We start from the raw sequence: 72,089 nt of genomic DNA, 5'->3' as shown, positions 1-72,089 counted from the left end.
TATACATAATGTGGAAATCTGAGGCAATTATGCAGGTAATTTATGCAAAACTATGCTTCTCCTCAAGTGCTTTCATCTTTCTGATTAATTGTACAGAGTACAGATGGTTGTCTCAGTTCACCACTGTCCAAAAAAAGATTCTAAAGTGGGTTCTGAACACTACTCTGTAGATAAATAAAAACTTAGGAGGAGGAAGATCTATAACTGAGATTAAAAATTCATCCCAGATATAAATTAAATATATAAATCTTTTCCCAATAAATTCTTTAATACTGATCCCACAGTATTTAAGAATATTTAAGTATTGTTTCTAGTATTATGGTTTCGATCCGAACGAGGCTTTCTAGTTCAGCAATGCAACACATTTGTACATAGTGATTAGAAAGGAAAATGCTATAAATTCCAATGGCCAAACACCTTACTGAGCCAAAGGTTACCTCAAGTAATTTGTCAGGCAATTTTAACAAGGTGCCTGTTTTCTGGGAAATGGAGAGTGGGTAGCAAGGCAACTGAATGGTCCCTGAATTTAAAATAGGTAGGAGTCCTATAACTAAGAAAAGATTTAGCATAGATAAATAAAAGTCAGCAGAATTAGTTTAACTCCTCCTCAGCTCCTCTTGGTGAATGAGATAACAGTGTAAAGAGTCCAAAATGAAGGAAAAGGGGTTAGAGTGTCTGCATACCCAAGCCCCAGATAATATGTATCAAATGTCAAGTAAAAGTCATCAAGTATTTGTTCTCATAGTTCAAGGTATTCTTTTTTTATGTTCCAATAAAACTTTATTTACAAAAGCAGGTATGTGATTCACCAGCTATAGGTTGCTGACTTATGCTATGTAACAACAGTATTATCACAAATAAAGTTAACAAAAATTCCCCAATATTATCTAACAACCAGTCTATATTCAATTTTTGCAGTAGCCCCCAAATGTCTGTTGTAGTTGTTGGATTTGTTCCCACTTATATTGAGAAATAATTAAAATACTTCACTGTATAAGTTTAGGGCGTACAGCATGATTATGTGATTTACGTCTATTATGAAATGATTACCAGAACAGGTAGAGCTAACATATAGATACAATAAAAAGAAAAGAAAGGGAAAAAATGTTTTCCTTGTGATGAGAACACAGGATTTACTCTCTCAATAACTCTCCTGCTTATTTTATAGCCAGTTAGCCTTCGTCACCATGTTGTACAGTACATCTCCAGTACTTATTTATCTTGTAACTGGAAATTTTTACCTTTTGACCACCTTCCTCCAATTTCCCCTTCCCCCCACTCTCAATGTATTCCTGAAAGAAGCACTTTACATCAAAAGAGGTATAAAGATTTATAAAGAAATTCCAGAAGCTTTACTCCCTACACAAATTGTCTGATGAGAAATATGGCCTCCCTTTTTGGAAAGATCTAGAACCAATAGACATTGTACATATAAATGTTAAGCTGTCTCATTCCCTTGAGTGTTGGGCTCTGCTTGGCTATAGCTGCTCTTCTCAATGTACAGTGGTCTCAAATTTTCCTCACAAGATTGTGTCTTTGCATCTTACAGCACGTAATTCTTGATGGTAATAGGAACCTCTTGATGTCTAGTCATGTCACATGAAAAAAATTGCATTTAAATGTGCTTGCAATTTAATCTCAATTATTGCATATAATAAATTAGTATATGTTGTATAAAAGAATTCAACATTATTTATGTAAATATTGCTTCAGAGAAAAATGGCTTAAGAATTGTAAAATCAAATGTATTATTCTTTATATAGTCTTTTGTGGTGCTCACTGTTTTGTCATCAAGTTAGTTATTCACTTGTGACTGAAGGGATATTACATACTAAATGGTCTCAAAATTGTTGTAACAGAACATATTGTTAATCATTGAAAGTGATATTAATTTTAATTTTGAGAACTCAGCATGCTATTACCCCAAGCAGTTACTAGTCAGATTTTTATATATTTACTTCGTCGTTTTTTGAGAAGTATTTACCTGAGCATACTTTGCAATCCGATGAAAAACCCCCAGCGAGCTAAACTTGTATCTATGAAAAAAAAAAAAAAAGAATCCAGTTAACACTTTAAAAAATATAGGGCATATATGAAAGTGTTAAATGAAAATAGAAGCATTAGCAATTGCAGGAGATCCATCTCACCACAAAAGTTCCCAGATTGAGAATTGAAATGCTCACTGTAACAGTTACTAATAAGAAATATATTGGACCAAATAAATAACCAAATCAAAACCAACATAGGAGCCAAATCTAATTTGCACCAAAGATAGATTTGTAAAGCCCGTGTGTCTAAGGATAATTACTCCACAAAATCAGACCATAACCAAACTCTCAATATTGACTCATCAGAGTTTAAAATTCAATCCATTTAGCAAAAATACCATGTGAAATCGAGGCAGTGCAATAATCTCAGGCTCTTCTCAAAAATAGTAATCTTGCTGAAAGATTTCTGGGTGCAAAATTACATGGTCCAGTAAAGCTCACTTCAGAATGTAAAGCATGCGAAGCCCAAATCTCTATAGAGCTTGTATGCCATGAGTATCTCTAAAATGAGCATCTTAAATCATCTCAGAGGGGAAATGGTCCAGGGTGAACAGAGGTCTGGCAAGCTGTCTCTGATTACCGCACTTCCCAGATGATTTAAAACCTTGTTGTTTGGAAAGGTATTTGCTACCATATTTTCAAATGCTGGAAAGATTTGCGTAATGTTTCTGTGTAAAAGAGAGTTACTGAACTGTGTATTTGCAAAAATGAATAACTAATAGCAACAGTTTCTCCTTCAAGTAACCAGAAATATTGTGTTGTTTTGCTCTGGCAGTAGGCACTTCAGCAAACATGAAATACAGATTGGAAAAGTTTATGTTCCAGAAAACATAGATGTTCATTTGAAATCTGTTTAAAATAAAATATCTTTCTGGTTTACTTGGCAGTACTGCTTCTCATCAAGTTTATACTGGGCCTCAAAAAGGAGGTTCTGTTCATCCCACTTGTGCATTAAAGTGGCACTGGAGATGTATGAGTTTATCCAGTTGAAGAGGAGTTTTGGAGCAGATAAATGATTAAGCCAGATATCTTCTTCGTGGCCGTTGCACAAATAGATGTTCTTACGCCTGTGAAAAGTAATGAAAGGAAGGGGAAGTGGGGACGCCAACAGGGGGCGCTCTCATGTTCTACTGCTAATTGTCAATTGGAGAGCCTCCACCGGAAGAGAGGATACCTTGCGTTCCCGACAGGAAGAAGTCTACACTTGACCACCTCAGCAGAAGGAAGAACGGTTTCCTTCCTGCCCGGCAACAGCCTAGCCAATAAAAGACTGTCAGAACACAACCGATGAAAAGCCACTAGTCACTTCAGTTTACTCCAACGGATTTTTTGTTTTTAATGGCCCCTCCCAAGTACCCACTTTCCTCTAAAGAAGAGTGTTCTCCTCTGTTCTCAGTTCTTGCCTATGGTTTTAACTCGGCTTGCACGTCCTGAACTGCAATGCTCTGCTATTCCCAAATAAACCCATTTTTACTGGTAAAATAACTAATAGCTTTATTTTTATGGGTAACACTCCTAATGAGTAGAAAATTGGCATTTACCAACGTGAGTAATTAATCATAACCCGCTACGTAAACTTCAGAAGTTAAAGGCATACAGTGAATTCCTAACCTATTGTGCAGATTCCTTCCGGCTGTAGATGAAACTGTGTACTATAGGCTTTATATTAGAGAGCCCTTTGTGGTGATCTTGATTCCACTTGCCAAAAATAAGCTACATTATTCCAACTGGTTTTAGGTACAAATGCCGATAATTAAGATACTTCATATCTATTTCTGGCATAAAAACCTGTACACAAAAGATACATAGAATTCAGAAACTAAGGACTTCACCAAAAGTGATTTTAAAAATATCTGAGTCATTTTGGCTTTGGAGAGAGAGAGTATCTATGTGCAGCGATTTATTAACATATTTCAGCTTTCAAACTCTTTAGAGTAAATGCTTCTTTACTTCATAAGTTGAATTTATATTTTCCCATTTGTTTAAAAGGTGAAAATGAACTTAAATATTCAAAATGTGCTTAGAGTTCAAGACATTCCTTACATAACTACTTGGCCACTAATTTTTATTTTCAGTGATTACATTAAAAGAGTACATAGAAAAAAATTTCAGACTCAAATACAAGGCAGATCTGAGATGTAAAAGAACTGGTTTCTGAGGATGTTTGTATGTAGAACTGTTTGAAGTGGAAAGTGTAGCCTGCACAATTCTGGAATGCAAACAAAGAATTATAAGATTAGTTTCCCATTAGGAATTCTTTATTCTCCTAAGATACTTAGCCAGTGCACTGAGACGTGAAGGTGGCTGTGTGCAGTTTCCTTTGACCTTTACATTCCAGAAGAGATGAGGCCAGAGGAGGAGTCTTACTGCAAAGGACCAAGACATTCATTTGCAGGATTGGCTCCCCCATCTTCCTTTGAAAGAATTCCGTTTGCTTACTGGGCCTAAGAGCAACACTCTCCCTTTCCTTCAGCTGCAAGTTTGACAGCCTCTGCCTACCTCCTAAGGATCATTTCTCAAGCCAAGTTTAAGGCAAGGGGTGTGAATTAAGATGGGGGTGGGGGTGGAACCTTCAAAAAAAGGACTAAAAAAGAATGGGATAGGCTGGTGATGGGTAGTAAGGAGGGCATGTATTGCATGGTGCACTGGGTGTTATACGCAACTAATGAAGCATCAAACTTTACATCAAAAACCAGGGATGTACTGTATGGTGACTAACATAATATAATAAAAAAACATTTAAAAAAAAAGACTAAAAAAGACACCTATTTTCCTTTCACAGTAGAAGAGTGCATAGAGAATACTCTTGCAGGTCAATGAAGAAATTAATTAGTTATCCAATCATGCATTATCTTGATCAACTGAAATCTAACTTGCTCAGCAAGTAATTCACATAAGTTTTGTGAGTACAATTGCATTAAATCCTCTCTATGTATCTACCTCTCTCTCTCTCTCTCATCTCATTTGGGAATTCTATTATCTCTCGTACCTACAGTTAGTCCTTGTAGTTAAGGTACTATTTAGAATTATTGAAGAGTTAATGTGCCTTCATGAGTAGCTATTAGTTGAAAAGGATTAATGTGGCTCTTGAAACACCTACTTTATTCCTCAAGGAGTAACTTAGGCACTGGGGAAAAAAAGAAGTCCAATCTTTTTGGAATATTATTAAGACAAAAAGACTCCAGGAAAATACAGTTAACTAAAAGCCAAGTCAATACAGATCTAAACTACTACGGCACATGGTAATGGCATCTCAAAATTGCTGTCATTTTTTCTCTGATGAATGAGTACATTTTGATAAAAGAACTCATTTCACCATTAAGCAATTTTTCAAGATGTTTTGTTTTGGGACTAACCATACTCCTCACCTCTACCACCAGACCCACTGTGTACATGCAAGCCAGTTGTCAGTAATCTTTCTCAATCTGTTCCTACTTGTATCTCTCCCCATTGGTCCCTGGGGTCCTATTATAGAAACAATCTTAGTAAACTGATCAGGTTTGAGTCAATAAGGCACAAGTTAGCAGCTACTTAGAACGAACCACAACTGCCTCCCTGGCACCAACCCCCTCTGTTACTTCCCACAGAAACCTACAAAACCTATTGCAGATCTTACTTTTAACTTCTAATTCCTTAATGACATTTTTAGGAATTTATGGTTTCTAGTGCATAAACTTGGTTTTGTTTGGGGGGGGTTGTTTTGTTTTTACTCTTTCTTGTCTGTCTGGGTTTTAGGCAGCTTTTAAGGAAAGGAACAAGGAACGTGTCCTGTGGTTGGTAGAAAATGAGAGCGCAACAACGAGCTGATTACATTTTGTTTTTTTTAAACGCGATCCTAGTTTCTACTGATAAATGTTAGGTATGCAATATTAGGTAGGCTTATGATCCTTGAAGTTCACTCTGCTTTTTAATAGCATATTACAACACTGAAACAAATGTCTATTAATATTTTATATTTTAGCTCTAATGGAATATTCTGAAAGTATATTAATGCTTTTAGTCAAACACCTCTCAAAGTTTTGAAACAATAGGAGAGATCAGAGGAGGGAAAGAGCATACCCACCCATCTTTAATTATTGGTCCTTTACATGAATGAAATATGACCTGTTTGCCTTATAACAAGCCACATTCACTTCTTCAATCAACAGTTCCTAAATAGGATTTACAGTAAATGTATCGAGGCTTCTAAGACTCACAAAAATCTGTAAATATAATTTAAATCTACAAATAATTTAAATTTTAGATGCATGCTTATTTCATCTATAAACTTTTTTTTCTGTAAATCTAATTCATCAAAACATGCCAGTACAGTATTTTTCATCCAAACACATTCATTCAGTTACTTCAACCCCTGATATGGGGGGAAGGGGCACTGTTGGTGGTGAGGCAGTTATACCTGTTACAGCTGATTAGTTGTATGGCTTTCAAAAATTAAAATAGTAAGTATGTTCTTAAGGAAAATAATTAAATCACAGTCCTAATTCTGAAACTTGAGTATTTAATGATTGTTTATAATAATTAACTGCTTATGTCCATGAGATAAGACTTCCTCCTTCACAGGTCAGCAAGTAAAATTAACTAGAGAGTATGCTGATTAAAATGGGGTGATCTTACTGTGTCCCAAACAACTCACATGTACACTTAAAGGCTAAAATTAAAGAGTGAGGGTAGGAAGGTAGAGAGTGCATGCAGAGAGCACCTGTCATGTCTGCAGGGCAACAGAATGAGTATCACACGCTCTTTGCCAAAGGAGCTTTCCTCTCCCTGAACAGAAAAGATGTGTGAGAGCATACAGGTCTCCAGAAATATCAGCATTAGTATATCCCCAGTGGATGATTGGATGACTGACATCAAAGAGCAGTAAAGTTCTTAAAATTTTTAAAGCTTTTATGTTTTGCTTGCTTGTTTTCAACCATTTTATTGAGCTATGCTTGACAGGTAAAAAGCTGTATATTTAATATATACAACTCAATGATATATACATATATACAACCAAATATATACAACACCCTTCCTGACCCTTTATTATTATTATTTGTGTGTATGTATGTGATAAAAACACTTAACAGAAGATACACCCTTTTAGAAAATGTTCAATCTCTTATACAGTGTTGTTAGCTATAAGCACTATAATATGTATCAGATCTCCAGAACGTATCCTGCGTAACCAAAACTTCCTACCCCTTGTACATCACCTCCCCATTTCCCCCTCACCCCAAGCCCTGATAATCACCATTCTACCCTCTGTTTCTCTCAGTTTCACTATTTTAGATTCCACATATGAATATAATCATGCAGTATTTGTTTTCCTGTGTCTGGTTTATTTAACTTAACATAATATCCTCCAGATCCATCCATGTTGTTGTAAATACCAATATTTCCTTCTTTTTTTTAAGATTGAATAATTTCCCATTGTAATATAAATAACATTTTTAAGCCTACTCATCAATGGATGGACACTGAGGTTGTTTCCATATCTTGGCTATTGGGAATAATGCTGCAATGAACAGAGGAATGCAGGTATCTCTCTGGGATCCTGATGTCGATTCCTTGGGATAAATACCCAGAACTGGGATAAATGGACCATATGGTAGTTTTATTTTTAATTCTGAGAAAGCTATTGTTTTCCATAATGGCTGTACCAATTTATATTCCTACCAGTAGTATAGAAAGTTTCCCTTTTCTCCACATCTTTGTCAACGCTTTTTATCTTATCTTGTTGCTGTTTTAACAAGCGACATCCTAAATAGGTATGAGGTGATAGCTTATTGTAGTTTTGGTTCGCATTTCCCTGATAATGAGTGATGCTGGGCACCTGTTGGCCATGTGTATGTCTTCTTTGGGTCCTTTGCCCATATTTTAATCAGGTTATCAGGATTTTTTTTGCTCTTAAATTGTAGGAATTCCTTTTATGTTTTGGATACTAACCCCTTATCAGATATATGGTTTGAAAATATTTTCTCCCATTCTGTAGGTTACTTTTTCATGTTGTTGACTGTTTCCTTTGCTGTGCAGAAGCTTTTTAGTTTGATGTAATCCCACTTAATTATTTTGCTTTTGTTGCCTGTGCTTTTGGTGTCATAACCAAAAAAATCATTGCCAAGACCACAGTCAAGGAGCTTTTACTCTATGTTTTCTTCTAAGAGTGTTATGGTTTCAGATTTTATGTTTAAGTGAAACAAAAGAATTTGACTCCCCCCCAAACAGGAAGTTGGAGATATGTTCCTAATAAGGAATATGTGTAACCTGTAGGAAACAAAAACAAAAACAAAAAAAAACTTCAGATGAAGCACCTAAGAGCTAATGAGAACCAGAAGTGACGAGATTAAATATGTTCCCGAATTGATATGTTAAGCCTATTCATGTATTTAACAAGAATTTTTAAAATGCCTATATCTGTACAAGACTTTTATCCCCTTGACTGTATTCTGAACTTTTATTGTGTCTAAACTATAAAACTCTGACCTGGTGAAGTTGCTAATAATATTTCAAGAACTGCGGTATTAAAGCATAAAAATATATTTTTATGACATCATCATGTTCTTGTGGAGAATGTCTGTTCTTTTTCATTCATTTGGAGAGAACTTTAAATGTCCATTTCAGGGAAGAAAGCTACCTTAAGAATACACTGATGTAGTAATGAGATTTTTATACCTGAAATGTTTAGAAAATGAAGAAGATATATTGATGAGAAAAAGATGTCACAGGAAAGTAATTTTAATAAAAAGGTCTTAAAATACCCATTGTCTAATAATCCATGCAGTGGTAAACATCAGACTTGACAGAATCTGATTTTTTTTTTTAAGATCTTATTTATTTATTTGAGAGAGTGAGAGAGAGCACGAGCAGGGGGAGGAGCAGAGGGAGACGCAGACTCCCCGCTGAGCAGGCAGCCTGATGTGGGGCTTGATCCCAGGACCCCATGACCTGAGCTGAAGGCAGATGCTTAAGCGACTGAGCCATGCGGGCGCCCCCAGAATCGGTTTTTGTTTTTGTTTGGGTTTTTTTTTTTTTGAGATAGGGAAAGACGCAGAGGAAGCAGTTGCCAGATCATATAGGAGATTTTAGAAATAAATCCTTTGACAGATATTTTTAAAAATCTTCATTCGTCTGCGATTTATTATGGACATTTTTCTTTACTTGGTCGTGCAATTTGTTCTGAATTAGACTACAGTTAATTTGAATGTACTCTATATCTGCACAGAATCATCAAATGTAGATATACATGATGCTTTTGAACTTGAATTTTTTGATATAGTTTTGTATTTTACTTTGACTATGTTATTGGAATTACACCAGAGTTAATATACATAATTTAAACTGTTTTAAAAAAAAATTAAGTTGGGCTTTATTGATGAAGACTTCTTTAAAAGTCTAAAATTACATTTTTTTATGTTTAACCATTCTCATCTACATCTACCTGTTTCAGTGATACTTTTGTCTTCCAATTTTAGATATGTTTTAAAATAGTTTCACTTTACAAAAAAATTTTTGATAAAATATGCTGAATTTATGAAGTTATAATTATTTAAAAAAACTCAAGGATAAAGTGAGTTTGAAATTAATTATGAAAGTTAGAATATAATCATGGCAGTTTTATAAAGAATAACAAAATAACCCAAAATATCTGGAAAATTATTGTCATAATCTCAAGCATTAAGTTGACTCTGAAGTCAGGTTCAGTTCCTGGCTTCACCATCTCCCATCATATAACTTGTGTTTATTTTCTCAAATATAAAATAGGAATTATTAATAGTACCTACAACAATCCATGCAGGGTCTCACGACAATTATATGAAATCATGCATATAAATGACCTTGTATACTGTCTGGCATGCACAACTATAAATATTGCTAGGATTACGAATAATAAAGTGTGATGATTTTTTATAATTGGAAAATACCGAAAAAAAATTCTTAGGTTGATTCAATTATATGAATGAATATTTACTGCATACCAAAAAAAAAAAAAATCCCAAATTATACATGCATATTTCTCTTAAAACCAACTGGTAAATTTCCTTTTTTTAATTTAAAAAAAATTAAGTTTTGCTCCATTTCAGCTGTGAGATACACTGGCTGACTAATAATTTACAACTTCAAGTATCTTTAATTAAAAATTTCATAATGTGTATAGGCCTAAAGAATCACATTCTAAGTAGATTTAGCTCTTTAAAAACTTACCTAGCCAAATTTTCTTTCATATTAAAATCAGTTATAGACAATAAATGAGAGGTCTCCAAGACCTAATTTGCTACTACTTTGCTATTTGAGAAAGAGAAGCAGAAAAGTAAGCTAATATAAAAAAAATCTAGTAGAGCTATGTATTTTGTAGGCTATGTTCTGGATGCCGGGTTAGATTTGATCTAATCATAACATATTCCACATCTGTATTCTGTGCATTAGTCAGCAAGGTGGCAAAAGTTCCATAAGTATGAAAGGTTTTATATTTGTTTTTTTTTTTCAAAGATTTTTATTTATTTATTCGACAGAGACAGAGAGACAGCCAGCGAGAGAGGGAACACAAGCAAGGGGAGTGGGAGAGGAAGAAGCAGGCTCATAGCGGAGGAGCCTGATGTGGGGCTCAATCCCATAACACCAGGATCACGCCCTGAGCCGAAGGCAGACGCTTAACCGCTGTGCCACCCAGGCACCCCTATATTTGTTATTCTATAGCCTATACCAAAAAAGTGGGCCAAAGTACTTAAGTTCAGCAGGTACTGAGGTTTAAAAAGGGGTTTTTCTTAACCCTCTAATATCAAGAAGTCCAGTTAGCTGATCTGCCCCATGTTTGCATTCCTGCCTCCCACTCTTATTCTGGGTCTCAGCCCAACGGTGACCCGCCCCAGAGCGCTCCTTCCTGACCCCACCCCATTCTGTGCTTTATTTTCTTCATAACATTTATTTTGATGTCAAATTATCTTACTTTTTAGTTTATCTGTGTGCTTATCCTTGGTCTTTGCTCACTAGAATGTGAGCTCTCAGAGAGCAGAAACTCTGACTGCCTTGCTCGTTACTGTGCCTGGAAGAGTATCTGGTGCACAGTAAGGGCTGAATGAATGAAAACAGTGGCTGAATATGAATCACTAAACAGTAGGTTTGCAGTCTCGTCATTGTTCTCTATTGCTGGAGTTTGGGAGCTGGTGGTGGATAAAATCCCACATAATTAGATTTTACCGTTGTTTCCCAGACACCTGGCCTTATGTCATGGAACAATGAAGAGGCAATGCCCTTACAGAAAAAGGGGCCTCTGCCCTGATCCCACACGTTCAAGGGCTCCATGGATCACAAGCGCAGTCACCCAAATGTCTATCAAAGCATGTAAGAGATTCTCTGCCTCTTGGGATCAGGCCCACAGCCCTGACCTGGCATTATCCTTAAGCCTAAGTATCTATCTGATAGGTAATGCTGTTGAGGCCCTAGGAAAATGCCTCTCCCCCTTGCTTGCCTTATGCTCTCAATCAAAAGGGGGCTGCATTTGAATTTTTTTTTTAAGATTTTATTTATTTATTCGACAGAGATAGAGACAGCCAGCGAGAGAGGGAACACAAGCAGGGGGAGTGGGAGAGGAAGAAGCAGGCTCATAGCGGAAGAGCCTGATGTGGGGCTCGATCCCATAACGCCGGGATCACGCCCTGAGCTGAAGGCAGACTCTCAACCGCTGTGCCACCCAGGTGCCCCTGCATTTGAATTTAATAAAGGTTTTTTTTTTTTTTTTTTTTTTTTTTTTTTTTTCCGTATCAGCGATAAACACTGCTTTAGAGAGTATGAGAATCTGAGTGGGGAAATTTCTCAGGTAAGTGAAATGAGAAATTAGCTCACTTGACAAAAATTTTACTGTGGTACGGTTAGGTATACAATAGATTCTATGGCATGCCAAGATATTTCCCAGGAATGCTATCTCTTTTTTTCCCCTCTTGTTCTAATTCCTGACTCAGGAGATCCTTGGGAATTGAGGCAGGACTTATAACAGTGGCACATAGCGGCCATGTAACTTTTTACAATGTGGAACAGTTACTCATGCAAATGTCACCAGCCCATCCGCAGAACAGACATGTCTAACAATAATTAAATTCTGTTATATTTTACATTTTGCCAACTTTCTACTTTGTCATCATGAATGTATATTTTAAGATGAGATGATAGCACATATTTTACTTAACAATTTGCTCACTTGATTTATAGCCTTAAATATTTAGACACATGGTGTCTGGGCCTTGGTTTGGACTCTTGCTCTAAGACCCACAACTTTTAGAGACAGGACTACAAATGAAGAGAATGTGCCCACTCTAGATCCCTGTTATGGTTACTATTACTGCATACAGGTCAGGTTACTCCCAAACTCAGCAACTTACACAACCATTTTTTTATGAAAATAACTGTGTATCAGGAATATAGAAACTCTTTGGCTGGCCATTTCTTGCTTGGGGTCTCTCATGCACTTGCAAGATGTCAACTGAGCACTGTCTTTCTCAAGGCTTGACCGGACTGGTTTTCCAAGAGGGCTCACTCAGATGACTGACAGTTAAAGCCATCAGCTGGGAGCTAAGCCTGGACTGTTGACCAGAGACCTACCACATACCTTTCAGCATGGTAGTCTCAAGGCACTTGGATTTTACAGGGAAGCTGGCTGCCTCCAGAAAGAGTGCCAAGAGAACCAGGCAGAAACTCATGGCATTTTATGACCAAGCCTTGGAAGTCACATAATATCACATAGTCACAAAGCGTATGCCTTATTGTAGGAAGCTGTCACAAGCCTGCCCAGATTTTAGGGGAATGGACACAGACCCCATTGTTCAATGTGAGTCCCCATTCTTCTTAGGTTATTTTCTTAGTCTACTATAGGGACAGAAACTGACCGTGATCTGTTTGACACTGCTTTGTGTACCCTACAGCACCTATATAGGGCATGTGAGGTGAGGCGCAGTGATGACTGACCAGTTGCCTGATTTGAGGACACACTGATGACTGTGCAGGTTTCTGTATCTCTAGCACAGTCAGCTGCATGGCTGACAAATTGATTTCAAAACTGACGTAAGAAAACACTATTTCCAACATAATGTTTCCTTTGTTTTATTGGGATGATACAAAGAGTACAATCCAATGTCTTTATATAAGTATATTACCTATCTGAGAAAAGTGACTTAAAATAAAAGTATGATACTATGAGCTGGATCACTTACCTGATATGAGCTAAAAATGAGCCGCTCTTATGTCACCCAGAGATTGAAAAAATAAATAGAAATGAATATTTTCATAGGAAATAAAAAGAACTGCCAGGAATTGTATAAGAGCATTGTGTAGTGTATCAGAAATCTTTTGGTTACACATGACAGATAACCAAACTCAGATGGTCTCAAAGCAAAAAGAGGGGAAGGGAGAGTAGGAAGGGACATAGGAAAGACTTATTTGTTAATGTAACTGGAAAGCTCCAAAGGGTTGATTCAGGTGAAGCTTGATCCAGCAGTTCAACAACATTACCAAGAGCTTGCCTTTCCCCATAGTCTTCCACATGCCTGAATGCCCTTGTATGGCCCATTGGTAATTTTTAAAATTTGTCTAGCTCCCACTATCCATTCCTAATCAGAGCTTAATTTCCTTTTGGAGAATAACTGTTGTTGTTGGGTTTTTTAGATTTATTTATTTACTTATGAGAGAGGGAGAAAGAGAGTACACACGTGCACACGTAAGTGAGGGGAAGGGGCAGAGAGAGAGAATCTCAAGGAGACTCCACACTGAGCATGGAGTCCAACATAGGACTCGATCTCACAGCCCTGAGATCATGACCGGAGCTGAAATCAAGAGCCAGACACTTAACTGAGCCACCCAGGTGCCCCTGGAGAATAACTGTTTAATCTTAGTGAGAAGGTAATTCCAGGACACCTGGGTGGCTCAGTCAGTTAAGCATCTGCCTTTGCCTCAGGTCATGATCCCAGCGTCCTGGGATCCAGCCCTGCATCAGGCTCCTTGCTCAGCAGGGATCCTGCTTCTCCCTCTGCCTGCTGCTCCTTCTGCTTGTGCTTTCGCTCTCTGACAGAGAAATGGGTGGAATCTTTAAAAGAAAAAAAAAAAGGTAATTCCAGGCATCTGTCTCACCTCTACTGAAACTGAGAGAAACAGACTTCACCCCTCCCTGTATTCTTCTTGAGCCGTAGGGTCATGAACAGACATATGACTTAAGCTTAATCAGGTAATGTTCTCTCCTGAGACTTTAGATCTTGACCATGCTCCGCAAGGAAGGAGCAGAGGCAAGCCATACCAGAATCTTCTTAATGAGCAACTTTGCTGTGCTTCCCAGCTCTGAAGCATTGCCTTTGCTCCTGCCCGCTGTCAAGCCTGGTTCTCCATATCTAGTCAACTCCGAGAGCCCCAAAATCATTCTTCCTTGCTTAGGATGCTTAGGTCCTGCTGCTTGGTTGCCAAAGTGATGAAGACTTTCTGGGCACGGCCATGCAGAGGAGAGTTTCCCTTTTCTGTGTCCCCTTGGCACTGTGTATTGCATCTTTTGATATGCGCTTATCACGTTACCCTACGAGACTGAGCGCTCCCTAAGGACAGGGGCCCTAGCTTATGCTTAGCCCAGTGTCTGGTCAATATTAGGCATATCAAAGAATGTACTAAATTAACTAATCTATTTAGAGAGAAAAGACATGCTTGTATTAAATGATTCTAAAATTTAAGGCAGTATATTATTAAACAAAAGGCATAAGGGCTCTTTACAAAGTGTGGAACTGCCAGAAAGAACATTTGTAGGCTGTTTTATGAGAAGTTATTGCACGCTCTTTGTTTCCCACTAGAAGGAACAAGGCTTCCTTCAAGAAGTGCCTAGTTCTGGGGCTGAGGAAGGGAAAAAATGCAAGACGAGCTCGGAACACCTGTTTGTACTGGAAAATGAAGAATTACAAAAGAAGAGAACGGATATTTCAACACAACAACAACAACCCAGAAGCCAGCTTGAGGGGGTTTCCTCTGGCCCAACTGAAGACAATTTGAGCATCAAAATAAATAAGGATGATAAGAGAGTATGGCCCATCGAATAAAATAGGAAACCATAAGTCACGGAGATATAAATAAGTTAATGTATAAATCAAAAACTTAATGAAGAATGATATTTGTATAGTTTCAAAGTACCTCCACACAAAATGCTTATAAATTACAAAGGGGAAACTTTCTGGAGAAAAGGCTGTAGGCAGCACTTTAATCAAATGACCAAAATGAGCGTCATCAAAAATGGGACAGATTGAAACTGGGTGTTCCCTGATAATGCACAAGAATGCAGCATCGGGACGTCTGGTGGCTCAGCCATTAGGCATCTGCCTTCGGCTCAGGTCAGGATGCTGAGGTCCTGGGATGGAGCCCCATGTTGGGCTCCCTGCTCAGCGGGAAGCCTGCTTCTCCCTCTTCATCTGCCCCTGCTTATGTTCCCTCTCTCGCTGTGTCTCTCTCTCTCTGTCAAATAAATAAGTAAAATCTTAAAAAAAAATGCAGCATGGTTTTGTGACATTGCTGCTGAAGACACAGAAACTACCTCGTTATGAGGAGACGTCAGACGACACCCAAACTGAGGGTCATGTTACAAAATAACTGGCCTGTAGCCTTCAAAAGTGGTAAGATTATGGGCCTCAAAAAAAAGACCGAAGACTCCTTTCAGACAGCAGGAGCCGAAAGAGAGATAATCACTGAATGTAACACAAAGCATCATTGGGACAATTGGGGAAACGTGAATGAGTCCGAGGATTAGCGGTGATAGAGTGTTTAGGTTAGCGTCCTTTCCTTGACCGTGTATTCTGGTTCAACAGGAGGATGTCCTGTTTATAGGCAATTCACACTAAAGTATTTGGGAGTCATAGATCATCAGGTTGACATACTTACTCTCAAATGTTTCAGGGAAAAATAAGTTCTTTGTATGGGGACTTCTAACTTTTCTGTAAGCTTGTTGTTGTTTACAAAACACATACACAAATCAAGAATGACCTTCAGTCTAGTAGATGGTCAACGGTGGGATATAATCTGAGGAGCTGTCCACAGCCATCAGCCAGTTTCCAACTGTATTTATCATTTTGTTTCATCCTTATTAGAATGATGTGTGTTTCTGTCACATTTTCCTATGCTATCTATTAAACCACGAATTCTGTATAGTCAGGGACTTCTATTTCACTCACCATTTCATGTATCCAAAGCCTAGAACAGTCCCTGGGACACAGTAGGCACTCATGAATAAGCACTGAATGAGTGAGTGAATGAATGAATGAATGAATGAAGTGACTTAGACTAGAAAAGTATGGCCTTTGGAGTTAGAAAGGTCTGGGTAAACTCCCATCTCTCCCATTTCCGAATTGTACAAATGTGACCCCATTGGTCAACTTCTCAGCCTAGCTGAGACAAAAAGCCAAACTACTTGAATCCTGGCTCTACGACTTCCTTGCATGGTCTTGGGTAAGTTGCTTCAGTTTCCTCATCTATGAAATAGCCATTTTGATCGTTCCCCCGCTTCACAGGGCTGTGCAGCATGTTATGAGTATTGATTACATTATCTGTGCTTGAGTTCTCAACTCTAAAAAGGGATTATTACGTTCCGGGTTGTTGTGAGGATTAAAGGACCCTCAGTAAAGAGTGTTTATCACGATTACATTTGTTATCAAATTACAATCTTATGAAGTAGGGAGGACATCCCCCTTTTATAAGAAGAAGAAAACCTAATGACACAAATCAGCTGAGTGACATGTTCACAATCAACACCAGCAAGAGGAGGGTCCAACTCAGACACAAACCCATCTCTCTGGACCTGAGACTGGGGCTCTTTCTCCTGCACCTGTCAAACTGCAGACATGCTTGGGAAAGACTGCGATGACAGCTCCACCCCAGTGATTCTTAAACATTAGTGTGCAACAGAATCACGTGCAATTTTTGTTCCAACACAGATTATTGCCTCACCCCCACAGTTTCTGATTTAGCACATCTGGGTGGGGCCAGAGAATTTTGAGAACCACTCTTAGAGAGGGAATTGCTTGAGAGCCAGCTTAGAAAGCAAGGGAATGCTGAGGGTGGGAGACTGAAGAGTTCTGAGGGGAAACTAGAGGCAAAGGAAGGTCAACGTCAGGGGCTAAGAAGAGATGGGAGGGCTCTGCCACATGGCATCAAAGCACCTGATCAGACATTAGTGCAATCTCTACCTTTGGTAAATCACCTTCTCTGAGACAAACATAACCAATTCCTTGAACCCCAGAACCTACCACAACTCATCCCATACGAAATACCTAAGTTGAGTAGCTCTAGAACTATTTTTATAATTGAATATATAATTTAGAAACCTATCAAAAACGTCTCCAGCCCTCAGATGGTTTCACTGGAGAATTCTAGAAAAACATTTAAATCTATGCAACCTCTTCTAGAATGTAAAGGGAATACTTCCTGATTCACTTTATGAACCTGACATCAAAACCAGACAAAGAAAGAAAGTAATAAGAAAAAAGAGAACTACAGACCAATATCTCTCAAAAATATAGAAGTTAAAAATCCTTAACAAAATATTAGCAAATAGAATTCAGCAATATATAAAAAGAATTGTATACCATGACCAAGTGGGATTTATTCTAGGATGCAAGCCTGGTTCAGTATTTGAAAACAATCACTCTAGTCCAGCATATTAACAAGTAGTGGTGTTGGCGTCCAGGGGTCTCCATTGGGCAGTGCCTGGGATGAAGGTGGGGCCCAGCAAATCTGGGGAAGTGGAAAACTTGGACTCTATATACACAGCTTTTGTTCAAACAAATAAAGTGCTTCACTCCATGTGCATTAGGTGACTCCTAAGTTGTTCACCTAATGCTTGTCCGTCTGCGAGCGGGGGCCACTGGAAGCACAGAGACAAACGGGGGAAAGGTTGGCTTGAGGCTCCAGATGCTAAATGGGACAGTCCAACTCCCCAGGGTGAGACGGATCCCAAGAGTAGGGGCCAGGAGCAAAGAAGAGGAAGAGACCCTGGAGAAAGTTGGCAATTCCTAAAATGAGAAGACTCCCAGCGGCCTCCGATACTCAGCGCAGTGTAAGTACCATGGCTTTCTGTGCCTTGCCTGAATAGCCTCAGCACCCACCATTCCAGAACCCAGCACGAGCTGACAGGGTCTCGCTATTTCCCGAGGGAGAGCTCTGCCTGAGAGCCCTTGCCCTGTAGTCAGCATCGGTGCTAGGGAGTCAGTGCTCCCCAGAGCAGCCTTAGCCAATGAGGGATGGGGGCGGAGGTGGGAGTGGGGGCGAAGCTGGAAGATGAAGACGCCAGCTCCCGTGTCTCTAAGAGGGGTAACTTGGGCAGGCTGTTCTTCATGAACTTTCATGTGCTTATGACTCACCTGGGAGGCTTAATAAATACAGATTCTGATTCAGCAGGTCTGGGGTGAGGCCTGAGATGCTGCCTTTCTGACAAGCTCCCAGTCAATGCCCCTGCTGCTGGTCTGGGGACCACGCTTGGATTCCCCTACCAGTGCTCTCTGCACTTTCCTCCCAAATAAACTGTTTGCTTTCAAATTCTTGTGGGAGGGTGTGCTTTGGGGAAAATACTTTTTTCCATCTCTCTTCTTGCGTTTTGTGCTCCTTGTTCTCAGGTTTCTATAAGCCTGACCGCTACCTTGCAATGTGACCCAGGGCAAACATTTCATTTTCTCATCTCCAGAATGAGGGGGTTAGACTGTCTAGTTTCCTTCCCACTACAACATCCTAAAGAAGTTCTCATTATTCTAGTGATTATCATACTTCCCATACTCCTCCCGATCTGCTTTCCTGCTCTTGTGCATGACCTTTAAAAAATCAAGCTGGCTTCACATTCTGCTCATCTTCAAAAGATGACTTTAAACAGAAATGGAAAATGGAAGCCTTTTCTTTAAACATAATAGCAAAAATCCTTGACAGATAAAGGATACAGCAAATGTTCACACATGCAGATGACATTTTCATTGTGTGGGCGAAAAAGAGACCATTCACAAAAACATAAGAACAGTAGTTTCAGGCAGAGGCTGAAAATGAAAATCAGTGAGAAACCAACAAAAGATATGAAACTATAACCAAAGGACATCTAAATAGGAGATAATACACATAAGAAAACACAATAGTGAGTTTGTGAACTTGTCTGCTTTTGGATCAAACATCCCCACACACACCTATGCAAACACAAGCTGTCCCCTTCTGGATAGTCACTCTGAAAAGCTACCTTCTCACACCTATGCTTAAAATATTTACAAATTCCTCTAGTTTACAAGAAACCAAGTTAATGAGTATATACGTAATATTATCATTTTTGTTGCCTTTTTTTATCTAAAATGAGAAAACCAACATAATGCAAACCCTATTTCTGGTAATTTAATAAACTTTCTAAAATATTAATAAATGAAATTCATACATGTCACCATCAGTTATTGCTGTGTAACATATAATCTCCAAATCACAGGACATACAAGTTGTTAGGTCTCATGCATGAGTCTGCGTGCCTGCTGGGTGGCTTAGCGTCGGCTGCAAGTCTGCGGCTTGGCAGACTGGCTCCGCAGTAAGTGAAGTCAGTATAGCCCCCAGATGCTGCTGGAGAAAGCTACTCAGGCATATCGTCTCCCCGTGGCAGAGGTCACGCATTCCCAAGAAGAGGAACAGGTGCTGCTTTGAAGGGCGAGGCTTGGAACTGATACACTCTTACCTCCCCATGTTCCGTTCCAAAGCAAGTCATGCGGCCTAGCCCAACATTAGTAAGTGCCTCCTGTGAAGTTATCAGTGGACGGAATGAATAAGTCCTGAACGATAATCGAATCTGCCAAAATGGTATGAAGAAATCTAGAGATGTTTTCCAAAGAGGGGGAATGTGAGTAATAACACTATTATTGAAATAAGGATATAATTGCATATGAGGACTGTCTTGGAGGCACGAGTTTTACTTTGTTTTGAAAAGTCACTTTTATGCTTTTTATAAAAACCAAACTTAATGCTTGCCTAACAGGGCATCCAAATTGTATTTATACTTGTATGGGACCGCAACCTACCCACAGAGGGTCCTACAGTTGTTAAGGCCATGTTGAGGTCATTCTTCTCTTTCATAAAATCTTCAAAAGGAGAAGCAAAATGACCAGAATCTCCATTCTGCTATCTCTAGGCTGGGGCTTGGCAGGCTGCAGAGGGATGAGAAAGCATCACCAGTTTGCTGGAGTCCATTAGGTTTTGTGGTAAGCTGCTCTGGACAGTCAGGAGCCCTGAGTTCCACCCAGATGCTGCTACTTTCCTAGCTGCTCCTATGTCGGGTTGCGTCCTCTCTCCAGGCTTCCCCCTCTTCACCTATAAATGCTGTCCCAGTGCAGCCAGCCCCAACAATGATGAATACAATTCACTAGGAATGTATTCTATGCTGGACGGTTTTCTGCTGTCTCCGTTTCCTTAATGAGAGCGGCTTTGTAAAGTCAGTGATTTCAGCTCTAGGAAGTGTAACAGCTTTTATGTGTTAACAGCTAAGAATGAAAATTCTCATTTAATATTCTAGATTTTGTCTTCTGTAAAGATGAGAGTGTCTTGGGATTTGCTGGGATCATTAATAGTGAGGTGACAGTTTCTAATCTTAAATTTTCTAGATTAAAACCAAAAGATTGCCTTTCTCTGACTCTGATGAACCTGCAAACATCAGCACTGTGTGTGTGTGCTTGTGTGTGTGTGTGTGTGTGTGTGTATTTGTTGGGCAATGGGGGTGATTTCATAACAAATGATCAGTAACACAGGGCTTTGGGGAGCTATGATAACATCCTAAGAATCAGAAGGTGTATTTGGAACTAGGGCTTGAGAAGTGAGTCCCCACTGTATCTGGCCGTCAACAGCCAGGGGGGAAAAAGGTAGTCAAATACTTGAAAGCCAGCTTCTAAAGCCAAAGTCCACATTCTCCGGACAGCATTTAACTAATCAGTCCTTAACCTCCCATGGCTGTCAGGTTCTTCAGACGGATGTTAACTTCGCTGACTTGGCAAACACCTGTATCATCTTAGCCAGGCACATGCTACGAGTTTCCTACGTTACTTCATTTAATTCTTCCCACAGTCCTCTGACGTAGGTGCTGCTATCCTCCCCTCACAGGTAAGAACCTCGGGCCGTTCCCAGCTTTGCCAGCCTCCAGGCCCTGGATGTGGCCGCCTCCGAGACAGAAGAGCATTCTGTTTCGCCCTCCGCGTGCTATTGCCGGCACCCCAAATCCCGCCTCCGCGTGCACCGGGCGGGCCCTGGCGGCCAGCTGGGAGCGGCATTCCGGGCCAGGGGGGCGGGCGGCGCCGGTGCCCTGCCGAGCGGGGGCGGGCTCAGCGCGGCCCGATCCGGCCCGACGCCCTCGGCCCGGGGTCTTCGCTGCCGGCCGGGCCATGGAGCGCTCGGCGCCCGGAGAAGTGCGCATGAGCCAGGCCGTCCAGCCCGCGCACGCCAACCCGCGCGGCGAGCTGAGCGCCGGGCAGCTGCTCAAGTGGATCGACGCCACCGCCTGCCTGGCGGGTAGGGGGCTGCCGGGGAGGGGTGCTGTGGGGGCCGGAAGACGTCCGGCGTGCGTGCGGTGGTCGGGGAGAGGGGGCTTGATGCGTTAGGGGGTGTCTGGGAACTGGCGCGCGGGCTGGGATGCGGGGGTGTGGGGCGGCGCGGGTCGGGAAGGGGGGGTTCCCGAGGACCCGGGTGCGGGCCGACCCACTCCAGTGCGGAAGCCGACGCTCGGCGCCCCAGCCGGCACCGTTGCTGGACCCGGGGTCAGTGAGGAGAGAGAAGGAAGGAGCGGGTATTTGCACTCGTGAGCCCTGTGCGGCTGCGGACCGTAAGGACTGAGCTCGTTCATCCAACACCGGGAATGACCTAGACCAGTGGTTCTCAAACGTTTTAGTCTTAGGACTACTTTACTCCATTAAATAAGTGAGGACCCCGAGACCTTTAGTTTATGTGGGTTATTTTTGTTGATGTTTACCATATTCGAAATCTTTAAAAACTAACTCATTTAAAAAGAACAAGAATAAACCCATGACGTAGTTCTATTGAAAAACAACTATACTTTCAACTATAATAAAGACATACTTAGAGGCATGGTATTAGTTTACCTTTCTGCAAATCTCTGTAATGTCTGGTTTGAGAGATTACACACTTCTCATACGTGCTCCTGCATTCAGTTTGTTGCTACCACACGTTATGTAAGTCTCTTCTCAGGACCTTTGCACCTCCTTCTCATTTTACTATTATGCTCTTCTCTTGGCCCTTTCCGTCATTATATCGCAGCTTAAATATCCTTTTCTCAGAGAAGTCTTTCTTGGTCTCCGGTTTACATTTGTATCCTTTCAGCAGTGTTATCACAATGCCCTATTTTATTTCCTTCATACCACTTAGCACAATCTGTAATTATTTTGTGTATTGATCTGTTCATTTCTTTATTTCTTGCCTGGCTAATGAGCATGTGAACTAAAGCTAGTTCTCCGTGCTTAGTAATCTCTAAATAAAACCTCCTGCTTTTGTGGATGGGTAGGTCGGTGATGGATGGGTCCAGAACTTGGAATCTCATTTCTAAAATGAAGTCAGGCTTTGCATATGGCTCTTAACAGACTCAGCAAATGTACATTTTGAGGGAAAATATGTTAGGATAAAATACTAGAGCTGGAAGGAGTTTAAGATCGTGTATCTTGGGACTCTTATTTTACAGAGGACAAAAGTAAAGCCCAGACGATTACAGAACCCTGCTTTTTGGGGCGGCTGGGTGCCACAGCGGCTCAGGGCATGATCCCGGCATTATAGGATCGAGCCCCACGTCAGGCTCCTCTGCTGTGAGCCTGCTTCTTCCTCTCCCACTCCCCCTGCTTGTGTTCCCTCTCTCGCTGGCTGTCTCTGTCAATAAATAAAATCTTAAAAAAAAAAAAAAAACCCTGCTTTTCTCACTGAGCATCAATAGGGTTTCTAATTGCCCGTGTGTTAACCGCCCACAAAATTTAGCCATATATTTATGCCAATCTGCTTGTTTGTTTTCTGTTTGTTGATAGGTCTGTTTGGTTTCTGTCTTAAGTTTTTATCAGTATTTGAGGTCGATTATAATACATAAATAATGGAAGGAAGCATGAATATAAAATTAATTCACATCTAAGAGAAGTGTAAAAATCACTGAGGTTGCTAATAATGATGCCTGTTGCCAAGGCAACTGAATATATTATGTGAATATTGAAGTGACTTTTAGTTACCTCACTTAGTGCCTCTGTCCTCTAAAGGATAAACAGTTGGCGTCCTGCACCTGTCACAAAAATTACTTTGGAAACTCAGGCCGTAGACTGATTCAACTGAGAGCCAATTACTCTAGATGAATAGTTATATTACTAACAATACAATATTAAAGAAACCTTTAAGATACAGTTAGTTTGGGCGCCTGGGTGGCTCAGTCGTTAAGTGTCTGCCTTCGGCTCAGGTCATGATCCCAGCGTTCTAGGATTGAGACCTGCCATCAGGCTCCCTGCTCAGCGGGAAGCCTGCTCTCCCTCTCCGAACCCCCCTGCTTGTGTTCCCTCTCTCGCTGCCTCTCTCTCTCTCAAATAAATAAATAAAAACTTAAAAAAAAAAAGATACAGTTAGTTTGGACACACGCAAATACCTGTGTTAAACACTCCACGTGAGAAGCACCATGTTATTAAGGGACATTATTTAGCCAAGGTGTAACAGAATCTGTGGCAGAGAAATCCTGCACCATAGTGCTTTACTTTATATAATATCAATAATACAAACACTGCTTTTCCTGCCATTTTCCCAGGCAGAGTTCCTTATTAACCAGCACTCCTTGCAGCCACTTACTATGATAAATAATGATCATATAGTCATAGCCCCCAGGGCACAGCCATGACTCCCAGGCACTGCTAGATTCTAAAATACCTTCTCAATATTTTAAAAAAAGATTTAATATGTTCACTATCATTTTAGCATTAAACCTCATTTCTGTCAGTAGTCCCATTTTTCTAGTTCCTTGAGCCTAGAGGATTGAAGCCATATCTGAGGCATCCTCTACCCTCCATATCCATTTCTTATTTTAAAATGTCACAAAGTCACATTTCCCTCTATTTCATCTCTGAATCTTTTCCAGGGTTCACTCTCTCAGGAATGGCATGCCAGCCATCCAGTTGGGCAAGTCAGAAATCTAGAAGTCATCCATTCTTGATACCTCTCTCTACCTTGCTTCCCCCTCTACATAATCAACCCATGAACAATGTTACCTTAAAGGAATCACTCAAACCCAACCACTTTGCTGTGCTTCCATTGCCACCACCTAGGCCAAGCTCCCATCACCCTTCATGGGAACTTCAGCAGTGGTTTCTAAACTGATCTTCACCATTCATTGTGGTCTCTTCTCCATGCTGCATCTGAAGTATTTTTTGAAAGTGCTGATCTGATCATATCATACATTGTTTATCTTACCCCGTTGTCTTCCTTATCAAGGGCTATAAGTATCTAGCACAGTAAGTATCTCCTATCAGAAAAAAAAATGTCGCATAGATAACAACTATAAACTCTGGAAAAAACATTAAATAAAAGCTACTTATGGCAACTGACAAGTGAGCAAAAGCAGATTTAGAACATTTGGAAGTCAACACTTAGAAGAAGAGAGAGGTACTAGCTTTCTCTGTTTCATTTTGTTTTTTATTTTTTAATGACTTTTAAGCCTGAAGAAAGATTCCATTCTGTTGCCAGCTAAATTTCTGATGGAAAACCCACAGACTTGCTTGTTTGAAGAGCCAGAGGATTTGGGAAGAACACAGCTACTGAAATATGAGGAGGAAAATTCACGAAAGGAGTGAACCAGAGAGGCAGAGCCCTAAAATCTATGTTTTTTTTGCTCAAATCTCTGGTGAACCTTGAATCATGTATGGATAGGAGAAACTCCAACCTTCCTAGATAATGCCAAAAGAACTGAAAAGGGCTATCCCAACCTCTCGGGAAACAAGATTTTTATAGTTTGAGTTTAGTTAACTGCTCACTTGAAAAAAACAAAACAAAACAGTACTCTTCAGAGGAACATGTAAGAATCCACAATTTCTACAATGTATGACTCCCAATGGCTATGATACAGTCAGAAATTACTTGAAATACAAAGAAACAGGGAAATGTGATGCATTCTTAAGTGAAAAGATAATGGAGAGCAATCCCTAGATGACCCACGTGCTAGAATTAAGCTTCTGTGGTTCTGTAGCAGCTCTTATAACTATGCTTGAGGATGTAATAAAAACTGTGATCATAAAGAATGAGAAGATAATAAGTTTCAGCAGAGAAATAGAAACTAAAAAAAGAACCAAGTGGAAATTCCTGAATTGAAAAATTACAGTATCTGAAATAAAAAAATTCACTGGATAGGCTTAACAGCAGAATGGAGGAGACTAAGAGTGAGTAAACATAAAAATGGACAATAGAAATTATATAGTCTGAAGAAAAGGGAAAAAATGAATTTCAAAAATGAACAGAGATTTATGAAAAAATACTTCAAAAGATGTAACATACTTATAATTGGAGCCCCAAAAGAGATGAGAAAAAGTATGAAACATAAAACAAATATTTAAAGAAATAGTAGCTGAAATTTTCCCACATGTGATGAAAGACATATATCTACAGATTTAAGAAGATCATAGGATACCAAGCAAGATTAATACTAAAAAAGCCCACATCTAAGTACATCACAGGCAAACTATGATGAAAAGAAAATCTTGAAAGCAGGCAGAGGAAAACACTATGCTATACCTAGGAGAACAATGATTAGAATTACTTCTGACCTCATCAGAACATTGGAGTCCAGAAGATCTGGATATCTGCAATAATAATTATGAAACTGTCAACCAAGAACTTCAAGGCCCTGTGCATAGTCCATTCCCAGCCAACTCTTCAGCCTTACTAGCTCTCCTTCTTGCTTTCTGCATTTTTTCCCAAAGATTTTATTTATTTATTTATTAGAGAGTGCACACTTGAGTGGGGAGAGGGACAGAGGGAGAGAGAAAGAGAGAAGCTCAAGCAGACTCCATGATGAGTGTGGAGACCAAGTCAGGGCTCGATCTTATGACCCTGAGATCATGACCTGAGTCAAAATCAAGAGACGCTTAACCAACTGAGCACCCAGTCACCCCTCTTGCTTTCTGCATTTTATCCTCAAAGACCTACCTTGATCAGGATCTTTGTAATTGTTGTTCTGCTCATTGTGCTCACCTTTTCTATGTTCTTCCTCCTCAACACATCTATTTTAGTCTTAATCATCCTTCAGATCTCTGCTGAAGCATCCCCTCCACATGGGTCTTCCCTGACATCCCACCTAGGTCTGGTTTCTCAGTTACAACTCCCATAAAAATAATGTTTTCCTCAGAGCACTTAATTCATTTTATTACTTATTCATTTTATTAATCCCTGACTTCTCCACTACACTCTGTGAGAACAATCATGGCTGTTTTATATTGCCAGCCCCTTACATAGAGGCTAACATACCACAGGTATTCAGTCAACATTAGTTAAAGGAATGAGTGAATGGAGATATCACCATTTTAATCAATCATCATCTCATACCTGGATTACAACCACTTAGCTAGTCTGCTGCTGTTCCCAGCTTCTCTCAGTTTCTCCACAAAATCAGCAATAGCTTTAGAGTTTCTCCACTTTTATTAGTGTATTGTGTGAAGAACAATCAAAATCAAGAATCAGAGCAAGTTGGTCCTATTGAATTCATAGATGACACACTTGTAAACAAAATAAGACAATTGCATAGAATCACATGTAAAAACTGTGGTCCTGTGTTGGTTCCCCATATATTTGTTTTTTCTTTTTGATTAATGACCCTTAAAAGTCTATAGTGTAAACCATGGCTATTGAGCCTCTGGCGCCCATATTTAGCTAAGCACTTCTCTAAGAGTGTTCCTTGACTGCCCTTTTCTGAGAGTTCCTATTGCTTCTGTAGTCAAAATCACTATTTAGAACAATGGAGTCAATCTTTCTAAGCCTAAATTTCCTCATTTGTAAAATTAAACTAATAATAGTACCAACCTCATTTAATTGACATACGTAAATACTTAGCTCAGTGCCTGGTCAATAGGAAGTGTTTAATAAATGGTAACTATTATTATGATAATGTTTGTTCATGATCCCAATCTAGTGTAGTGCCATAATTATATATAATAGATAAATTATATATATATGTATATGTGTGTGTATATATATATATATAAAATAGGTGCTTGATATATACAATAAAAATTTAAGCTTGTTGATTATTGCACTTTAATTATTTAAATCGTTCAAAATTTGTCACTTATGTTGACATACATGGTAATGCTTTATTAACAAGAATAGTTTAATAAACTCATGCTCCCTCATGTCAGGTAAGTGGAACAAATGTCTATTAGGTACTCCTTAGTCAATGTTTTATAGCATATATTTGCAAGGATACAGTAGTTCTCTGGAAATCTTAAGCTCTAGAAGGGCACCGACTATGGCTGGCTCTCTAACTGCCACGAAGTAAACTTGGGAAGAGGTAGGACTGACTCAGCTCAGTGTCTGGAAATCAGTAGGAATTTAACAGAGGTTTGATACACTGAATTCAGTTGAGCCCAACTTGAGTATTTATAGAGTCTGATACTTTCACATTCCCTTCCTCTCATTGAACTTAATAGCTGGGAAGCTAAGCATCCCCTCTCCATCACTCACACACACAGTGCTGCTATGGTTACTTTTCTGGTAACTCAGTTTATATTATGTACATATTTGGAAGAACAGTTAGTTATTTCCAACTGGTAGAACCAAAATGTCTGATTTTCTACAGATTAGATTATAGGGAAGAGTGTTCTAAATACCTGCTCTCGAGTATTTTCTCGCCTCTCTTTACCTCGCACTGTCAGTTATTATTGCGGTTAAAGTAATCCACACAAAGAAGACAACATCGGTGTAATTCACTGTCTCTTTCATAATGTGGCAGCAGGAGTGAAGTCTCCAAAATTAAAATGGGGTTAAAAGTTCCTAAAAAGCCAGTGCAATCTATTTGGGCTTTGACTGTTTGTCAAAATCAGATTCTGGCAGAAGCACATGTCCACTTTTTTCCTAAAGAGAATAAGTTCTGATATATTTATATAAAAATCAACAATCAGGGAAAATAAACCTCAACAAATTAAAGGCAGACATGGAATATGGAAATAGCTAGGGTTCTTCCTTAACCTCATTCTACCCTATTTCATACTCTCGTCTCCAACATAATTCATGCATACTGAATTTGGTAATAATGAACAATAAATATTGACTAAATACCCAGTCTATACACAGACTGGGTATTTCTCTGATACCCAGAGAAATTGCTCTCTGATTTGGGGTATGATTTCAGGGTCTCCATACAGTTCAGTGCTTATACATGTTAACTGGTCTAAATATATGCAGCTTCTGGTCATGTGGCATAATGAATACATCTTTAATGCATTGTTTTTAAAACAAAAGGGTAGTATCTGACAAAATATTTGAAGTTGGCAGAAAATTCCTAAAGTTGCTATTCCAGTCGCTAGGTATACTAGGTATTGAATTTCAAATCAAAGACACTGTAAGTTAAAACTTAGAAGAAAGTACAGTAATTTCCATGCAGTAGAAATACATCTTACAGAGCAAAAGAACTGTTCTTGGTCCACGTCATCCACAAGTGTGGGCTCAGCGGTAATTTACTGAACCAGAGGATGAGTTACTAGAATAAGTCCATTTAATTTTTATTTCTTTTCCCTTATGCTGAAATATTTAAGCATAACTACTAATGCAACACATTTTTACCTGTTTTTTGAAGCGGAAAGACATGCTGGGGTTTCCTGTGTTACAGCCTTAGTGGATGACATACAATTCAAGGAGACAGCCAGGTACGTGGCATCGCTCTACCACACCTTTCTCCTGGGCTTATTGGCTCATTTACAACATGTATTTGTGGCACCTAAGCTTATTCATTTGGAGTCAGTGATCCAATTTGTTAATCAAATAAATAACATTTGACCTCATGTAAGTCTGTAAAAGAATAATTGCAGGACTTAGTTATAGTTACGTTTAAGTGTAAATTCATAGTCCTGATTTGTGGAGAAACAGCTCTCTGAATAGATGCATTCTGGTATGAGACAGCAGGATTTCTATGAGCTGCTTCTTCATGGCTTCTTCCTCTACCAGAAGAATAATTAATGATAATAAGTAGGTCTAGGATGGTGAATTTCATCATTAGGTTGTTGGGTAAACATTAATTCATCTGAATACAGATGTTAAATTATGAAAAACATATTATGTGTGGGAGTGTGTGTGTGCTTTACCATCTCTTATTGCAGAAAATTTCAAGATCAACAAAGGTTTCAAACATACACAAAAGTAGAGAGATTCGTATAGTATATCCCCAAGGACCATCACCCAACTACAACAGTGATCAACTTGGGGACACTCTTGTTTTATCAACACCTCTCCATACTCCCCCTCACACCTGGATTATTTTGAAGGAAATCTCAGGCATCATCTGTGAATATTTCATTATATATTTCTGTGTGGTAAGGGCTCTTTTAGAAAACATAATAACATAATCACAATACCATTAACTGAAATTGTTATTCCCGGTGGTCTCAGAAAATATATTTTTTTAATTAATTGGTTTCTTGAATCAGGATTCAATATGGTTGATAAGTCTTTTAACATATAATTTTCTCTTAGTGTATTTTTTAAAGAAAAAAATAAGTCATTTGTCCTATAGAGTTTACCACATTTTGTATTTGCTCATTGTATCCCTCTTTAAATTGCTTACCCATTCTTTGTATTTCTTGTAAAATGATAGTTACATCTAAAAACTGATTTGATGAAGTTCTGATATTTTGGTAAAGCTAGTTCTTGTCAAGAGCATATGATGTCCGATGATCATTACCTAGAACATTATTTCATTAGGTATTGGTAAAATGGTGATATGCCAGTCCTACCATTTCTTCTTCATTTATTTTCTCAAACATTGGTGAAGAGAGAGCATTTCTCTCATTAATCACTTGGTTACCCTTAGATACAGTTTGTCCAGGAAAGACAGGCTTAATTCTTTTTCTTTATTTAGTATCATTATAAGCGCATGGACTTTAACGTATCTGATCCATTTCAGTATGGATGTGGTTATTCTTGTGGATGCTCAAACTGCCTCATCTTTGAACAGTGGGAGCTTCTTCAGCTTGGCTCCTAAGTTCTTTGGACATAACTGCAAAGTTAGATGTCTTTCATAACTCCTTTGCTTTCTGGTATGACATGGTGGGCTCATCTTTTATATTTCCTTACAAAAACTTAGAGTCATAAATTTCTTCAAAAGAAATAGTAAGTAGAGATCACAACTACGGCAGAAAACATACTCATTTATAAAGTGTTGGTCATTTCTAGTTTTTTTTTCAGAGGATAGAATTAAGAATTATTTGTTTTTTAAAGAGTTTATACTAATACCTGTAATAAATTAGGATTATATGGTTTTACTTAATTTCTTTGATTTTATGTTTGTATCACTGTTTTTTGTTTTTCCCTGAATATCTTGATCCTTGAAGACATGAACGTAACTTACAAGGAAAAGAAAGTGAGAAGGTCTTCTGTTACTGGTCTTGGATGGTTCTCAAAGACCATGGAGGTAGTTGCCACAGTTTTCAAGCCCTAAGTAGTCTTGTCCAGTGAGGTGCTCAGTCTGTCTCTCCAGCCTCACTGTTACATTTATCTATTTGACATTTATTTATTTAGATACAAACAAAATTAAGTTAAATAAAACCACATACATGAAGAAATTACTTCTTTAAAACTCAGACAGAAGAAATTTTTGGCAGGAATTAGAATCACAGACATGGAGAGACCTTCATAGCTCAGCCCAGCTTTCTCTTTGTACCGATGGGAAACTGAGGCCTAATGCCCTGAGCAAAACCAGGGGACAGAGGGTGCTTTGAGCCTGGATCTTCTTACGGTTAATCCAGTGCTTTCCCTGACCCACTGCTTCTGTGTTTGTGATCAGCAACTTTTACTGAACACTTCCCAGTAGTTGTTCTTATAGGCAGCTGGAGTGTCACTGAAAGAGCTATGGAGATTCTAGAGTCTTGCAAATGCAGATAAAGGTCCAATGACCAAGCTTACGTACTAGCTATGTGATTTTTCCTGAAGTAGAACAAATTGACTTGTGTTTGTATCTCAGCAAAATTACAAATTACTACAAATCCAGACTTATTTAGGACTACATAGAAGCACCATTGTTAAATTTAGGAATGCCAACAATGTATTGTAATAAAATATCTATTATATAGTTTGCAAACTTCTGTAAATTGGACTTAACTAGTAACCTCATCAGTGAAATGTGGGTTGCCATTTTGCTCCATTTTGCACTATTTTTTGTTTGTGTTATCAGAAAGGATTTGTGGCCACTAACATCATGGAAAGGGACCTTCTTGTATTTTTTACATGGGACCTGAACCATAAAAAGAGAAAATTGGAAGCTACATATAGAAATCCATATAATTTGGTTATAACCCATATTGGATATTTTTAAAATTCTCAGATATTCATTGCCTGTACAAAAAGTACTGCTCTGGACTCAGTAGGATATATGAATGATGATGGCACAGTTTTGGAGTGTAGCAGTCACTGAGTCTGGTGAGAGTCAGACAAATACATAATCATCAAAATAGAAATCATGATAGGATTCAAGGCTAGGATGAAATATAAACTCCATCCTGTGGGGTAGTTTAAAAGGTGCACATTTTGACTGGAGAATCAATGAGAGGGGTAGCATTTAATGTGTGCCTCAAATGAGGTATAGATTTTCATCTGGTGAATAGGAAAGGACTTCACATAATGGCATGTGTAAGAATCTAAGCATGAGGGTGAGAAGGAGCAGAAAATGCTCAGGAAAAGCCTGGTCTGCAGAGAGGTGATGCCCCAGCAGTAGACTGGGGCTGCATAACAGAAGGCCTTGAATGCCGTGCTATGAAACTGGTTTTATTTAGCTAAAATTCTGGTCGTTCCATTCATTTGACATTCAGTGTTGAGAGTCTGGTTTGGTGGACAACCAGGTTCTTTGGAATTCTCCTACTTTATTTGTATATTTTTAAGAAGGTTTATTTATTTGAGAGTGAGTACATATAGGGGAGGGGCAGAGGGAGAGGGAGAGAGAGAGAATCCCTTAGCAGACTCCGCACTGAGTGTGGGGCTCAATGCAGGGCTCCACGTGGGGCTCAACACAGGGTTCAACCCCACGAGCCTGAGATCATGACCTGAGCTGAAACCAAGAGTCAGACACTCAACCGACTGAGCCACCCAGTTGCTCCTGGAATTCCCCTACTTTTAAAGGCAGAACAGGGTTCACAGAAGAGACAAAAGTGGCCTGTGCCCCCTCAAGTCTGACTGACAGGCATAAGATTTGAGTAGTTGATGAGTACAAAGTACTTTGTAGCTTTGAAGAGGGACTGTAACTCCACCTGGTACTATTACTGTGAATCTCTCCTAGAAACTTTACTAAACAGAGCTAGGAAGTTTATAAGGAAGAAATATAAGGAAAAAAGAAAATTGATTTGGGTTTGCATGTGCTGGATATGGAGATTAAGATAAATTGGGTGATGTGTGTGGAGGTAGCTGACACTGAGCCTAGTAGAGCCTCCATGACTATTAGTTGAATCTGTTGAGAGAAATTTGGAAATATGGCTCTGAATTTCTACATCTGAATTTCAAGAATGAGGTCCACGCTTAAGAGGCAGATTTGAGAATCATTTCTATAAAGATGACAGGATCATGGACAAGAACAAGGTGTTCTAGGAAGAGGGTGTAGTGAGAAGAGAATAGGACAAAAGACAGAAATTTAGGAGAGGTCTACACTGAAGGGATGGATTAAGGAAGAGAAATCAGTGAAGGAAACTGAGATTGAAGAAAGAACACTGTTTTGAAATCCAAGGGAAGAGAAAGCCTTCTGAAGAAAGACATTAAATGAGATGAGACGTTGGATTTAGCTGTTAGGAAGTGACTGTGGAAGGATCAGAAGTTAGATGTGGAGGCAACAGCCATATTTGAGCGGCTGAGAAATGAATGGGAAACAAAGCCCTCAAACTTCAGCCCCTGGTAAAATCCTCATCTTTGAAGACTCATCTTAAACATCACCTATTCTTTGACTCCTTTCCCAACTTTCTGAATTAGCCTGTACTTTGTGGGTGCTTTTGTAATACTCAATCCTTTCTTTTTCAAAAAAATTTCATAGCATTGTACTTCATCTGTCTACATACTGGTGTCCCAAGCAAAGACTGGTCTCCTTGCAGTCAGCAACCTTATCTTGCTCATCACTGTATCCTGAGGTCTTAGCTTAATGCCAGGACTAGTTGTAACTCAGTAAACATTTCCTAAATACATGAGTTAGATAAAGAAAGGAGTATTTTAGGAAGTTTGAATATGGAGGAGAAGAGAAAAAATGTTGAGATAGAATAGGCTTGAGAGAAAGATCTTTAAAAACAAGCGGTTTGGAGCATTTTCACAGACTGACAGGAAGTCAGGAACACAGCAGAGATTGCGGGTAGAAAAGAAGAAAGAGCTAAGCAGGCCGCAGTAGGGAGGAAAGGTAATGAGGGCGTGTGTCAAGGGCCCAGGTACAGAAAGAGGTCTGGAAGAGACCTATCTTTATTCCACTGAAACAGAAGAGTGAGGAGAAGAAAAGGGAGAGTGTAGTTTAACTTTGAAAGTAAAGGAGAAAAATTGAGGAGGCTTACATTGGGTAGACCGTTAAGGTGAGGTAAAGGAACAGGACGTAACTGGGGGGCCTGAACACAAAAGGTGTGGAACAATTTCAGGTTGTATGACCAGGATTCCTGAAATCGTGGAGAGTAAATGGATCCTCCAGCAATCCTGGGAGTCCGTGTAAACCTGGTGAAGTTGATCAGTTTGCTCGCTTGCTTGTTGGTATGTTTATCCATTTATTTGTGAACAAACATTTAAAAAATAAATGTTAGTTGTATACGTTGGCTTGTGTGTTTGTTTTAACTTCTCTTAAGGAAACAGCTGTGATATAATCAAAGTACCTGTTGCAGATTTTGGAAGTCATTTTGCACACCACCTTTGCAAAGGCCCTTTTCTGTTTGAATAGAAGTAGTCAGCTAACATACATGTGGCTTACAGTGATTGGTATCTGTTCTTACAGCTTTTTTTTTGTTGTTGTTGTTGTTATCATTAACCTGAGGTTTCGTGTATGAACATATCAGCATGATACGGGGGGACTCCTCTATGGCACATGCATCTAAGTGAATCTTTAAGTCTGAAATGAGATGTGCTAGGATTACTAAAGTCCGTCCCTCTCTTTGTAACTAGAGTTGGACAAGTTATAACCATCAAAGCAAAAGTTACCAGAGCGTTCAGCACAAGCATGGAGGTAAGTGACCCCTTTTCTTCTGACTATTGGTGTTTCATTGTATACAGAAGGCAAAGGAGGAGGTCTGGAATAATTTCGAGTTCATGAGATTCTGAATTTCAGAAGGCCCTTGAATCTGTAGTCAGGCTCACAGGTAAATAATAAGAACCTTGTGCTTCCCAGTCAACTCTGCTACTAAAATTAAATGTGATGAGATGCACTATTTTTGTAGAGAAGGACACACAGAAAGTAAACACACAAGGGAGAAGGGCACTCTCTTTGTTCTTTGCAAGGTATGGGTTTTATTTCTTTATTCTGACTACACTTGTTCTCCATCTTTTCACCTTCTATTGGAAACTAAGCCCCATAATTAGCTGGTTTTTGAAAGGCAGAGTTACTGAAGTGAGAAGGGAAGTTTAGAACATTTTTATTCTACGTCCACTTGGTTTTACTTTCTTTACCATAGCTGTGAAAGCAACATTTTCAGAGGCTTTTGAAATCGCTGTCCAGGTGAAAGTAGCAGGAAAGGAGTTACTGGATCCTCTGTTGCACCTTCTAGGTTGGTTAGTACCAGTCCCTTTGATCTCTGGACCCAGAAGACAGGAAGGGACAGGGCTACCATCAGAGAGCCCCGCGGACTAGGTGGCTTAACCAACAGAATGGTATTGTGTCACAGCTCTAGGAGCTAGAAGTCCTAAGTCAAGGCATCGGTGATGTTGGCTCTTTCTGAGGACTGTGCAAGAGAAAGTGCTCCAGGCTCTCTTCTGGCTTCTGGTGATTTGCTGGCAGTCTCTGGAGTTCCTCAGCTTCTCCTGCATCACCCCTATCTCTGCCTTCATCTTCACGTGCTGTTCTCATGCTGTGTGTGTCTGCGTCCAAATTTCCCCTTTTTACAAGGACATTGGTCACATTGGATTCGGTGCCCACCCTACTCTGGTGTGACCTCATCTTAATCAATTACATCTGAACCACCCTATTTCCAAAGTAAGGTCACATTATAAGGTACTGGATTTGGTGGGGGACATGTTTCAACCCACATTCCTACTCAGCAGAACCATTTGGCAATAACCACACCTATAGTGATGGCTTTACCCCTGTATCCATGTGAACGGAGCACAAAACACTTGAAATCAGAAGAGAAATGTTTGTGTTGAAAACTAGCTCTCTCAACAGTTGTGATGATGCTTTCTTGGCTGTGGGCTTCTGACTTTTGCCACATGGTAGCCACTGGGCTTGGCCTCTCGCCTGAGGGCTACTGCTGTCCTTTATATTCAGCCCAAACATGGGTAATAGCTCCTTTTCCTTCTAGTTCCTGAGCCAAGCTAGAATTTCCAAAGGAAATTCGACTAAAAACTAAAAAAGAAAAACCCAGTGAGTTTAAAAACACAGATGTCTAGGGCGCCTGGGTGGCTCAGTCGGTTAAGGGTCCGACTCTTGATTTCAGCTCAGGTCATGATTTCGGGGTTGTGGGATCAACCCTCCTGTCAGGTTCCATGCTCAGCGGGAAGTTTGCTGGAGATCTCTCTCCCTCCCTGTCCTTTTCCCCCTCCTCCTCCCAGCTGCTTGCCTTCTCTCTCTAAATATTTAAAAAGTAAGTAAGTAAATAAATAAATAAATAAATGCACAGATTTCGGATCCTGAGGAAAGTAAATCTTAGCCTCGCCTCGGGCTTATTTAGCCGCTCTTCCCGGTTGAGGTCTCCGGCGGTCTCCGAGTGTGCTGTGTATGCAGTGAGGTCTGGCTGGAGGCAGTGCCAGCTTCCGCGCTCTGTGTGAGTTCTTGCTCATGTTCCTGCTCTCCAGCCTCAGAGGGTGCTCTTGTCTGGCCTTGTGAGCTTCTACCCTACACATGCCCAGGCTGGTGGCGATCAAACACTCAACAGGACCATATGCAGATTTCTGGAATTCTTTCCTTTTGTAGCTCCCTTCTTTCTGGGACACTGCCCACACATCTCAGCTGCCTTGGTGTCCTTGAGTTCTGGCTCCTCAGGTTGGCAAGATTCAGTTTCCCCTCCTTGGCCATAGTCTGGGAATTACCTTCAGGCCGAGAGCCCAGGAAATTCAAGTGCTCCTCTTATCTGTTTCCTTCTTCCTTGGGGCTCACAGTTCTGCGTTGTCTGCTACCTTATGTGTGAAAATAGTTGCTTCCTGTACTTGGTTCAGTTTTTCTAGTTGTTTTCACAGAATGTTATTGCAAGCTGACTTTGTTAACTGTTGTAACGGAAGACGGTGTTCAGAACGTGTTTTAACTCTCTAGAATTGTGGGGTTGAAAATGGATGGCTTAAATTTTGTTAATCACCATTGAGTTAACTGAGGTGCTACCATGCAAATATTCCTTTGTACTAACAAGGTAAGTGACATAAAATGAATCATGGATTATTGAATTTTCTTGTATGTGAGGTGAAGCACGTATCTTCATACGTGAAGATGTAGAAAGAGCTGTTCTCTGTCTTTGATAACACAGTGCTAAACTAAGATGCCCAAGGTGGCCCATGATTCCAAGAAGATAGTGTTACTTATCAGGGATATGTGGGGCAAGTGTCTGTTAGCCAAAATCTAATGACAGATTCCTGAGTTTACCAACCCTTCTACGAAGTGAAAGCTGCAGGACCTAAGCTTCAGACGTCTTCACACAGGGAAATCCAGTCCATTGTGGTGTCACCATAGTGTCTCAGCCACCTTCTTGCCATTCCTGAAAAATAAAACTCCAAGAAAAGGAAACAAAACTACAGATAACATGATCACATTTTGTCCACGTTATAAAACTGAGAGACTGAAGATTTTTTAAAGTTTGGTACATCTCTCTAATGATCTTCAAGGCGTTCATGAGTATCTTGTTTTCAAAAGCATATTTAGTAACGATGGGATTAGAAAATGCTTGTCAGATAATGTCAGTTTTTAAAATTATAATATAAAGCTATAAATACAGTATGATAACTTTATGTGTATATTTACATACACATAAAACTGGAAGAAAATTCACCTAAATGTTAGTAATTATTAGTCTGGGTGGAAGGATTGCTCATAATATTTGCTCTGGATAGTCAGATTCCATTTTTATCTATTTTTATGTTTACTGAACTTTCCATGGTAAATACGTATATTTCTATAATCAGAAATACATATATTTCTATATTTTATATTTCTATAAAATTCCATTTTATCTATTTTTATGTTTACTAAACTTTCCATGGTAAATACGTATATTTCTATAATCAGAAGTTATTTTTTAATTATATGGAAAATCACTGAATGAACAGTGTTGCTTAAAAGTAAATTAAAATGCTGATTTTATTCAAAAACAAAAAAATGATGCAGTGTTTCATCACTGCAATCTCGTGTGTTATCTGGATGGCTGAAAGTTTACTGACTTTTTTTCTTTTCGTTTTAGATCAGCATCAAGGTCATAGTACAGGACATGTTCACTGGTATTGAGAAACTTGTTAGTGTGGCTTTCTCTACATTTGTAGCCAAACCAGTTGGAGAAGAAAAGGTAAATTTTCTGTGTGAAGAAGTATCTAACATGTTATTCAGGGACGTGTTAACAATTGCATCAGAATGATTATGGAAAAAAAAGACCTTTCTTCTTACTGTGACATATGCTTTCCCAAGATTTGTTGTCCACCCTTATTTCTGTAGAAGTTGTCATCGTGTAGTAATATAGTGTTATGTACCTTAGAGAAAGGGAGATGTAGCCAGTTAGTGAAAGAGGAAAAAAACACTGTTTTAACTGATGTGAAGGGCCTATCAGTTTCTCAAAAATAGTGTTTACTGATTTCGTTCTTTTCTTTTGTGGTTATATAGCTCAAAATTGAGTTAAAATAATTAAAAAACAATTAAGAGCAACTTAGTAAGCAGTTGCATGTTATGGTCCAATCATTTGTTTATATCTGAAGGAAGAATGTCAGAGAGGCTGAACTAGTGACGGTTAGAAATAAGCCTCAGGGCATACGGAGTAAAAACAGCCTTAAAATAAGTAAGTTGTTCTGATATGTGTGCCCAGGGGGCTCGCCTGGCCATTGGCCAAGAGTGGCTTGTCTGTAGTCTGCTGGGCATTTACTCATTATCATTTCTTGGCTTTCCTTTTCAGGGTCAGGGTACCTGGGAGAGGTTCTGCGTTTAGTCTAAGCATTTTTAAATGTAATAATCAATTTAGAATTTAAATCTTTCACTGCAAGGCTCACTCCAGAGGTGGGCACGGTGGCTTCTCCTAGTTCTGCTCACTCTACAGAAGAGTTCTTCCTCAGAATGCCTCCAGCTTCAGAGCTGGGACAAAGCCGTGTTTTCAGTGTACCCACCAGAGGGGACAGCAGAGCAGCACTCACAAGCTACTCCTCCTTGGGCCAGGAGGCAAAGAGATGGATGGGACTGAATTAGTCCACCCGGATGCCTGGGTGGTAGGTGTCCCTGCACACTCTTGTGCGCCAGGACGCTTCTCCCAGGCCCTGTCCAGTATTAGCCACACCACAAGACATAGTCACATTGCCCAAGGGCATTCTTTTTCAAACTGAAGCTTACATCAACTGTTATTTAAAATGCAGCTTTCTGAACTGTGTCTCAGACCTACTGCATGAGAATCACTCGTATAGGGACTTGGAATCTGTACTTTGACAAAACAACCCAAGTATCCTATGTTCATTAAAATCTAAGACATCGAGGTTGGTCTTGCAAACCCTTCCGTTTTTCCTGGAGTGCCCAGAAATCTCTAAACCCTTGAGAATGAGAGAATATGACAGGGCTGAGTGCAAGTGACAGAGAAGAGTTTGAGTCACCATCCTGTTCCATGTTCTCATTCTGACTTCAGAGACTCGTGGCATAAGAATATAATTGTCACACTTCAGTTCAGCCTTTGCTGAACCAGAAGAACTGTTTTCTGAAAGCATTTCTGGGCAGTTAGATGCCTTGTGGTGCTGCCAGAGTAGGTCTGCTCAGGTACCCTTTATCGTAAAGCTCCTTCCCAGACTTTCCAGCCAGTACCATTCTTGTTCAGTGGCACTTCACGAAGAGAGCTATGAAAAGTCAGTGGTTTGGTCTGAAACAGCAGGCCTACATGCATCTCTGTCCAAAGGGAGTTTGTTCCGGGATGAGACGGGCAATGCTAAGGTTTAGTTCGTCAGTTGCACAGACTGGATCATTGAAGGACTCAGAACTCCACAGGCAATGCTCGTGCAGGGCTTCACTAAAACGAAAAGAAATGGTAGAGCAGGAGAAAGGAAGCACAGGCAACCATCAGAGCAGTTCAAGGCTTCCAGGAATAGTTCTCAGGGTCCTTTTCCTTTTTTAAAAAAAATTATTTTATTTTTCCATCATGATAAGCATACTCTTTAATCCCTATCCGCTATTTCACCCATCCCCCCATACACCTCTCCTCTGATGCCCATCTGTTTGTTATCCATATTTAAGAGTGTTTCTTGGTTTGTCACTGTCTTTTTTTCCCTTGCTCATTTGTTCCTTAAATTCCACATATGAGTGAGATCATATGGTATTTGTCTTTCTCTGGCTTGTTTTGCTTAGCATTATACTCTCTCGCGCCATCCCTGTAATTGCAAATGGCAAGATTTCATTCTTCTTTATGACTGAATAATATTCCATTGTGTATGTATTACCACATCCACATCTTCATCCATTCATCTCTCAGTGGACACCTGGGCTGCCTCCATTGTTTGGATATTGTAAACAATACTGCTATAAATATAGGGGTGCATGTATCCCTCTGAATAATGTTTTTGTATTTTTTGGGTAAATGCGCCATTATTACTGGATCATAGGGTAGTTCTATTTTTAATTTTTGAGGAACCTCCCTACTGTTTTCCAGAGTGGCTGCACCAGTTTGCATTCCCACCAGCAGTGCAAGAGGTTTCCCCTTTCTCCACATCCACGCCAACACCTGTTGTTTCTTTTGTTGTGATTTTTGCCATTCTGACAGGTATGAGGTGATAGCTCATTGTAGGGTTTTTTTTTTTAAGANTTGTTTCTTTTGTTGTGATTTTTGCCATTCTGACAGGTATGAGGTGATAGCTCATTGTAGGGTTTTTTTTTTTTAAGATTATTTATTTATTTATTTATTTATTTATTTGACAGAGAGAGAGAGAACACAAGCAGGGGGAGCAGCAGGCAGAGGGANTTATTTATTTATTTATTTATTTGACAGAGAGAGAGAGAACACAAGCAGGGGGAGCAGCAGGCAGAGGGAGAGGGAGAAGCAGGCTCCCCACTGTGGAAGGAGCCCGACACAGGGCTCGATCCTAGGACCCTGGGATCATGACCTGAGCCGGAGGCAGACGCGTAACTGACTGAGCCACCCAGGCACCCCTCTCATTGTAGTTTTGATTAGTATTTCCTGATGGTGAATGATGTTGAGCATCTTTCCATGTGTCTGTTGGCCATCTGGATGTCTTCTTTGAAGAAATGTCTGTTCATGTTTTCTTTCTATTTTTTAATGGGATTATTTGGGTTTTGGGTGTTGAGTTGTATCAGTTCTTCATATATTTTGGATACTAACCCTGTATCAGATATGTCATTTGCAAATATCTTCTCCTATTCAGTAGATTGCCTTTTAGTTTTATTGATTATTTTCTTTGCTCTGTAGAACTTTTGATTTTGTTATAGTCCCAACGGTTTATTTTTGTTTTTATTTCCCTTGCCTCAGGAGATTTATCTAGGAAAATGTTGCTATGGCCAATGTCAGAGAAATTACTGCCTGTTCTCTCTTCTAGAATTTTTATGGTTTCAGGACTCACATTTAGGTCTTTAACCCATTTTGAGTTTATTTCTTGGTATGGTGAAAGAAAGGGGTCCAATTTCATTTTTTTACATGTGAAAGTCCAATTTTCCCACCACCATTTGCTGAAGAGACTGTCTTTTTTCTTATTGTATATTCATTCCTCCTTTGTCAAAGATTAATTGACCATGTAATTGTGGGTTTATATCTGGGTTTTCTGTTCTATTCCATTGATCTATGTGTCTATTTTTATGCCAGCACACTACTGTTTTAATTACTAGCCCTTTGTAATATAACTTGGCATCTAGAATTGTGATGCCTCCAGCTTTGCTTTTCTTTTTCAAGATTGCTTTGGCTATCAAGGTCTTTTGTGGTTATATACAAATTTTAGGATTGTTTGTTCTAGCTCTGTGAAAAACGCTGTTGGTATTTTGATAGGGATTGCATTAAATCTGTAGATTATGCTGGGTAGTATAGACATTTTAACAATATTTTTTCTTCCAATCCATAAGCATGGAATATCTTTCCGTTTCTTTGCATTGTCTTGAATTTCTTTTATCAGTGTTTTATAGTTTTCAGAATACAGGTCTTTCATGTCTTTGATTAGGTTTATCCATAGATATTTTATTGTTTTTAGTGAATTTGTAAATAGAATTGTTTTCTCAATTTTGTTTTCTGCTGCTTCATTTTTAGTGTATAGGAATGGAACAGATTTCTGTATATTGATTTTGTGTCCTGTGACTTCATTGAATTTATTTATCACTTCTAGTAATTTTAGGGTGGAGTTAGGGTTTTCTATGTACAGTATCACGTCATCTTCAAGTAGTGAGAATTTTACTTTTTCCTTACCAGTGCAGATGCCCCTTTTTCCTTTGTTGTCTGATTGCTGTGCCTAGGACCTCCAGTACTATGTGGAATGAAAGTGGTGAGAGTGCACATCCTTGTCTGGTTCCTGACGTTAGGGGAAGAGCCCTCAGGTTTTCACTCTCAGGGTCCTTTTCAGTTATACAGAATAGCTTCACCTGTAGATTGGAGAGCCAAGACACAAGTTTCTGGGGTAGCCTTTTATCCCCCACTGGTGACACAACAAAAACAAGGCTGGGCAGTTACACCAGTGTAAGTTTTCAAGTCTGTGTATTCCTGAGCAAACAGGCACGGCAGTCTAGGGGAGGTTCAGACTGGGAAGCAGCGTCTTCCGAATCACTAGCTGCTTCGTCTTCCTGGCTAAGGGTCAGTACCAGCCCTCAGGTGTTCTGGAAATGAGCATGGAGTCACCCCCAGCCAGCTGACTTCCTTATGCACACAGGTCAACAAACAGGCATCTGTGGCAGAGTTTGAGCCCTTGGTTCTGTTGCATCATATTTTCAGGTTTCTGGAGGTCAGTTAAAGCTTTGTTCTGACCTTTTGATTCTTTTAGTTTGTTTATTAAATAATGTTTTCACTGTGTGATGAAATTTCCAAATTAGAAATGTCTCTCAATACTTGATAGCTTTCTCTAGAACATGCTTTTCCCCCCTCCCTTTGAGAACTTAATTTTGCAAGAAATAGAAAACATTTCTTGGTAAGAATTCAATGGACTCCAAGTCCCCCTCCTCATTCATTAATTTGAAGAATTTTTTTTTTATTTGTAGCTCTGTTGAAAATTTTAAAAATCAGGGAAAGTTAGTATTTGGAAAACTCTTTAAAGCACGTATCTTATTGTATGAAGAGATAATAAAGTCTATATTGTTTTTTTTTAGTTTAAAAATACTTTAAGAAAAAAATTTAGTCAATAATATGTGTAAAAATATCCAGAAATGCTGTGTTTACTTTGAGTTAGAAAACAGTGTAACATATAATTTTTTTTACAAAATTCGTGTTGTGTTTTTATAATTAAACAAAGCAATGAAAGATCAATGTCATTCTTTCTCTAGATTCATTTAAAACCAGTCACACTTCTAACTGAGCAAGACCATGTGGAACATAATCTGGCTTCTGAGAGAAGGAAAGTTCGATTACATCATGAAGATACCTTTAAAAACCTGATGAAGGAAAATAGCAAGTTTGATGGTCAGTAAATCGACTTCTAGGAACTTCAGTTATATGACTGTGACAAGTGAAGGGTCCTTTCTTAGAGCACACTTCCTTTCACCTTATTATTACAGTTGGGCCCTGGCGATGCTAGATATCTTCCCCAACAAATCCAGTGGCTGGAGAAGGAAAGGCCTGGCCAATTCAGCATATAACTGCTGACACCGAAGACCTCTTTAAATTGGAGGTTCTCTGGGGGAGGAGACAGGAAAGAAGGGTGGCAGGGACCCGGCAGTCCTTATCCATAAGAATGCGCTCAGTAGTGATCACTGAATGAAGGAATGACAACGCGATATGTCCAGCTGGTGCTTCACAGTTTACTAAGCAGTCTTTCATTCGTTACTTCGTATGAGCTGATTATAATATTAACAAAGGAGGAAACTGAAACTGAGCAGTGAAGACCCTTGCTAAAGATCACAGGGGCTATGAGCAGAAGCGCTAAGATTCTATTCCCGTTTCCTGGCTCTTCCCCAGTAACACTGGGTCTGATGAGCCAGAGTGTCTCAGTTCTCTGGCTGTGATCTCCCAGGCTCTTTGAGGCCTCATGGGGCCAGAATGGCAGGGTAAAGAGGGCTGCTTTGCCCCTCCCCTGCCCTTCCTTTTCTTCTGTCCCCATCTTCTGCAGCCCTGAGGAGATGACCTGTTGGGAAGAGCAAAGTGGTGAGGTTGGAAGTGGAGTGGTCCAGCTCAAGTCCCTCTGCTCACCACTGCCAGGGGGGCCAGGGAGTTCATAGAAGGTCCAACTCCCCCTGAGCTCCAAAAGCAGACACATGTAGAAGAGGAAGGAAGGGATGAATACTTACCATTTACATTGACATGGATGGAACTGAAGGGAATTATGCTAAGTGAAATAAATGAATCAGAAAAAGATAAGACAATTATCATACGGTTTCATTCATACCTGGAATATAAGGAATAGTGCAGAGGATCATAGGGACAGGGAGGGAAAACATAATGGGAGTAAATCAGAGAGGGAGAGAAACTACAAGAGACTCTTGACTCCGGGAAACAAACTGAGGGTTGCAGAAAGGGAGGTGGGTGGGGGTATGGGGTAACTGGGTGATGGGCATTAAGGTGGGCACGTGATGTGAGCAGCACTGGGTGTTATATGCAAATAATGAACCATAGAACATTACATCAAAAACTAATGATGGATTATATGTTGGATAATTAAATTTAAGTAAAAAAAAAAACTAAAATGGGAATGGGATAAATCTGTAAAAAAAATAGAGGAAAGAAAGGAGACAAGAGAGGATCAGAATGAGAATATTAAAAGAGAGGAAGGAAGAAGAGGACACACAGATGCCAGAGGAGAGAGGAAAGGCAGAGGCAGTGGTGATCTGTGGGGGCTTTATTCTGCCCTGCATGACACCAGCATGGTCCTGGGACCACTTCACAGATGACGTTTGGGTTGGGAAAAAAGTTTTTCAAAGGCTTCTATTCTTGCAGACCTTTAAAGACAATGCTCATTACCAGGCTACTTTTAAAGAAATGAAGAAGAGTCCATCCTTTTGTAAAGATGTTCTCAGTACCAAACTATGTTTAAATGCATTTTGCTAAAGTAATGAAATGGCCGAACCATGAGAGCAAGGGCATACTAAAGAGAAAATTCAAGGTGGAAGGAGGCAGGACATGAAAAGATAGGACTGTGTCACAGAGGCTGTCTTAGGCCAGACAAAGAGGCTTGACCTTTCTTCTCTCCTTGAGGAAAGCCGATGAAGGTTTGGGCACCTATTATGGTCACTCTGCATAGAGGAGGGGAGATTAGAGGGAGGGAGACCAGGCAAGGGGTGAAGAGCTGCTACTCCAGGCAATGACAGTAGAGAAGGGAGGGGAAAAGGCCAAAAATATGCAAGGGATAACATCAGCGGAATAGGATCACTCATGTAGGGAGATGGGTGAGGAAGAAGTTTTTCAGGGTAACTCAGGCTTCTGGTCCGAGCAACCGGGTAGGTAATGGTGGTATCATGAACTGAGCATATGAGGGGGAGGGGAGGGGCAGTTTTGATGAGATGGCTGGTGAGTTTAGTTTAGTCTGACGTGCCTGTGGAACAACTAAAAGGACAAAATCAGGGCTGGGGAGATTTAGTTTGAGACACAACAGCTTACAGCTGGTAATTCAAATGAAGCAGACCTACAGTCACCTAGGGAAGGCCCACAGCAGCACAAGGTTGGTGGGCCAACAGTGAAACTTGGAGAACATGGCCATTTCAGAGGTGATCAGAGGAGGAAGATGTATCTCAAAGGAGATCTAGAGGGACTAGTAGGAGGGGTGCAGGGAGAACCAGAGAGACCAGCATCATAAGCCAAGGGAGTAGAGTTACAGGAAGAAATGAGAGGTCAACTGTGTTCCAGAAAGTTAGGAATAAAAATTGTCCACTGAGCTAGGAATATGGAAGTCATTTTCACGTGCTGCCACCATTCAAATATAGAGATAAAATGATTGTAATTGACTTTAGCTTCAGTTTAATAGGACGTTGGGCAGATCACCCTAGAGGTCTGGTTCAGTTTAGAATTAGAGATTTTTAGAAGTCTGTTTTTATCACGTTTCCTCTGATCAGCCCTAAAGTAGATTATTCTACATTCTTTTGTACAAAACAACTTCAAACCTAACTTCGTTGATTTGATTTTTTAAGAATTTTAATAGCTTTCATGCCATTAGATGCCATAGAACCTAAAAGCGATTTCTCTTAGTGTCAGAGCCGGACCCTGGAACTTGACGTTGCTGTGAGCGCGTGGTTTGTCCACCTGCGCCTGGTGTATCTGGATGGAGTTTGTTTTAAACCGCACAACACCTTCTAAAGGAAGATAGCTGGGTCATCTTTGCTATTGAGCCATGTTTTTAGAAAACTCAGGGTTCTATATTGATAGTAATATCACATCTAATTAGGATCCCTTTCAAGATTTTATGTGGTTGAAATGCATGTTGTTAGAACAGTGAGAAATTTGAGTCAAAATCATACGCTTTCAAAGGAAAAAGGAAACAAAAGAGATTAGATTATGTAAAAGCAGAACTTCTTTCTAATGTGCTGTTGTACCACTGGGTCATTGTTTGGAAGCTTGACTTTACGGAAAGACTTCATATTTGGAGGATTTTAATAATTTTTTTAGCAAAAAATCAAATCTTTGTGAGCATTATCCTGTTAATCCTCTCTGGTTACGAGAAGGAAAACTAGAATATCCTCAATGCAGGTGAAGGTTCTTGACCCAAAATTGTAGAATGAAGGCAGAATTTGTCCAAGCAGAATGATGATGTAATACTTACAGAACATCCAAAGTCCAAGTATTGAAATTGACCTCTGGACAAGTATGCTCTTATTCAGAAGCCTGCAGAAAGGGTGAGGTTTGTTTACCATACTTAGCTTGAACACACAGCCAGAGGTGTGAGCCTGACTTGGTCTCTGAGCCTGGAAGAGCCGTATTTCTCCATTGATTGGCAATTACCTGCAAATACGCATGCTTCAGCACCGAGGTCACCTGCACTCCGCGTATTTCTGCATACACGCCATAGCTGATGCTCGTGCACACGTGACCTGCCCTAGTACCCACCTCTGTGTACCCCAGTGTGTGCCGCGGATGTCTCCGTAAGAGCTGAGTCGCTCTTGCTTTAAAGTTATCCCCAGGAAAAGAAGGAATTGCCTTCTATTTGGGTCTTTACAGTGTCTCTCATAAGGCCTACTCAGTTTTTAATTCTATAATTACTTTAAATTATTTAAAAATAAGTAGTACACATGCACAGGGTGAAAAGTTCAAAAGGTATGAGAGGGCATTCAGTTAAAAGATAAGACTTCCTACCATCAGTATCTCCCAGTTAGCCAGTTCCTATCCTCAAAGACAACCGATATTACACACACACACACACACGCACGCACGCACACTGCACATACTTGGAGCACAGTATTCAAACAGCTATGCACCTTTCTTTTTTTCACTTAACGTTGTATTTTAGAGATAGTTTATATTTATTTTGAATAACAACTAAGAGATATTAACCTAAAAAGCAATCAATACTAGTTTGAGATATTAATAGGACATCATCTGACAAAGTCAGTAATAGCAAAAAAAAAAAAAAAAAGAGAGAGAGAGAGAAAGAAAGAAAGAGGTTGAAAGGGATTGAAGATTTCATATGCCTTTTAAAGACCACTTCGGGAAGCAGTCCAATTCTGATGACAGCAATATGGTGGACTTGGTGTCTAGAACAAACTAAAATTTCTGGATAAAATATTTATAAACATCTTTGCAAACACATCTCAGCAGGCAGAAAAATAAGAGAAAATCTTGAAGTCCAGAAATGATGAGAAAACGCAAATGCAGCAGTGTAAGGAGATAGAAGGGCTAGGATTTGCTCACGACTGTGTGGACGCTAGAAGACATAGGTCCTGCAAAGGATCAGGACACAAAGCCCGTGGCCCATGTTATGTGGAAGGTTGGATCAGGGAACCTTATGGGTAGCTGCAAACCTAAAAAAATGATACCCTTGGTGAGTGAAGTAGGAAAATCCCAATCCGCAGAGAGCTCTCGTAGGCATGCTTTCCTATCTCAGCCGTAGCCCTAGGTAGAATGGGAAAAAAAAAACAAAAAAAAAAACCTCAATGAATTTCCCTTTGAGAATTCAATCACAAGTGCATTCTTTTGTAGATGTGGTATCAGAATTCGCATGACTTGTTTGGACTGAAACAGACTACATGAAATTTAGTGGGAAGTGGCTCTGTGTTATAGTTCCCCAGCTGATCTACAACCGTAAATGCAAACCCCTGGAGAAATGACTTTAAGCCCAGCTCTCAGGAATCCCCACACACATAGATCCAAGGAATATGAACTCCTAGTCAAAAATCATAAAAGATGAAAATAAGTCACCAAAATCCAGAGGAAGCACCAGACAATAGAAGGAGGCCCACAAACACTATAATCACAGCATTTATTATATAAAGAATATTAAGTAAGAATGTTAATGTATTTTAAGAAATAAAAGAGAATCAAAATATTATTCAGGAATAAAAAGATTACCTAGAAGGTTTGACAATGAAATGAAGGGAATTTCTATACAAAAATATATATAATAGGGGCGCCTGGGTGGCACAGTGGTTAAGCGTCTGCCTTCGGCTCAGGGCATGATCCTGGCATTATGGGATTGAGCCCCACATCAGGCTCCTTCGCTATGAGCCTGCTTCTTCCTCTCCCACTNTTGGATTAAACCACAGATAAGACAGTACCTAGAAGATACATCTGAAGGAGTTACCTAGAATGCAGATGGATTGGCAAAGAAATGGGAAATATATGAAAGATTTGGAGACATAGAGAAAGGAGTAAGAAGTCTAACATGCATCTAAGCAAAGTTCCAGAAAAAAAAATAAATAAAAAGAATGGGCGAGAAGTAATATTTGAAGCAAATGATATCGATATCTCATTCAGAGGTAACAAGAAAGTTTAATATACATGTGAAAAGATGTTGAACTTCATTAATCAGGGAAATGCAAATTATAACCAACACGAGATATTTCACACCCACAAAATTAGAAAAATTTGAAGAGTCTACAGTATTGTGTAAGTGAAGATGCAGAGTAGTGGGAACTCTAATAAACAACATATAGAAGTGTAAATCAGTACATTTTGTTACCTAAAAAATTATATTGAAAGCAAGGACTATGAATGTGGAATAAATCAGCACAATTAAGTTTATTCATTCATTCATTCATTCATTCATTCATTCAATAAATATTTCCTGAGTGCCCATATTCAGGAATTATATTAGAATTTAAAAAGAAAATCAGTTCCTGACCAAAGGAGGTTAGGATCTACTGGGTCAGACAATCAAAGATCACACAAATAAACATAAAGCTATAACTGTGAAAGAAAGATGCATGTGAGAGCTCCTAACAGTGGGAATTAGCTGTTAGGTCTGGGAAGGCTTTCCTGAAGAAAGATGCCTGGCATGGGCCAACAGAGTATTAAGGAGGAAGAATTTCCCTCTACCCTATAAACTACTTCTAGCTCGTATAAGAATTAAGTTGACATGAGACAGATTAACAGGAGAAAATCAAAAGTTCAATTACATGTATACTGCCTGTGTATATGGGAGAGACCCAGAAAAAAAGTAACTCACTGAAATGGCCGAAACCATCACCTTAAATACCATCTTCAGCCAAAGACAAAAGATGATATTGGGGGTGGTGAGTCAGTTATGGGAGGTTACCAAGAAAAGCACAGGAAAAGAGAAAAAGGTTATTATGCAGCTATAAGTCATTGTCTTCTCCACTGATAAGTTTCTAGATTTAGAGTCGTCCCCCTCTTTCTGGTACAGCACAGGAAACATCCTTACAAATGAAGATTTTTCTTATACACATAAATGTCTCTCACCAATGGGTAACTTCTACTGGGTTTTCAGAGCTTCTCTTGTATCTATAGTTTCTTAAAAACAACGAGCCTGAAAGAAGCAACATGCCAAAGAGGCATATCTTGGGGTGGCAAAACTTGTTCCCCTATAAGAGAATAGGAGGTAAGGGGAAGAAGGTGGTAGTAGCCATAGGAATTGCAGCTGACAGAGGGAACAGCATGTGCAAGCGCCCTGGTGTTGAAGACAGTACTTAGTTATAGAACTGAAAAAAGTAGCTGAAGCAAAGAGGGAGTTTGAGAGAGAATACGATGGGGGGAGAGTGGTAGGAGTGGCAGTCCGACTAGCTGGAGCTAGAGAGGTAGGCATAGACCAGACAAGGAAAGAAGGGCTTAGGGCCAAGGGAAGGATTTGGACTTTTTTGTACTAGGATGTTACAGGATGTTTCTGACCTGTTTTTAAGTAGATGACTGAAATGATCAGTGGAATGAGGGGGAAAAACATGAAAAGACGATCAATTAATTATAAATCTAAAAATTTCATGAGAAAATGCAGTTCAAGGTCTTTGTAGCCACACTTCTCACTTATATGTGACTGTGCCGAGAATGGCCCCATTCCCAGTTCCCAACAGCTGGCCCGTCTGTGCTCTTGGACTGCGAGCTCAGCCCTGCCTCTGACAGCACAAGCAGGATGGCACCCCTGATTTGTAAATCCTCCCCCTACCTCCTCAACAATAGCACATGAGATTTAAGCCTAGCTGATGATTCACTAGATGATGCAGGAAGCATAATTGAATACGTTTTACTGCTTTGCCGCCAGAGTAAATGATTTCTCCATTGTTGAGAGTAAAAACCAATGTGTCAGTAAATGAAGCAGATATGATTCAAAGGAAGTAGGACAGAAAAGTACTCACGGTGTCTTTTCTGTTTGTGACTGCAGTCATTGCAAAACAGTAGCCATGGGAGGCCACGTTCCCATTCTGAAGTTTATCCTAGAGCAAACTCTTCCGGATTCTCAGTGTCAGTAGCCCTTTATAGGTCCAATTCCTTTCATTTTAACAACCTTATTGAGGTATAATTGATGTACCATGAATAATAATTATTATAAATAATTTAATAAATGATTATAAATAATAATTATAAATATACTTATAAATACTTGATATCAAAGCTTGATACATTTTGAGACATGTGTACCCCCATAAAACCATCACCACAATCAAGATAATAACATATCCATCAAGCCCCAAATTTCTTTTTGCCTCTCCCCACCCATATCTGCTCCTCCTCCACTCCAGACAACTCACGTTTAAATGTGATTATTCTCTTAATCAAAATTCCTGTGAACTTGAGAGAGAGGTTGGAATACACTCTCTAAAAGAGCCTTTCTGGTCCCTTACCTTAGCCAGTTCACTGTAATATCCACCATTCAGATGAAAGTCACTGTGTAGAACGAAATCCATTTATTTCCTCCGAAGATTTAAGTCTTCGGGAATAATTTAATTTTTCCAACAATCCCCTGAGTTCAGTGTGCTGCTAGGAAGGAACAGCCATAGTCCCAGGCCCTGCTGTTAACTCCACCAGTATTAATGTTTACACCTACCTTTCAGACCCCATCTGTGACGAAGAGGAAGGAATGGTTCCCACAAGTGGCACATCTGTTCAGAGCATTGAACTTGTCCTCCCACCCCATGCAAACCATCATGGAAGTACATTTGGTGGCCAAATTATGGCTTGGATGGAGACCGTGGCTACTATTTCTGCAAGGTTCTTGGCTTTGACCTTTGCCGTGTGATGTTGGGTTCCACTGGGAAGAGATTAGAAAGGGTCTGAGTCCTGGTTTTTGAGCTAGCCAAGGAGACAAGGGGCGAAGAGTGTTGCTTTTTATTATAGTGAAAAAGTAAGTCATTTACCCGTTCACCTTAGGATTAATCTGTCCTTTTGTTTGAAGGTGAATGTTTATGTTCTTGGTTCAAAAATAAAAGTGAAATGACTGATCTGATACTTTATTTTGAATTGTAAATGTTGATCCTGTAACCCTGAAACTCCCTATAATGATAGTTATGGCACAGTGGATGCAGAATGGAAATAGAGGACAGCCTTTACACATAAAAATAGTCCAGTTGCAAACTTTCTTAAAGGCAGTTTACAATTAGGTTTGACCTTTTGAAGTTGCTGGTTAGAATTATTATGGCCAGAGGATTAACTGAAAAATAAGATGAGAAAGACAGAGGAACTTGGAAGAAAACTTTTAAGTACTCCTCAGTTTTAAAAAAAAAAAAGACATTTTATTCTTTTATTTTTTTTAATTATTTATTTATTTGAGAGAGAGGGAGAGAGTAAGCACAAGCCAGAGGAGGGGCAGAGGGAGAGGGAGAAGCAGACTCCCCTCTGAGCAAGGAGCCTGATATGGGCTTCAATCCCAGGACCCTGGGATCATGACCTGAACCAAAGGCAGACGCTTAACTGACTGAGCACCCAGGGCACCCAAAGGCATTTTATTCTTAATGGAAACATGTAGGCATTTGAGCAGCTTTAAGGCACATTGTGTATTCTGAAAATGCATTTGAACAGAAACTGTCCTACTGACAATTTTTGTAACTGTTGAAAATTATGAAGATTTAATTTCCCCCAAATTAAAAGAATTTTATTGCAAATATGTCTATAATTGTGACTATAGTTAGAAACCTGTAGAAATCCTCCTTATAAATTATGCACAAATAAGAGCTTGTTTTTAAAATGAGATTGTCATTCTCAATGACAATAAAGTATTTGAACCTGTTCTATTGTAAAGACTTACAATATAATTATGGCAGAGTCTGTTCACTCAGCATTGGCACAATTCCTTTGAGTAATTAAATGACTACAGTGGGAATCTAAAATGTAGAAAATTACAAAAGTAACTCTGAGATCAAATATACTTTATAAATGTTTCAAAATTTCACACACACACAAAATTGTAAAATGTGTACCTTGTAACCCTTCAGGCTTTGTATAGCAATCCAGGTGATGTTCCTGTAGGGAGAAAAATTAGTCTTTTGATACATGAGTAAATTTAGCTAACTATGAGCGAAGGAACGAGTATGAACCGTACCAGCTGACACTTCTTTCCCTGTGCCCTCCTCCGACCTGGGACTCACAACTTCCTATGATTGTGATCGTGAGCTATCAGGGTGAATAGATCCCTCAAATGAGAACAAAAAACACTGCTTTGTTTATCAGGGGGACTTACAGGGAACAGAACAAGAGCAGGGCTGTCACCACAAGAGCAGAAACACCAAGCATCTTGGTGAAGATCGCACAGCTTGGGGGCATGGTATCTCCCAAAGTATTTGCAGGGAGTGTATAGACTCACAATCAATATACATCATCTCGTTATTTATTTCACTCTTAAAAGAGTTAAAAGAGATGTTTATTTAGAAAGTACATTGGATATTTGTCAATTGCATGTGTTAAACAAATCGACAGTTCATGAAAATACTTAGAGAGTGAGCACTGTCTGCTCTCTCTCTTCCCTTGTTTCCTCAGCCGCCTCTGTCGGGCACACCCCCTCCTGAAGTCCGTGGACATGTTTAAGTTCCGGGGACCCTCTACTGTTGGAGACCGGCTGGTTTTCAACGCCATTGTCAACAATACATTTCAGACCTGGTAAAGCCCGTGTAATGCTCTTAGGTGGCTATGAATGAATTCAAACTTGCACATGAATAATTTTTTATTTTTATTTTACTCTGGAGGTGAGTATAGGGACTACTGTAAAGTATCCACGTTCCTTCTAATTGTTTTTGAAATTTCACTCAGTCATCAGCATCTGTAGACACTCATTTTAACCCTCTTTTCTGCTTGGAGCCTCTTTGTACTTAATAAATTGTGATGGGTTGGTTTTTGTCTCTTAATGAGGGCGACTCCCAGTTGGCCCAGTTTGGTCTCGGTGTGTCCCTGTCATAATTATTAACTATTCCTTTCACTCTCAAAAGAGTCCCAGTGACTTCATGGTCAACTGACTCATAATGGACCTGTTATTTATCACCATGAGGTCCAAAGCACTTCCCAGTTATTTTTATTATTCTTGATACACAATGAAAAGATTTCATTTCTTATTATTTCTTTTAAAATGTGAAAAAGAGTATCTATGTTTCCTATCCAATTTTAGTGTCTGATGCTTTTTAATATAGAACAGTTGTTTTTATTTTATTTATTTTTTTTAAAAGATTTTATTTATTCATTTGACAGAGATAGAGACAGCCAGCAAGAGAGGGAACACAAGCAGGGGGAGTGGGAGAGGAAGAAGCAGGCTCCCAGTGGAGGAGCCCGACATGCGGCTCGATCCCAGAACACCAGGATCACGCCCTGAGCTGAAGGCAGACGCTTAACGACTGAGCCACCCAGGCGCTCCTAGAACAGTTGTTTTTAGGGGAGAAAACTTGACTTTGGCACAATTAACTCCCCCCCCCACTCTCCATTACCGAAATATGCCCATGAATGTATATAAAGTCCTAACCGGCCTTTTTCCCACTTGATGGTGGGAAAGTAGTGGAAATGCTTCCAAAGGCTGGTACATCAGATCCATCAACCTGATGAAGTGGATTTTAACAGTTGCATAGATTTGCAGTGACAGAGAGAAAGCCCAGGGCCCTCATTCTTTTGTTTGTTTGTTTGTTTGTTTTTATAGTTTTGGGTAAAAGCATTTTTATTTCCCAGTATTTTATGACGATCAGAATGGAAGAGATTAGTGGTGGCAGCGGCTGTGGGGACGGGCAGAGGAGGCCTGGTGTGCTCCGGTTCTCTGCCCACTGCCCCGTGTTGCCCTCTGCAGTGTGGAAGTGGGAGTGCGTGTGGAAGCCTTTGACTGTCAGGAGTGGTCTACGGGCCGAGGCCGTCACATCAACAGTGCTTTTCTCATTTATAATGCTGTCAATGATGAGGAAGAACTGGTCACATTTCCCAGAATCAAACCCGTGACAAAGGTCAGTTAGTAGCACGTAAGTTTTCAGTAATCAGATCACTTCTAGGGGGAAGTGGTGGGTGCAGAGCTCCACCTGGAATCTCCTCTTGCCAGTTAACAACTTCCAAGGCGATTCTTCTTTGGATTTTTGTTTCTTTTCTACATCACAAAGTAAAATGGACTTTTTCTTTTCTTTCTTTTTCTTCCCCCCAAGTCACTCTAATCATTTGTTGGAATGACAGAGGCCCTGGAGACCTCACCTCTGCTTGGCCAGGTGCTGCTGTGGGAAGCATATCGTCTTCTGGGTCGTTGTTCTGATTTCTGCTTCTTTACGTCCAACTGTCTGGGGCTCCACATGCAGGGAAACTCTGTCTTCCTCTCATCTGAGAGTTGCCTTCGTGCCAACTCTCACCTTTCCTAAAAACTCTTCACTGAGATACATGTATAATTCTGGTAACAGAAATGATAACAATCACTGCTTTAAAAAAGGAAGGAAGAGGGCTGTAAAGGATGTGTTTTTATCCATGCACCTGCCCTTTGTGGTTGCTGAGGACAATTCACACAGAGATACTGTGTGTGTCCCAAGCAGCCCTTTCAACTGAATTAGGAGAGAGAGACTTAAGGACCGTAGCACTAAAATACTAGAAATGTGTTGATTTTACTTTGTTTTTTATTAAAGGACGATTTTAGACGATATCGTGGAGCTCTTGCACGCAAAAGAATTCGCCTCGGCAGGTAAGGATGTGGATGTAAGGATTTTATGCTATCGTCTCTTATCTAACAAATTATATAACAAAGGGCTCCTCTCTGGGTCTGTGTTCCCACATAATGTAAAATGAGAAGGTCTGATGTTTCCTGGCTGGAGGCTAACTGTGGCGGAAATTGTTCTTCCTGATTGTTCCGCTACTAAAAGCAGCTTTTAAAACTGCTGATTTCGGTTCTAGAAAGTGTCATGGTTACTGTTGTGTGCTGAATGCAGGGAAGAAAATGTATTTATTATTAAACATTATTATTATAACATGTTACTTAACATTTTACTTTTTTTCCAGAAAATATGTTATTTCCCACAAAGAAGAGGTGCCACTTTGTGTACAATGGGACATAAGCAACCAGGTAACGGTTTTATTATTGTGCTCTCTTCACGTAAAAATCACATCATTATAAAAATGGAAAATGACATCATTATAAAAATGATAGTTCCCACGTTTAACTGATTCAGGTTGTGCCTGCACAGGTTAGATGCAAAGGTGAATTATATCAACGAATCATTTAAAAATGAAACAAAACCCATCAGTAGGCGGTTACCAACTAGTGGCTTCCCTGCCTTGTTTGAATTACACCCACAATTTCCAAAGTATGGACTCCGAAGGATCTGCCATCAAATGCATTCAGGCAGCACGACACTGAGATCTGGTGTCTCAGTGATTTGAGGTGAACGACATGCTCTCCAGCTTGCATTTTTATGACACAACAACAAAGTCTTAGGCGTTGTAAAGTTTTTGACCATCAGATAGAAAGGGAAATACAAGCTTACGGATTACACGTTGATTCCAAGTCATATTGAAAAGTAACGTTGTCTTTGCTCAGGACACCAATTAACATGACACTAATTTGCGCAGCATGCAGGCCTCGTGTTATTTTGTCTGAATTCTGGATTAAGAGTTGGAGACAGAAATTATGTTACCTATAGCTTAGTTCTAAGCGCAGCATTACCACTTTGGCTCATTGTCAAAGCAGAAACTCTTTGATCCCGTATCTGTGGGTTGAACTCCCAGCTTTTACAAGATTTATGTTTTAGGTAGCCCTGAGTAATGCCAATGTGGAGGCTCTCAACAGTCTGGCGGCCAGAAGTGGTTGGGAGGTCACCCGTGCGGTGGGAAAGGTAGGAGGCATCCAGGTACATGCAGCACCTGCTGTCTGTCACAAATGAAGGTGGTCGCGGTGGTGGTGCTTCTGCTCTGCTGTGCTTTTAACAAGGTACAGAAATCTCTCCAGGAAACTATTTCTAAGAGTCAGATGTCTTTCTGGCACTGTCTCTAGTCCTCCGTGCTGGCGGATTTGGGGTCCTTCCGTGAGCCCCGCACCTTCCTACCTCTGAATTTAGTTCTCATATTTCACTGCTCTTTCCCTGTCAGCCCCAATCCTAACTGGTCTTCAAGCCCCGGGACAAAATGTTTCTGCATGAAGCCACTCCTATCACCCTTGACTGAAGAACTTGCCCCGTAGGAACTCCCTCAGCAATTACCGTTTCAGAATTAATTTGTCAGTTAATTATGCACCGTCTTGTGACGTTGCTTCCACAGCGACACTGAATTGATATCGCTGTCTTACATAGTACTTTAACTTCTTACACATGGCCTTTTCCCCTAACTAGATGACGAACTTCTTAAGAAAGAAGCCATGTCTTGACTTTGTATTTCTCTTAGCACCTTTTACACTGTTTTGCGGTCATCAGACTTAACATACACATGAATCATTTGGATTCTAATTTTATCCAACATCAGAGGTCTGTTTGGAGACCCGTGGAGGCTGATGCCCACACTAACTAGACTGTAAGGTCGCCACCATAGGTGGCCGCAGGTCCCAGCGGTGCCCACCCCCAGGAGGGGCTCAGTCATGCCAGCTCTGTGCTCACGTTCAGTGTGTACTGCTTTTCATCAGTGAAGCAGCAGCCTCTGCAATGGGGTGACCCTATGTCCTGCTTTTCCCGGGACAGTCCTGGTTGTCCCATCTTAATTAGTGATTGGTCCATCATAATCTGTTGTCTCACCGTAATTACTAATAATGCCTCCATGCCCCAGTTTGGACAATAAATAACGTGGTCACTTACCTTAAAATTGAAACAAACTCTGATACCACTTTACTGATTCTTTTCAACTTTGACCTCTTGCCAGTGTTTTGTTCTGGGTTGTTGGCTTTGATCGTGTCTTTGTCTTCACTACTGAATCCTTTCAAGATCTCCCTTTACCCAATTTTCGATCCACTTCTGTTTCCACGTCTACCTAATTCAGTTATGCAGAAACATAGGTTTCACTTTACAAAATGATCTTTTTCTCTTTATCCCACATAAAAGATGCTTCAAGACTTTGTTTTCTTTTACTAGTATGACATCTGTTTCTTGCATCATTGCTGGCATCTAAGCAGCATTGGAAAGGGCAAACGTGCGTCTGGAATGAAGGAAGACAGCATGTTTTGTGAAGCTGTATAATATATAAAAACTTCAGTTCTTTGGAAGTTTGGGGCCAAAATAAACCTAAACAAAGAAGTGCTGCATTTGTTAGTGTCTAAGGCGAGCCATCAATATTTAATTCTTTATTTTTGTACAGATACTTATTAGAAGATATTATATAATTACAGCAACATTCTTATGCCATTTCTGTTGAATTTGAAGCCCTCCAGTTCTTTAGATTATGATAAAACTTGGATTTTTTTTTTCCCTTTCCACACTATCCTCTTCTCTCCTACTTTTTAAAGCTTTTGTATTGTTTTAATTTTAAAATACAGCTCTCCCAATTTTTTCTGTCACGTTTTCATTGAATGTTTCTTAAACTATCTGTTATGGATCATGCTTATTTCAGGTTTTAAAATCCATACTTATGTCGGGCAATCCCCTCGGGTCCCCTCCCTCCTGGGGAGCTTGCACTATCACTTTGCTATTGCTCAATAGACCTTGTTTTGCTGCCCACCAAAAAAAAAAAAAAATGAGAGAGAGGAAAAAAAAGAAAAATCTATACTTATTGTTAATACAAATTAGTTAAATGGCAAAAGTCTAAGATTTCTGGTATTTGTAATTAAATTGGGCAGTTCTTATTCTTTTAATTCCTATTTCATTTCTATGTACAGTGGTGGAATTAATAAGAGTAGTAATACAAGGAGCAAAAGTAATACAAGGAACACCGTCACCCTAAAGGAACTTGTAGACTATTTCGGCAACATCACACATACACGTGGAACAGTGGAAGAATGATTCTCAGGTAGTTTATGAACAAGTGAGCAATTGTAGTATTTAAATCATAAAGGTCAGCTCTTAGGCAGTTCAAAGTAAGCAAGACAGTTTTTTAGAGAGAACTTTGGAGAGGGGGTGATACTTTTCTCCTTGCAGATAGCTTATGTAGATGCTGGAGGGTGAAAGGGGCTGTCCAGGCAGTGAGTAGCTCCAGCCAAATCCTCAGGGTAGGAATCAGCATGGGTAGGAGACTGACCTGACAGAGTGATGCTGATGAAAGGCAGAATGGCAAGGACTACTTGAAAACCTTTCCACGGAACGAAACTCAGCGCAGGACACAGATCAGAGGGCGCTATTCTCACTGAAGCTGGGGGGGGGCTGGTCCCAGAGCTCCACCTGACCAGTTCTCTTCCCCAGCCCCAGGGGTCATTCCAGGCATCTCCAAGGAAGGTTAGCCTCCCCTCCCCACCCAGGCCTCTGTATAAAATGGTTTTGTCCTCGTTCTCATAATGTTGTCACAATAACAACTGATAGTATAAAACAGATAATATAAAATTCTACAGTTAGACTCTTTTCTGCTGTTAGTATAAGATATTCAAATCCATTAAACAGAATCTTATTAGAAAGAAAAAGCAGTATCATTATAAACTGTTAGCAATTTCAAGCTCACTCACTTTTGGCTTCATTTCCTAGAATAAACTTCGCCAGGCATCAAATAATAAAATGTTTGAGGTGGTTACAGATGGAATTTAACCTGTATTCTTCTGAGTGTGAAAGAGAGCATGTTCTCTTGAAGAGTTGGCCTTGGAGAATTTTTTTCACTAAGCAGAAGCTGGCTTTTCTAAGACACTAGGGTTCAAAGAGACCAGCACCAACCGCCGCTCTTCCTTGCCGGCTTTGTCAGCGTGGGTGTCATTGATTCTCACAGCACAGCCTCGGGGAAGGCTTTCTGCTGCCTTCACCTTCTGGGAGAAGGATCCAGATACCATGCACTCATCTGCTAACCTACTCGGCACTCAATAAGTTAGTGAGCTCCTCTAGGGCAGAGGTCAGTGGTGGCTTCTCAGCTTGTGTTGGCTGTGGCTCCAGGATAGGAAGTGGCAGCATGTGTCTGCAACCAGGTGAGCGGCTTTCCGGGCAAGTGCTGTGATAGATTCCTAGGGCTGCTCTAACAGGACCACAAACCGGGTGGCTTACACCACAGAAAGGTATTGTCTTGCAGTTATGGAAGCTGGATGTCTGAGATCAAGGTGTTGGCTGGGTTGAATGCTTTTGAAGAAGTAAGAAAGAATCTGGTCCAGGCCTCTCCTCTTGCTGCTGCTGCTTTGCCGGCAATCTCTGGCGGACCTTGGCTTGTAAAAGTGTCACCTGACTTCTGCCTTTATCTTCATAGGGTGTTCTCCCAGTGTGCATGTCTGCCTCCACATTTTCCCTTTGCATAAGAACATCTGTCGTTATTGGATTAGGGGCCCGTCCTCCTACGGTTTAACCTCATCTCAACTAATTACATCTGCAATGACCGTCTTTCCAAACAAGGTCGCATTCTGAAGTACTCAGAGAACTTTAACATGAATTTGAGGAGACACAGTTCAACCCTTAGCAAGTGCTCAGCCCAATATTACATCTCTCTCTACCTTGATTCCATCAGTGTAGACCATGGCTGCCTGAAGGCCCGAATCTGACAGAAAGTAAGGAATTCACCCTGGCCTCTTGCCCTTGCCTCCTCTGAGACTGCAGAGCCCAAGAAACCTGACTTAGGGCCCCACGGCCTCCAAGTTTTGATTAGGTGACTTGCTTCAGGATTAACACCAGGGAGCCTCCTTTTCCTCCTGCCGTACAAGGGGCAAAGTTGGGCGTGGCTATGCGGGGATGAGTCTCAGCCACCAACTGGAGGCCCATTTGTGGCTGTCTGTTGGATACATGTCCACAGCCCAGGTCACGTCCTCCTTTGTGAGCTTAGTTTAAAGGTGGCTTTCATTGGCACAAAGGTCAATTGGGGAGGTAAAATGGTGTAAACAAGTAGCCGCTCCTTTTCTTTCTAAGCTGGCTTTAGTCGATTTCTTATTTCTTTATTCCCTTCTTGAAGATGTTTATGTTTAAATAAAGGTTTTCTCCCTCACAGCCTGATTTGTCCATCTGCTTGATTCCTGCAGTGAAGTCTTAACCCTCTGTTTGTTTGTCTTCTCACAGCTTGTTGCCATGGGGATGATTATAAGATGGCACATTTCAACACTAACTTCCAAGCACCCTGAAAGAGATGGAGAAAATGGGCAGGATAGAAATGTGCTCTTAGCTGAGCGCGTATCTCTGATTATTAGTAAAAGTGCAATAGCAGAAGAGTTTGGAGTAACGGGGGATACGTTATCGTTTAAGTATATGTCAAGTGGCTCCCCAAGACAGGTGTCCTCTTATCTAGGGAATAACAACATTAGAAACCCAGGAATTGACCTCTCAGGAGAATGGGCCCTTGTGATTCACAAACGAAAGAATGCTTTGTGCTGAAGAAACATGGCACTTCGGCAGCCCTTTTGAAAGGTTGGGTTGGTTCTAGAGGTGGTGGCTTGCTTCATGGGGCTCCTTGGGATGCCTTACATCCTAAGAAAGTGTCCAAGGTCTCTGGGGGGAGACAAGACACTGACTTGCCTATCAGTCTAATGCCATTTTCTGTTGTTGCTGGGTAGAGGCAGGGAAACATCACAAAGAGATAAAAAGAGAAAGGCTTACTTTTTTTATTTTTCAAGAGATAACTGTTGCACAATAATTAACTACCCCAAGTCCCATATTATTTAGAGGATACAGAGGATAACATCCCGGTCCAAGCTCTAGACATCCCAGTGTTTGAAGTGAAATTGTAATTGTCTGGCTTCATTGTTGTTCCGGTGCCAAACTGCCTTAGTTAGTACAATCAGCCTATGACTCCATGTGTGGGTTTTAAAGTGAAAACATCCATTTTTCTCTTGTATTTTAATTTTTCTTGTTATTATCTTTTAGATAAAAATATATACCCTGGAAGAGCACGACATTTTATCTCTTTGGGTTGAAAAACATGTGGAAAGACCAGCACACGTGACTTATCATCTTTTGTCTGACTTTACCAAGAGACCTTCGTGGGACCCCCATTACGTGTAAGAATACATTTAAAGTATTTTCTTGAATAACGTCATGTAAATGACATCATGTAAATTGTGGCCTCCATATTGCAGTCCATCTCCATTGCCCAACATACGACCCATTGTTTATTAAAGAGTATGTTTTAAAACTTGCTCTGCACTAAAAACTGTGTCAAGTGCTATTGAGAGGCACAAAACAAAAATTATTTTAATAATTTACTTATTATTTCTATTGAGTTGACATGCTCTACCCGCATCAGTTGTAATCCTACCAACAACTCCACACTTGGTGTATTGTCCCCACTTACCAAGAGAGAGAGGCTCTGAGACTTGACAAGATTGCTTTCCTAAGCAACCGAACGTGAATTGGAACCCAGATACTTCAGGCTCTGAATTCCACACCCTTGTACTTTATTTTTGTTTTTAAGATTTTATTTATTTATTTGAGACAGAGACAGCAACAGAGAGCAGGAGCAGGGAGACGAGGGAGAAGCAGGCTCCCCGCTGAACAGGGAGCCCGACAAGGAGGAGCTCGATCCCAGAACCCTGGGATCGTGACCTGAGCTGAAGGCAGCCACTTAACCAACTGAGCCACCCAGGCGCCCCACCCTTGTACTTCAAAACACAGTTTCATTGCTCTTGAGGAAGTGTTTAATTGTCTTTCCCATTTCCCACTCTTGATGTTTAATGAGCGGTTCCTCCTTTTTCTGAGAAGTGGCATTCCCTGGTGAGAAGCTGAGGGGCAGCTGTGTGAGTACTGAAGTCAAAGGCATTACTTCCTGCTTTTCCTGTCTGATCAGGGCCCACTCCTGTCAGCCTACGTCTCTTCCTGCTGTTACTTCCTGTCTCCTGCATTCCCAACCCAATCTCTGCCACTCTCGCTCCTTTCCTGGAATACAAGGCTGTACACCTTGTCACCTGCACTGACAGGGTCTGAATGCGCTCGGGCCATGCCCCCTCCTCCGAAGAGTGCCAGTTCTGGGGCTACAGCACCTGGGTCCTCATTGGCATTTTGGTGCAAGAAAGGGATCAGTGAGATGGGCTTCCTATTACATTAAACATTACCATTCACTTCCTAATCTTGATTAAGTAGAAGCTCATCTTTAAAATGGCTAAACTTGATTATGATTAACACCCTGTAATAGACAATTTAATACCACTGAAGTTTAACAGCTCTGGGGTCATGTGTTACATTGGCATAGATGCCAGAATAATACATCGTGGTTACTGCTATCATAATAAAACACTCTGAAAGAAGAGGAAATACTTCACAGTTTTCTTGCATCAATATCTGTAGATACTCTATAAGTACAAAGCTTTTGGCAAGAACAATGGCTAAACTTTGGTGTTAGTTCATTTCAAATGTTTCTTGCACTGTTTTCTATGTTACCTGACTTTTCAGCCAAACTGAACTTGAACGAATGGAGGAAGGAATGAATGAATTCTAATACAACTTACTTGTCTTGTGTACCTGCCTTGATTCAGGTATTATGCCAGGTGTTTTCATTTAATCCTCACAATAACCCCATAGGTATTATCATCTACATTTTACAAATGAAAAAAAAAAAGAAGTGACTTCCCTAACATAACGTAGATAATGAAGTGTACATTTGGGATTCAAAGACAAGTTGTTTGACTTTGAACTTGGTGCTCTTTCAAGTATACCATATTCTTTTATCTAAGAGTCTTTCTTCAATGACTGTCCGTATAATTCAGTAGTCTTCAGATGTTATTACCTGATCCTAGAGAGAAATAATTTTGTGGAAAACAACTATAAATGCCTTTCTCTGAAGTTTTGAGGGCAGTGACGTTAGAATCATACGACTACCATTCTCTCCATCACATGCATAATTATTCCTGCTGACCAAACAGCTTTGTAAAGACAGACTTTGAGAAGTAATGCTGGCTTTGGCAGGATGGTTATGTGAACAGAAGAGTGAATGGAGGCATCAGTAATGGAGTTCTGCAAACAAACGGAAGAAGTGAATGCCTTATTCAAGCAGGTAGAAAAGTGTAGCCTTTCTTTCACTGTTATGTTTACACAGGTCCTGTGAAGTCATAGACTGGGTGAGTGAAGCTGATCAGATATATTATATCACTTGTCCTGTGGTGAATGGTGACAAACCCAAAGACTTGGTAGTACTTGTATCACGAAGAAGGCCTCTCAAAGATGGGTGAGTATATGCAATTCAAGTGTTAGAGTAATGTTTTGTAGAAGAGAGTAGAATGAAAAAATTGATATGAAAATAAAGGCGGCAATATTAGCCTTTCTGGTCTTGAATGGTGTCCATCTGAATTTTTTCTAGATGGAGCATTAGTTATTTTAAAAATTCATCTATTAAATGCCACCTGTGTGCAAAGCACTGTGCACGATTCCTGAAACAGTTCCTTTTCCTTTTTCTGTATGCACACTTAACACTGATAGTTAGCAAACCTTTAGAATATTCCATCATCAATAAAAATGCAGTGACTGCCAAATAAAACATTAGGAATAGGTTTAGAATTTACAAAGGCTCAATTATGCTAGACATCCAAGATGTCTGGCTGCCAGCTAGGGTTGTTGACTAGAGTGCTTGTCCATGACTTCTCTGTAGGCACTGATCTTCTCGGAGCACAGTGTCTATGTTCTAAGGGGAAGTGTCCTAAGTATTCAAAGAAATAAGAAGTAGAAACTTCTAGGACATTTAAGGGCTACATCTGGAACTGGCCAGCATCATTTCCAATGTCATTGGTGACCTATGGAAATAAATCACTCACATGTGTGAATATGAATGTACATGGATTTTCAGTGTAACATCAGTTATTATGGCAAAAGATAGAGAAATAAACTGTCTTATAAATCATGGTAGAGCTGTACTGCAGAGGACTGTGTCATCATTAAAAAGGATGAAGTAGCTATAGAGGCACTGATACAGAAATACCTCCAAAGATTTATTGGTAGGTGAAAAATCAAATTATAGGCCAATATTTATAAAATAATTGTATTTATGCAAAAATCTGTATATGCATTTGCTTATATCAATGTTATATATTTATAAAAAGGTCTAGAGGGATACACAGCAAAATATTAACAGTGGTCCTTACAACCCATTAGAGCATAACAAAGCATGCGTAGAACTTGACTTCAGTTTTGTGGAGTTATGCAAAGTGTAAGTAATTCTTAGGCAGAAAACACCTGTGGCCCTTATTACCCTTCCCTACACTTGTATGTGGCCATAGAGAACGTATTCTAACGCGGAACCCTCATCTAAAAGAGGGATCTCCATAGTTTCACTTCTACTTATATAAATAAGTTGAATTAACTTCAGGAATTTATTTTCTGACAACTATTCTTCATTTCTCACACTGATTTCTCAGTGGCACTTACACGGTGGCAGTGAAATCGGTTATTGTCCCGTCAGTCCCACCTTCTCCACAGTACATCAGAAGTGAAATCATCTGTGCTGGATTTCTCATCCATGCTATTGACAGCAGTTCCTGTACTGTAAGTTTGATGAAACATCTGCACATTAATTTGCTCCTACAGATACAGAGAAATCTTTTACCCACATTTCCTAATTAACTGTAATTCTGTAATGTGTGTCCTCATCCGGTGAATCCTAAGGTCATCCTTTTAGTTCCATTCCAGAACATCCCCAGAAGATTAGTGTCATAGCCTCCCCTATACCAACAAGATTCAGATCCCTGCTTGAAAACGCTCTCAGGGCGCCTGGGTGACTCATTCGGTTAAGTGTCTGCCTTCCACTCAGGTCGTGATCCCAGGGTCCTGGGAAAGAGTCCCGCATCGGGCTCCTTGTTTAGCAGAGAGTCTGCTTTTCCTTCTGCCTCTGCCTGCTTGTGCACTCTCTCTTTCAAATAAATAAATAAAATCTTAAAAAAAAATTTTTTTAAAAAGCTCTAAGTCAATAAACAATTGAAATAATGGTTTTTCTTTTTGAAACAGGTATCCTACTTCAATCAGATTTCTGCTAGCATCTCTTCTTACTTTGCTGGATATCTTGGTGGTTGGTCAAAATCCATCGAAGAGACAGCAGCCTCTTGCATACAGTTCCTAGAGAATGCTACTGATGATGGGTCGATAAACATATTTTAAATAGTAAACTTTCAATTACCTGTGATTTTACTTCCCATGTTTAGTTCCAAGTACCCTTAGCCCTGAGACTTGGCAAGCTTTTGGGCCACAAAATAATTTAACATTGGCCGAAGCAAAATGCAGTTGGGAAGGGGTTAAAAAATAAAAGTAATCTCAGGTCAAATACCAGCGATTTGGATCGTATTATTGAAAGAGCTTTAACACTGGTTTGGATCATGTGTGGCTCTCCTCCCTTCCCGGCGCGCAGGCAGTAGAAATGGCTCATATGCCATTTTGTATCAACCATAAAATGGTACAAATACAGTTTAAAATGATCGTAAGCATTTTTATGTTATAGAGATGAAACATGTGTTCTGTTTAAAATTTTATAAAATTTTATAAAATCAAAAATGGTAGGTTGACTGGCTGATTAATAGTGTGGGATTATTCCATACATGGCAGACACCTGTATGTCAGGAGCATCTGACAAGATGTATTCCATGTTTTAGAGCTTTAAATTAGGAAGACATTAAAACATAATGGAATCCAATCAATTTTAGTAATAGGAACTACTTTACTAGTGTCATTTCACATATATTCAGGGTGGCTGGCCAATTTAGTATCTATTGCTATATATACACACACACAAAGTACCTGCAAAATGTGGTATCACAGAGAAAGAGAATATTAACCGAGCTCTTCTTTCATAACCATTTCATAGCACTTTATTCCCCAGACTTCAACATTCATTATTCTACTCTGTGATTTGTCTTAACTCATAAGACAAACCAGCATATGTCAAGTTGGCCTCCTCTACAGGACAATATTTAAAAGTTGAAGGACTTCTCCAATAGAGTTCAGAGCGCTTGAGAGGTTAGGCACATCCTGCCTCAGTATGTCAAATCTCTACCTCCGCTTCCCCTGCCTACCCCTCCCCCAGCCCATCCACTCAGCCAGCCTAGGTCTGGCTGTTAGTTATTTTTATTCTGTGTCAGCAGGCTTTCATTTACATGAACTTCAGACTGTGCTCCAATTTTATGGATTAACACTGATCTACAATAAGAAGAGTGGATATGCATGTTTAAATGACTAGACATTTCAGAAGTAGAACGGCTTTTTAAGGATATATTTTGGATTTTAAAAAAAGGTGAAAAAATTAGCAATAAAGGGCTTAGCTTACACTAAAATTTTGTATGGGAAAATTTCAGACTTCTATAAGTGAGACACTTCTAACTTCTGCCTCTCATGGGTCTTTGAATATAGATTTTTTTTGAAAATTACTGCAGTAATGACTTGAGGTGTTGGTGGAACATCCGAGGAGGAACTGAAACCAGGGATATTAGGGCAGATGGATTTAGGACTCAGCCATGGAGAAGTGAAAGAGAAGCTTGTAAGAAGTGGCATTTCCAGAGGACTAAAGGAAGAATGTTAATGACTAAGTCCTAGGGGATTCAGCAGAATACTTTTAAAATGTAATCAAATATCTGATATTATTTTTCTGCTATCCTGATATCTCTGATATGCATCTGCCGCCCCCCCCCCCAGGTCTGCTCTCCATCCTAAAGCTGCATTAGAATGCATGTGGCCTTGTTTGTCTTCATCATGGCCACAATCCCAAGTGCCTAGGAGTACCAGGAACATAGCAGGTACCGGAGAAATATATAGTGCATAAATAAGTTTAATGTTTGCCTTCCTCACTTGAGGAAGCTTTTAGCTCTCCAGAGTCTTTGGCACCTGACAGGACAGGTGAAATAAATCTGGGCGTGTTTGGACTAAATGTCTAAGGCAGCACTGCTGTCCTTTTCCAGCTGCATGGCTTGTGTGATTTCTTTTAAGTGGCACTCCTTTTTTTAAGTTCTGGGATGCTGAGCTGTATTCTGTCATGTTTTCCTCTGTACCAAAAATGAAAGAACAGCTCCTATGAATACTAGAACTGTCGAGCTTTGCAGACATTAAAACAGAGAAAAGTGTTTCTTTTCTTATTTGGTAAATATTTTGCTTTTGAAGCATCAGTGACTAATCACAGCTGTTTTCTTTAGTTACAAATGTATCCAATCAGGTAGAATTCCAAATGAAACACACAATCCACTGGAGTCATTCCATTAAACAGTACAATGGGAGCCCTAAGCCTTGTGAAATATATGTATTAAGTATGCATGTATTCATCAAATCAAAGAAGCTAATGGGTCTCTGATTAGTGTTCTAACTCTATTATGGTGATACTTGCATCTCACCTGGACGCATCTAAAACATGTGAACAAAATGCTATTAAGTGTAATATACAATCTGTTAAGTGACATTATTCTGGTTGAATACCCCAACTAAATTTTGGCTAGAATTTCACTCTTGAAAATCAAGAACAAAGAAAGAGCCGCTGTTAGGTATTCTTCTATTTTACCTCAATAATTCATACTTCTTTATGTCACAACTAAAACAAGTATTAACCGAAATTAATCTCATCTAGAATTCATAAGAGATGGTGTTTCCAAAGGGTTTGTACATGGACATAAACAGACAATGGCTAGTACAATCCAGAATTAGGTATTCAGAGAAATAAGTAAATAGCAAATGGATTTTTATTAAATATTTTAAAAATACAGATTTTGTGGCAACTTATAAATTCCTAATAATAAATTGATATTTTGAACCAAGAGAACAATATAACCCAAAATGCAATTCCAAATGCAAAGCAGTTATACTTTGTTTAGGGGTGGTTCACATGACTGCATAGTTTTTAAGAAAAAGATGATTGTTACAAACAAGCATATAATCACTTAGTTATACCGAAGCAGTACCTGTTAAAAATGTTCTTTTAGAGAATCGAATTTAAACATCTTATACTTTTCTTCAGTGATCTTCTCCAGTGATAGAAGCACACTTCAGTATGGTGACTAACATAACATTAAAAAAAAAAAAAAAAAAAGCAGCATACTTAAATGGACAGCACTCAGGCAACTATGTGACCGTACCCAGACCATACTGGTATCTACAACACAGGTCTCCAAGGGAGCCCAGCTCCGGTTTGTGAAGTAGGCCCAGTTCAGAATGTTTAACAATGAGGTGGTGGGGCGCCTGGGTGGCACAGCGGTTAAGCGTCTGCCTTCGGCTCAGGGCGTGATCCCGGCGTTATGGGATCGAGCCCCACATCAGGCTCCTCCACTGGGAGCCTGCTTCTTCCTCTCCCACTCCCCCTGCTTGTGTTCCCTCTCTCGCTGGCTGTCTCTATCCTGTCAAATAAATAAATAAAATCTTTAAAAAAAAAAAACAATGAGGTGGTAATCAATGATAGTACTAACTGTTATCAAAAATTAACAACTTTAGGAATCTTTGTCTTGGGTTTCTGTGGTTTAGGCACATCCAAAATTTCTTCATAGTCTGCACTCATTCCCTTTGCCCAGCGACCAACTGTGACCATTCGATCTGTCAAGGAATGGAAGTTAGAATGTAAGAAAAATGGTAATCAAATACATCCCCATAGACTGGTACTGGCTTAGGAAAGGAACTAGTTTTGAGATGAATAATCACAAAGAGGGAAGACTCCATCACTAAAGGAGAGTGAGCAATTCTGTAATTGATTATAACCCTTGATTTCAGAGTACCACAGGCAATTTCTCATCCCAATTAGGGAAATGCAGCAACTGCTTTGCAATGCACAAATTGATGAGAACGCTCTTTCATTCTTTCCCAGAGTTCATCATTATAGAGTCAATGAATTCCAAGGATCTGTAAACAGTATGACTTATGAAGCATCAGTTTTAAATGCACAAGATTCCACCTGTGAAATTATACAACATCTGCTTGTCAGTCTTGTCATTCGGGAAGTGGCAATCCTCCTCGGAGGGAGAATTCAAATTCCACTTCTATCATTTCAGTCTCACTGCCTACAATGTAGTAAAGACTGTCTTCTTCTAGACAAGACCATAAACAAGAACTCCAGTGTTTCAAAGGGAAATGTTCGGGTACTAAGTAAGAATGGGCAGACTTCTTTGTGTAGTACTGTGACTATTTGAGATAAAAGAAATGTGCTTTTTCCCTAAGAAGCACTACTTCTACCCTCCTGTCTTTCCTTCACTCAAGATTATCATCATTCCAATCCAGGTAAACTAATATAATAATGGTCTCCACTTCCCTCACGTAGGTACAGTGAACATTTCTGAAGTTTTTGATGACTGACGGTAGTTATTTCATTAGGAAGAAAATAACTGGGCAGATGATGTGTAGCTAACACAATTTTAGTATTTTCATCAGTTTTTGCAACCAGCTCTGAACCCTTCAGGTATAGATAAAGCAAACCATATGTGCGAATGCTCAATCATAAAAACAGTTATTTTCATATTTCTTATTTTCTCTTAGTGAATTAGTATTTTTCTGTTAGGAACAGAATTGGCTCTATTGTTAAATTCATTAGTTGGCAAATATGAATGTGTCTGAATAAGATGCTTTATAAAATCAGAGTCCTCTAGGGCTGAGCGGTCGGCTCTCCCCACCCCAGAGTACCAGCTCCTAATGCTCGGTTACTACTGCACCTGCTCCCGACAGAGAAATGATTCAGTTGTCACTGCGGTAGGAAAGCAGGCTGCCTTAAAATCAGTGGTACCTCAGTGAGTTAGTACTAACAAAATTCAGCAAAAACACAGAATACTAATCTCAGGCCTTCTAAATGGAGGCTCAGAGACCTTACCTGAATTCTGACTCTCAGGGCAATCCTTCTTAAAATGTTCCACAGAGCCACAGAGTCTGCAGCAACCACCTATTAAAAGAACAAAGTCACTGAAAACCTCTCATACTTATTGTAACGTCTCTGTAATGTCTCAAAGCACTTTTCATATCTTACTTGTCCTCACAGCCTTGTCAGGTGCAGGAGGGAGGTGGAAACAGGAACATAGGTAGGTGCCACCATTCCTATTAGTAAGTCCACTCTCCATTCCCTTTGATCTCACAGAGCACTAAACTGTACCTATCCACCACTTCTTGTAGCTGGCCTTCTGGGGAGAAGAGGGAAAGAGAGGAGAGCTATAACGGAAGAAGGTACTTGTGCTCTGGGTATCCAAGAGCCACTGCACAGAACCTTAACTGTGCTTAGACAGGCAAAGATTTGTGAACTGTTGAACCTGCAAGCAAAAGTGGTGTCCACATGCATTTTTTGAGGAGGATGTCCATAGTTCTTCTCAAATGATCAACGACCCCAGAAAAGATTAGGAGCCGCTGCTCCATTGCTCATCTGTACAGGTCAGACGGGGGTGAGCAGTGACAAAAGGAATGAAACTCACTTTTGTTTTAGTGCCTTCTATCTGCCAGGCACCCCAACCCTAATAAAAATGCCTGTCTGCCTACTTTAAGCAACATTCCAGGACTGTGAATTACAACACACGTAGTTTCTAAAATTAGTCTTTCCCTTAATGGTCAAACACCATTACTTAATGGTCAAGCATTATCATGACATACTCATAATGTGAAGTGACTTACCAGAAAAATGACCCTACAGGATGTAAACCTGGTTGAATTCTCACTTCTATGTGATCACTTTGCTGCACTTTTTAAAAGTATCTAGTTATTTTTATAACCATCCAAAGCCATCTTTGTCCATTAGTCATGTCATCTGACCTTTGTCATAAGTTCAAAACTGAAAGGCACCTTTGGGCATTTTCCAGGGCCAGCTTCTCTACTGTTGTGGATTCTATAGTGACATAGAAGGGGTGCTCTGAACACTGTATTTTAATTCTCAAAGCTCTTCGAGGTGGATACCATAATTCATCAAACGTAAGACACCATTGCTTATAAGATGTATCATTATTTTTCATACTTGTCAGAAAAAAAAAACCAAACCCTGCCAGTTATGTGGCACTCACCACTGGTAAGATACATTTTGAGTTCAGAGGCATTAAAATGTGAAAAAATGTACATCTTAGAATCAAGGAAATATAGTTTTTCATCTCTGTTTAACAGGTGAGGAAACTGAGCTGAGAGAAATTAAATAGCCAAAGTCCCACAGCTAGTGAGTGGTGGTACTGGAGCTATAACCAGTCAGCTTGATTCTGAAAGCTATGCCTTTTCACTGAACTTCAGCCATGGAACCCAGGACATGACACGCAAGAGGTATCTGAAACCTGATGGAACCAGCTATCACATAAGCACCTTACTCACAGAAACCGCAAATTTCCTCCTTAAAGCTTCAGACATCACAGGCTTTATTTAAGGAGCTTAAGATGTTAGCTGAACTAAAAAGAAGAAAGTTACATGATCCCATCCTAGACGATTAACCAAGGAATTCAGAAACAAAGATTACTACACATATTGAAGCGTGTGTACCAGCCTGTCTATCCAAAATGGTATGCTAGCCTGTGATTAAATTCACCACACTATTTTTAAAATCTTATATTAGCTTGAGATAGAACCCCTTTGCTTCTGTTGTTTTTAAAAGTAGATATTTATAACATACTGTCACAAATGTTGCTGAAATAAGCACAAAGCTTGAAATATACACTTTAGTTTTT

General features: G+C 39.9%; 2 protein-coding genes across 4 annotated transcripts in view; one reads left to right on the top strand and one right to left on the bottom strand.

Annotated features, from left to right (window-relative positions):
- The first annotated feature begins 21,190 nt into the window (after nucleotides 1–21,190).
- On the top strand, nucleotides 21,191–65,980 carry ACOT12 (acyl-CoA thioesterase 12). Of its 3 annotated transcripts, none has more exons than XM_034656449.1 (15): nucleotides 21,191–21,542; nucleotides 28,840–28,909; nucleotides 34,365–34,425; nucleotides 37,796–37,897; nucleotides 43,039–43,174; nucleotides 51,136–51,292; nucleotides 53,054–53,173; nucleotides 54,339–54,489; nucleotides 55,147–55,202; nucleotides 55,517–55,580; nucleotides 56,266–56,364; nucleotides 61,405–61,538; nucleotides 63,569–63,697; nucleotides 64,881–65,007; nucleotides 65,467–65,980. In XM_034656449.1, exons 1-15 carry the CDS (start codon nucleotides 21,416–21,418, stop codon nucleotides 65,614–65,616), a joined length of 1,683 nt encoding a protein of 560 aa, XP_034512340.1. In that variant the 5' UTR covers nucleotides 21,191–21,415; the 3' UTR covers nucleotides 65,617–65,980. The 3 variants fall into 3 exon arrangements, with proteins under 3 accessions (XP_034512340.1, XP_034512342.1, XP_034512343.1); XM_034656451.1 differs by having other exon boundaries at nucleotides 21,194–21,542; nucleotides 56,266–56,349; nucleotides 65,467–65,978; XM_034656452.1 differs by lacking the exon at nucleotides 56,266–56,364 and having other exon boundaries at nucleotides 21,195–21,542; nucleotides 65,467–65,978.
- Nucleotides 65,981–68,153: 2,173 nt separating this feature from the next.
- The window catches only part of ZCCHC9 (zinc finger CCHC-type containing 9), a 4,631-nt gene continuing 695 nt past the window's right edge, over nucleotides 68,154–72,089 (bottom strand). The window contains exons 3-4 of the mRNA XM_034656448.1: nucleotides 70,277–70,345; nucleotides 68,154–69,015 (exon numbers count right to left, since the gene is read on the bottom strand). Of these exons, the coding sequence (XP_034512339.1) occupies nucleotides 68,897–69,015; nucleotides 70,277–70,345 (188 nt within the window). The 3' untranslated portion in view covers nucleotides 68,154–68,896. The remainder of the gene's footprint in view (nucleotides 69,016–70,276; nucleotides 70,346–72,089) is intronic.

Source organism: Ailuropoda melanoleuca, chromosome 3 (assembly GCF_002007445.2).
Source record: "Ailuropoda melanoleuca isolate Jingjing chromosome 3, ASM200744v2, whole genome shotgun sequence".
In the NCBI taxonomy this organism is placed as follows: domain Eukaryota; kingdom Metazoa; phylum Chordata; class Mammalia; order Carnivora; family Ursidae; genus Ailuropoda; species Ailuropoda melanoleuca.
Note: the sequence above shows the minus strand (reverse complement) of the source record. Positions and strands in the feature narration are given on the sequence as shown.

Excerpts from the sequence above, each read along its gene's own strand:
- ACOT12 (XM_034656449.1), top strand. The coding sequence starts at position 21,416 with ATGGAGCGCTCGGCGCCCGGAGAAGTGCGCATGAGCCAGGCCGTCCAG. Across the intron at positions 54,490-55,146 it reads GAATCAAACCCGTGACAAAG|GACGATTTTAGACGATATCG; the intron begins GTCAGTTAGTAG and ends TTTTTATTAAAG. Across the intron at positions 61,539-63,568 it reads TCGTGGGACCCCCATTACGT|GTCCTGTGAAGTCATAGACT; the intron begins GTAAGAATACAT and ends ATGTTTACACAG.